Source organism: Chanodichthys erythropterus, chromosome 24 (assembly GCF_024489055.1).
Source record: "Chanodichthys erythropterus isolate Z2021 chromosome 24, ASM2448905v1, whole genome shotgun sequence".
Classification (NCBI taxonomy): Eukaryota; Metazoa; Chordata; class Actinopteri; order Cypriniformes; family Xenocyprididae; genus Chanodichthys; species Chanodichthys erythropterus.
Window position 1 is genome coordinate 30,105,928 of NC_090244.1, and position 72,089 is coordinate 30,178,016.

The 72,089-nt window shown below is 39.9% G+C and overlaps 1 protein-coding gene across 1 annotated transcript; it reads right to left on the reverse strand.

The window, feature by feature from the left end:
- Positions 1 to 7,304: 7,304 nt before the first annotated feature.
- On the reverse strand, positions 7,305 to 52,779 carry LOC137015341 (deleted in malignant brain tumors 1 protein-like). The gene is made up of 8 exons (XM_067380240.1): positions 52,535 to 52,779; positions 24,828 to 25,133; positions 21,262 to 21,567; positions 19,180 to 19,485; positions 12,299 to 12,499; positions 11,813 to 11,872; positions 10,573 to 10,645; positions 7,305 to 8,756 (listed from the first exon to the last, which is right to left on the reverse strand). The coding sequence occupies exons 1-8, from the start codon at positions 52,599 to 52,601 to the stop codon at positions 8,672 to 8,674; spliced, it is 1,404 nt and encodes a 467-aa protein (XP_067236341.1). The 5' UTR covers positions 52,602 to 52,779; the 3' UTR covers positions 7,305 to 8,671.
- Positions 52,780 to 72,089: the final 19,310 nt, after the last annotated feature.

The window sequence follows — 72,089 nt, forward strand, 5'->3', positions numbered from 1 at the left end:
CCGGTTCTCAAGCATGCAACGGAGTATAGGCCTGGCGCCAGACACTCCGCCACGTCGGCTGCCGAAGGGAGATCGGAGGACTCAACAGGGTCTGCCCATAGGGACTCTCTGGAGAAAAAAGTACATGTAGCGCAGCAAGCCGACACTAAGCCGGGGCCTCTCCGTGCCTCTGACCTGAGGTGAGAACACGGGAGGAGACCAGCTCGACATGAAGGCTATAGTATCTAGCAACTGTTTTAAGTGTCGCCCAGCCTGCAACTCTACAAATGTCTGTCAGCGAGGCGCCACGAGCCAGCGCCCAGGAGGATGCGACACCTCTCGTGGAGTGAGCATGCCACCTGAGTGGGCAGGGCAGGCCCTGAGCTTGGTAAACCAGGGCGATGGCATCCACTATCCAGTGGGCCATCCTCAGCTTGGAGACAGCCTTTCCCTTCTGCTGGCCTCCGTAACAGACAAGAGCTGGTCTGAGGTCTTGAAGCTTTGAGTTCTGTCTATGTACAGTCGCAGAGCGCAAACTGGACAGAGCAAAGCCATGTCTGGGTCTGCTTCCACCGAGGGCAGCGCTTGCAGGCTCACTACCTGGTCCCTGAAGGGAGTGGTAGGAACCTTGGGCACATAGCCAGGCCAGGGTCTCAGTACCACGTGGCTGTCACCCGGCCCGAACTCTAGGCACGATTTGTCGACCAAAAATGACTGCAGGTCCCCTACCCTCTTGATGGAGGCAAATGCAACCAGCAGCAAAGTCTTCATAGACATAATCTTTAGGTCTGCTGATTGCAAGGGCTCAAAGGGAGCAATCTGGAGTGCCCTTAGCACCAGAGCAAGGTCCCAAGAGGGTATGGAGGGGGATTTAACCTCGCCCCCCTAAGGAACCTGACGACCAGGTTGTGCTGACCAACAGATTTGCCATCTATGTGGTCGTGGTAGTCGGAGATAGCAGCAGTATGGACTTTGAGGGTGGAGGGGGACAGTCTACGCTCCATCCCTTGCTGCAAGAAGGAAAGGACAACTCCGATCGAGCATCTTCGGGGGTCTTCTCAGCGAGAAGAGCACCACTCGAAGAACAGGTTCCACTTCGTGGCGTAAGCCAGCTCGTAGACGGTGCACGTGCCAAAGTGATGGTGTTAAGTACCTCGGGGGGTTAGTCACCTAGAACCTCCACGTCCCGTCCAGGGACCAGACATGGAGTTTCCAGAGGTCTGGACGCGGGTGCCAAAGAGTGCCCCGTCTCTGAGAAAGAAGGTCCTTCCTCAGAGGAATGGGCCAGGGAGGGGCTGTCGCAAGGAGTGAGAGTTCTGGGAACCAGGTCCCGTTGGGCCAATAGGGCGCAACTAACAAAACCTGCTCCTCATCCTCCCTGACTTTGCACAGGGTCTGTGCAAGTAGGCTCACTGGGGGAAACGCATATTTGCGAAGGCCCCGGGGCCAGCTGAGTGCCAGTGCATCTGTCCCGAGTGTAAAACAACTGGCAGTGGGAGGTTTCTGGTGAGGCAAACAGGTCTACCTGAGCCTCTCCGAACTCTCCCCAGATCAGCTGGACCACCTGGGGGTGGAGTTGCCACTCTCGTGGCAGCTCAGCTCGTGATAGCTTGTCGGCCACACCGTTGAGCACACCAGGGACATGAATGGCACGAAGCAACCTCAGATGCTTCTGACTCCAGTGGAGGAGATGGCGGGCGAGTTGAGACGACGGGGAGCGTAGACCATCTTGACAGTTGAAGTACGCAACGGTTGCAGCGTTGTCCGTACGGACCAGAACATGCTTGCCCCGTAGCGGCCCTTTGAGGCGGCTCAGAGCAAAGCGTACTGCTAGCAACTCGAGGCAGTTGATGTGCCAATGCAGATGGGGTCCCATCCAAACCCCTGACACTGCATGCCCGTTGTACTTGGCACCCCAGCCGGTGCCAGAAGCATCTGTGAATACCACAACATGCCGGGACACTTGTTCTAGGGGCACTCCTGCCCGGAGAAACAAAGGGTCCGACCACGGACTGAAGGCTTGGAGGCACTCCTGAGTGATTGGCACCCGGAACGGAACTACCTTCATGCATAAAGAGTGCCTTGGCCTCACATGCAGGGTGGGTGTGGTCTGTGTACAGCCACCCCATCCAAGATTTTGGCACTCTTGGCATTCCATAATATGGCACCAAAATAGCTCCATACTGCAAAGTTTTCCATGCACATCCGGAACCCCCGGGAAAGCATGGCTGCAAACTCTGAATCTGAGTCAGCATAAGTACACACCATTACAGTGGGCAGCATCACCCTCATTTCCAGAGCATAACAACACTCTCTCCAATGCTGCAATCGACATCTGACCCTCAGCTGGAGCTCTGAATGAAATGCTAGGTTCCCCTATGAGAAGGACCAGCAATCCAATCCAGAAACTGCACAGCTTGCAATGCGCTAGAAAGGGAGGGGCCCTAGGGGGTTGGTTCCCCGAAGGAACCCCTCAACCCCATGTCACCCCAGCCATATCAGCAAAGTAGACCTCTTCTGATGCACCAGAGAGGGCGCTACAATGGAGATTAGGCAAGGGAATCGCGCATCTAGAGCGCCGAGCGAGCACTGGGTTGCCGTGACAACCCGTACTGCAGCCCGACAGCTCGACGGCACACAACACGCAGAGGAGCGAGAGTTTTGCTCTCGCTGATCTCCACGGTCTCCCAGAGTGTCGGGCAGACCCGCGGATGTGCTTTTACACACAAGCGGCAGCTGGCCAACAACAGAGGGGACTCAAGCTTCCCGAGTAAAGAAGAGTCACGACCAGCGTGTCGACCTGATTTTGTTCTCATACGAAAACACCCACGAGCATCGTTTCAGCATGTGCCCAGATATGTGAAACAATGATTGTGGCCGCCAGTGAGGACAGGAAACGACCGCATCCAGAAGCACACAAACAGAACGTCATCTTTAAAAAGATGCAAGCTCTACTTGTGTAAGCTCTTTTAGGGACTTTAGTCTTTTAAAGTGCTGAAGCACGCAGGGGAATGGCCGCCGCAACACAGACAGGGATTGTCTGCAGCCTGTCGTGTGCTCTCTCTCTTTGAAGGCACTCACTCTTACCAGCCGTAAAAACGGCTTTTCAGCGCTCAAAGCGCACCGTACCGGCCGTGAGAACAGCCTTTTGACGCTGTCAAAACAGCTATTTGCTCAATAATGGCAAACAAAACAAAAAACTGAAAATAAAGAATTGCATGCCAATATGCATTGGCATTGCCTCTCTAGCGAGATTCCTATTCGTCGGTCTGTCCGACGTACATCAAACGTGACCGACTGAATGGGAACAAAGAGTATTTAAGAGGAATACAGTCAAAACCTTAGCTGTTATACACATTGCACTTGAATAAAGTAATCTGCCAGTTGTCCTGTAGGTGACCTCATAACTCTGTCTTCTTATGATGCACTTAGGGCTTTACGATTGCTCCAGAGCACTCGTAGATCTACAATCATTTTCAAGTGCTACTTAAGTTACGATGCTTTTGGGAAACAGACCTTAATATTAAGATCACTCGTACAATCGTTTTTACGATCAACTTAGGCTTACGATGCTTTTGGGAAACGCAGCCCTGTGTTTTTTGTTTTGTTTTTTGTTTTTATTTGTTTGACCTGTTCCAGTGTTTGTGAGAATCATGTGTCATTGATCTCTCTAGTAGCTGAGTGGAGTCATCAGGCCCAGGTTCGTCCTGCTAACTGTGTCATACTTAGTGGTGTTCCTGTAGATGTGAAGGACCATTATGGAGGTGCTGAACACCGCAAAAGCTTTCCGACGTACCAAAATATGCGGACAACAAGGTGATACAACAGGGATGAGTTTGTTTGTGTTGATTGAAACTAGTGGTGAGATTGACACAGGCACTGTACCTCTTGAAGTAGGCATTCCAGGGGTATTGGGGACTTGGGGTGTGCATATCCCTGAAACTGTAGATCCGGATGAGGAAGAAGCTACTTTTAGGGAGAAGCTAATGTTTCTGATGCAAAGTCATTGAGTGATGTGACAATCTCTTCTTGTACCAAAACAGCCTTCTAATGTTGAGGTAAATTTGAACTTGGTGAATGCCATTGACCATCTAGTTGATAATATACCCAGGGGTCTAGTGATACTCTTACTTACAGGAAACTGAGAGTGTTTTCAGGGTTGCAACAATGCCACAGGCAGTTATTCTACTTTGTAATGTGAGTTCTGTGTCTGTTTTTATTTATATATTTATTTATATTTTAAGTCTCTTAAGCTCATCAAGCCTGCATTTATTTGATCAAAATACAGGGAAAAACAGTAATATTGTGAAATATTACAACCATTTTAAATGATGGTTTTATATTTTAATATACTTTTGATATACCCTCTGCTGCTTTCCAATGCCATCTCCAATCTCCCCACAGTTACACCACAACCAACAACACTTTTCACCTTCAAAAGTCACCCTCACAGACATTTTCCACCGTGGACAGCTTACAGGCCATACTGACCATCAAAGAGGACCAGGTTAAGAGGGAGCTTAGGAGACTTCATCAAGGTAACAAAAGATTTACAAAAGATTTCTATTTAAACAAACAAACAAACAAACAAAAAAATATTAAGTAGCACAACTGTTTCAAGCATTGATAATAAATCAGTGTATTAGAATGATTTCTGAAGGATCATGTGACACTGAAGACAGAAATATTGTTCACAATGAGTTGAAAATTCAGCTTTGCATCAAATAAATTATATTTTAAAGTATATTAAAATAGAAAACCATTATTTTAAATTGTAAAAAAAAAAAAATCTGAATTTTTGATCAATTAAATGAAGGTTTGATGAGCATAAGAGAATTCTTTAAAAAACAAAGTAATGTGTCCAAAGTTGATTTTAAATTTCATGGCATCAACACATCTCAAAAAAGGGACAAGGGCCATGTTTACCACTGTGCGGCATCCCCTCTTCTTTTTATAACAGTCTGCAAACGTCTGGGGACTGAGGAGACAAGTTGCTCAAGTTTAGGAATAGGAATGTTGTCCCATTCTTGTCTAATACAGGCTTCTAGTTGCTCAACTGTCTTAGGTCTTCTTTGTTGCATCTTCCTCTTTATGACGAACCAAATGTTTTCTATGGGTGAAAGATCTGGACTGCAGGCTGGCCATTTCAGTACCCGGATCCTCCTTCTGCACAGCCATGATTTTGTAATTGATGCAGTATGTGGTCTGGCATTGTCATGTTGGAAAATGCAAGATCTTCCCTGAAAGAGACGACATCTGGATGGGAGCATATGTTGTTCTAGAACTTGGATATACCTTTCAGCATTGATGGTGCCTTTCCAGATGTGTAAGCTGCCCATGCCACACGCACTCATGCAACCCCATACTATCAGAGACAGTGATGGAGTACTCGAGTCCTGGACTCGGACTCGAGTCCGACTCGAGTCACTATTCTTTGGACTCGAGTCCGACTCGAGACTCCATTCTCTGGACTCGTGACTCGACTTGGACTCGCGGACTGATGACTCGTACTTGGACTCGGACTTGAGCATTCACAACGTTGTTTTTGACTAAATATGTTATAAAAAATTATATAAGTTTATATATAATATTATATAAGTTTTCATGCCCAAGACCGGCCGGGATCTATGTTTTCCCCTCACAGACACTGCTACCGCTCACTCTCTTGACAACACACTCACTGACGTCACTCACTTTACGCTCGTGCATGATTCGCGGGCTAAATGTTCAAATTTGGAAAATGCAGAAAGATGTGCCCCGGATCGTGAAATTCGCCTACACGAATTTAGCATCTAATGCTGGAAAGAGCAGCGCTAAATGTTGTGTGTGTAATCGCACAATTGAGGAAAAGACTGGGACAACTTCAAACTTTAACAGACACCTGTCACGGATGTACCCAGAAAAGTAAGTAAAATGCTTTCCATTGGCTGACGTTAGCTTTTAAAAAAACTATTAACTAATGCATATATGATAATAAACAGAAGAAGCTAGGGTTGGGCGATGTTTGACAATTTGGCATCAGACGTCGACAATGTTTAATGTCTGGTTCAGATTACACAATTTTTTTTGTCTGTTGATAATTTACTAGTCACTGTGTCAGATCAGATTACATTTTTTTTTTTTTTTGTCTGTTGCGATAGTCACTGTGTCAGATGGATGACGCAATTTTGACTCCTAAAATCCTGTGGTGTCGTGGACAAGAAACATGTCAGACTAACGTTACATGTTGCTTTCTGACCAGTCGCGTGCCGTCACACACACACATTCACTTGAACACATACAAACGCACTCACACTAAATCACTCGGTCACCCACTCCCTCACTCTCTCTCTCTCTCTCTCTCTCTCTCTCACTCACACACACACACACACACACACACACACACACACTCACTCACTCACTCACTCACACTTCCTCTCTCTCGGCATATCGTATTGATTTTTACGTTTTAAGTATTTTTAAAATACAGTGCCCTGTAAAATGCACGTTTCTGTCATTTTTGTTTAATGTAGAACCTCTTTAATACATTTGATCAGTTCTTTGAAGGTCCCAGAGTGGAGACATGTAGGCACTGGGAGCTCGAGACTCGACTCAGACTCGAATACGGGACTCGAGACTCGACTTGGACTCGAACTCTGGTAATGGTGACTCGACTTGGACTCGACTCGGACTCTTCTTTGGTGACTCGGACTTGGACTCGAACTCTGGTAATGGTGACTCGACTTGGACTCGACTCGGACTCTTCTTTGGTGACTCGGACTTGGAGTCGGACTCGAACACTGGGACTCGAGACTCGACTCGGACTCGACAGTTGGTGACTCGACTACAACACTGATCAGAGATGCAGGTTTCTGAACTGAGCGCTGATAACAACTTGGATTGTCCTTGTCCTCTTTAGTCCGGATGACATGGCGTCCCAGTTTTCCAAAAAGAACTTCAAATTTTGATTCGTCTGACCACAGAACAGTTTTCCACTTTGCCACAGTCCATTTTAAATGAGCCTTGGCCCAGTGGACTTTGCTTCATACCTTGCTTTCTGGGACGAGACCCCAGTTCTTTTCCTGGGGTGTTTGGTTGAGAGGGGTCTGTCTCTGCAAGATGATCATGACAGACAAGCCTATCTCAAGACAGATAGGCTATGGGAGCCCATCTTGATTGCCATATAGACTTATGGTAGTGTTTTTGGCTTCAGACAATCGTCACACCTGAAGGACTTTATAAGACTTCTCTCTCTCTCTGTTAGAAAATATCAGATTTTGCCAATATCTGACATTCAGAGTCAACATATTGTCATGTTAACTCTGTCTTATCTTGGGTTTGCAGAAGAGGCAGGGAAGATCAGAAAGCAGGAGATCAAGTGTTGGAAACAACTTTTTTTGAGTTTATTGAACAATCTTAGTTGCGTCTATCATCTGACAAGCACTGATTTCAGATTTGATCCTTACATCCTTCAGCTTGTTTTGATTTATTTCAACTCTTACACCGTGTCCACACCAAGGACAATGAGCTCGGCAAGCTCCCGGCAAAGTACATAACCAAATTCATGAATATTACACCTTTTTAACATTATTAAAAATACATGCTGAGTTACTGAAACAATCTTTGTCATAGAATACACTTATCTGTTCACAATAAGTTATTTATTATTAAGTTTTATTTATTTTGAAAATCTGAGATGAATTGCCCATTGTTGCTTTTAGTTTACAAAAAACACACAAATTGATATTCAAACTCACATTAGATGCTATTAACATAAAGCACATCAGCTGTACCTGAGATTATCATCACCATACTTTGTGTTGTTGTTCTAGCCACAACTTTGCAGAAAAATAGAAACCGTTTCTGAAATAGAATCATTGCGTGACACCGTCACGGGTAGTTAGGACACGGTGTTAGGGCCAGATATACTAACAGACTGTGCCAGTGCAAACCCTCTTTTAGCGTTAAAAAACTACCGTTGGGATTTACTAATGACACGCAGTGTAAAATCAGCATTGAAAAGGCATTTGCTGAGTTGTTTTTGGGGCTGATTATATTGCATATGCATTTGTAGGAGTTTTCCTTTCAGACGCAAACTTTATGGGCGGAGAGTATTTAAATGAATCATGCAACATGATTTACTAATGTTTGCCCTTATCAATTTACTGGTATTTGTGCCATTATTTAACACACAAAAAAGCATATCTTAACCCATATTGTGACATGGCTGCAGCAGTTGCTGCTAGGAGGAGACACCGCAGAGAACAGAGAGCATGTGGTAAAAGGGAGAAAATATTTTCCACTCGTATTAATTTATTTTGAACGAGGAAGACGTTATCCGTATATTACATGTAACAAGTTGCGCCTGTGTCGACCCGCACCCGATGAGTGCATCTGCTCTGCTTATTTGTGACCCAAAGGCTACTTTGCACTGTTGGTAGATTGCGTTGGTCATTATGTAAATGATTTGACTGCATCTGTGTTCTTTAATTTGCATTAGATCAGCAGTAGATCATGCGCAAAACTTGCCACTCCCATCTGCATGTTTGTGGAATTGCGCTCTCATGCTAATTTTTCACCGTTTAGTAAATCTGGCCCTTAGTCTCAAAGTTTCTCTTTTTTTTTGTATCACTTTCTCTGGTCAAGTTTTACAATGTTTTCTCTGTTGGCTCATCCAGATTATGTTGACAAGCTCTGAGTTGCTGCTCATGATCTATTCATTGTTGACGAGTGTGACCATCTCCTGCTCCCGAGTGATTGATGCTGGTGCACTGCTGCTTTGTTTCTTGCCACACCATCTGAGGGTAAATAAAATTTGCACATTCAGTAAAACCCAATAACACTGTTAATGACCCATGGGTGGGTAACTGAGAACCGATTCTTATCCAGAACCGGTAGTGTTTTTTGAAAAGAATCAGGCCCGTGCAAAATTTCTAAGTTTCGGTTGTGAAAACGGTTCTGGTATGATGGGTGGGCGAAGTGCGAGGAGCGTATCATTTAATGGGGAGGTCCACCTCATGAATATTATAGCAAGGAATGCACTGAAAAGCACCCAAACTACTCATATGTCAGATATCAATGCAGAGAGGGGTGCACAAAGCTGCACAATTAATCTTTTAAAGATTGCATTTTCGATTTCACCCACATGATCTAATTCCTAAATGACTTGCCTACATTAAACCTTTGACAAAAATAAAATCGCAAAATTCAAATCTGCATTCGTGCTGCCGCTGATTTAGAGAGAGTTGTAATGTTTAGATATATACAGCTTCACAAACAATCTTTTCAAACACACAGTATCAATATTAACATCAATATTATTCAATGCTACAAATATTCCAATTATCACTGAAGTATACCAAAGTTTATCATTCAGAATCTAAATGCTGATGTCTATGTTACCGATCAAAACAGAATAAAACACCTTTTGAAAGTAACAGAGTGCTTCAAATAATGACTGCATTGTTATGCCACTAGGTGGCAACAAATTACTGTTAACACTGTATCTATCACTGAATCTTTCTTTCAGAAACAAGTGAAGTATTTATGAAAATATTCAGTTTCACCTTTCTGGATCTTACATGTGTGTTCAAGCATCTTATTTGTGTTGAATTTGTCTTAACACTTTAAGGTTAATTTGTTCAAATTAATGTATAAACTAACATGAACTAACCATGAGCAATACATTTGTTACTCTATTTGTCCATCTTTGTTAACATTAGTTAATAAAAAATTCAACTGTTCATAGTTTGTTCATGTAAGTTCACAGTGCATAAACTAATGTCTAAAATTACAATTTTAATTTTAATAATGCATTAGTAAATGTTGAAATTAACATTAGAGTAATAAATGCTGTAGAAATGTAGCTCATCATTAGTTCATGTTCATTTAGTTAACTGTTAATTAATGAACTTTATTGTAAGTGTTAGCATTTTTTTAATGCATAGTATAATAAACAAAACGTTTGAGTATTGTGTATTGTGAACGTTTTCCCTTACTGTTTTTATTGGTTGCTTAATAATTTGAATGGAAACCGAATCGAAACATGAATCATTAGGAAGAACCGGAATCGGAAGTGGAACTGGAAAATTTCTTACGATTCCCAACCCTACCCATGGGACATCCTTCATTCTTGTGGACATGCAATGTACCATAAGACCACAAATGTACCATTTATTTTCTAAGGGCTAGAAAAACTGTCCCAGGTCTGAGAAATATCAAAACTGACACTAATACAAACATCAGAGTGCTATTTAGCATATAGCACAGTTCATCACGTTCAGGAGCCCACCGCCCTTCCCTCCAAAGGGAAGGTGTATATTTTCATCAAGATGACAACAATGAGATTATTATAGTGTTAATGGTGCATCTGTATGTTAGTGTTAATGGTGTTGTATATGAGTATGGTGTCACTATGACTTAAAGACAAAGATGCCAAAACATTTTTCTACATTTTTATGACCGCTCAAATGTTCAAGATTCATACTTGCACATGAAACACATATATTACAAAAATCACAGGTGTTGGTATTGTGACAGACATATAGTATTTTAACATATCTATAATATTTTAATATATATTAATTTGTAATATCTGCATTACAAAAGACATACCTTTTTCTTGCTACAATAACACAGATAAACACAATGAGAACTGCCAACATTGTCAGTAAAATGACCAGCCAGTCTGTAAAAGGATTATAACACATAACATGTTATTTCAAACAAACTGATAAAATCATTTCAGCACAGTTGTGAAAGTCAGAGTGCAAATAACATTTGAGCAATGAGACGACAGCCTACAAAATATATATTTCCATGCTTATCCCTTTTGAGGATCCTCAAATATGTGAGTATAAAGTAGGGCTGTGTATTGCCAAGATCTGGTGATAAGATACGTATCACGATACAGAGGTTACGATACGAAATATTGTGATATATTCCGATACTGTAAGAATGGCGCTATATTGTGATATTTCTTGTTTTTGTTTTAATAGTTTTTTTTTAGAAAGAGGATCTCATTTTAGGGGGAAAAACTGTCATAAAGAACACACCATCATATGCACAAAACCTGACAAAAAACTATTTCATTTAATCAATACAATATCATTTGCATTTATATCACTAATCACTATTTTGTGCAATTTAATTAAAGGGTTAGTACACCTGAAAATGAAAATTCTGTCATTAATTACTCACCCTCATGTCGTTTCACACCCGTAAGACCTTCATTCATCTTCAGAACACAAATAAAGATATTTTTGATGAAATCCGATGGCTCAGTGAGGTCTCCATTGCCAGCAAGACAATTAACTCTTTCGAAGCCCAGAAAGCTACTAAAGACATATTTAAAACAGTTCATGTGACTACAGTGGTTCAACCTTAATGCTATGAAGCAATACTTTTTGTGCGCTATTTGGTTTTTTGGCGCACAAAAAGTATTCTCGACGCTTTATAACATTAAGGTTGAACCACTGAAGTCACATGAACTCTTTTAAATATGTCTTTAGTAGCTTTCTGGGCACTGAAAGAGTTAATTGTCTTGCTGGCAATGGAGGCCTCACTGAGCCATTGGATTTCATCAAAAATATCTTAATTTGTGTTCTGAAGATGAACAAAGGTCTTACGGGTGTGAAACGATACGAGGGTGAGAAATTAATGACAGAATTTTCATTTTTGGGTGAACTAACCCTTTACAGGGAAAATAGTAAAGTGACTGCAGGATTCTTTAGGTGTATTTGTTTTAAAGTTTCACAGTATAACAGTTTTTAATTTCTAAACTGTTTAACCACAGAAAGTGCATAGTCTATTCCATTACTGCATGACTGTTTTAAATATGAAGAGGCTTTCTTACTTAATGGCATGTCCGTATCTGATCCCGAAGATTGGTTGATTGGGTTGACATCTCCTGAAACTGGAGTAACAAAGACAGAAGCACAAAGACATCAACAGTTCAAATGAGATGTCAGAAGTCATATCCTGTAACAATTCTTAAAAATAAAGGTTTCAAAAGAGGTTCTCATAGTGATGCCATAGAAGAATCATTTTAGGTTCTCCAAAGAACCTTCCAGTGGTCAGTTCTTAAGAACCACCTTTTCTTAGTGTGAAGAACATTTTAATAATCTAAAGAACCTTTTTTTTCCACTATAAAGAACCTGTAGAGGTTTCATGGATGTTAAAGGTTCTTCATGGAACCATCAATGTCAACAAAGAACCTTTATTTTTAAGTGTAGATACAACCCAGATATGGCAGGATAAAACATTATATTACTTATTAACCTTTTGTCAAACATTAGAGATGAACTGAGATTTGGCTAATATTCCTATAATGAAATGTCACCTGTTTTATTGGCTGGTGTTTCATGACTGGACGTTCTCTCGCTCATTGCCAGCTCTGTGGTGTGTGTAGTTGGTTGTGAGGTTGTGGACTCCTCTGTATGCTCGGTATAGTTTGTATCGTCTGTCTGATCGTAATCGGTCTCATTGTGCTCCACTGGGCTCACTGTAGCACTGGTTTGTGTCCAGAGATCTGGAGTAGACACTGCATGTGATATATGAATAATTTTAACAGGTTATTACAAAACATTGTGAAAAGTCAAAGTTTTAGGTCAACGCATATAACAGTGAATAGACTGAGCACACAACTGTTTCTTACGTGACTTGCTTGACATTAAAAATAGTTACTCCTTGAGGTCTCGCGTTGTCTGCTGTCTGACACACACACACACACACACACACACACACACTAAAGCGCATACACAAGCCGCCTCTCTGACAGCTTGTGATCCCTTCAGTTCTCTTTCATGCTTTATTGCACTTGAACGGTCAAATACACACACTGTTATGTCAAAATTAGGTCTTAAAGGGACACCAGCCTAATACAGTAAACCCGCTGCTGTCTGTCAAACAACTATAGATAAAGAGATCCAAATAACTTTTGTAGCTTTATTATGAATCATTGTATATTTAGTTCATGTGAAGACTATGCAGTGTTTTAGATTTACATTTGATCATTTGGTTTCTGTATTGTTTCTTCTTATTCTGTCTTATTGTATTTGTCATATTGTTTGTAGTTCTTATTTTTTTTTTATAACAAAGATAAATTAAAATAACAAAAATAACTAATCAGGCTTGTGATTCGTCAGGCTTCAGATGAGAGTGCCACCCCGACACGATGGCCCAGTGCAGTTCTGGTATCACACCAGGTCTGCCCCCGCGCCCTCACCTCGGTTTCGTAGGAGGTCAACCTGGTATGCCTCCAAGATGGACATCATATGCAGACACGCATCAACCTGACCTTCCACTTCATAAGCTTTCCTCACTCAGGCTAAAGTAGCTCTACATGGCTATTAGAGACAATGCTGTATCAGGAGATAGATAGTTGGCCAGTGTTTGTTTGACTTTGTTTGATGGCAAGCATGAACTGAGGCTGTGCCTTTGCACATTGGAACAAAACTCACAACTTGCAAAGTTATAAATAAAGCTATATGTATTCATGAAGATCATGTTGCCCGAAACACTGCACTGCATTACTAATGAGAAAATATTCTGTACATCATCACAGCTATACATCAGTTGTATAAATGTGTTTGACTCACTGTGGCAGATGACTTCAGTCTCTTCACTGTGCCCACATTCAAAAAACAATTTAAAGTACAGGTCATCAGGTTTGTCTGATTGTTTGTTTGTTTCTTAGTATTTTTGATGAGAAAAAAAAAGTGGTAATAATAGTGGAGTTCCTCAGCATGTTGTCTCTCTGCTGTTATATCTGCATTTACCTTTAACTTTCACTTTTACTGACTTTTAGTGAAATTAGTTCACCCCTGAGTCTTTTCTGTGGTTCAAGTCTCTTTTGTTCATTTGTCACATGCAGATAGTTCATAATTTCCAAACATCTTTACAAACATAGGTTTTTAGGGCCCAAGCCCTAGAGGGCACAGGGCTCTATTGTAGAGGTCTACACGGAGAACCCGAGACCCGAGGACTCGGGATCCCGGGTCTGTTCAACATTGTGTGTAATACCCAAGTCAGTCAGCAGGGCTGTGCGTATGTTGTTTTGAAAAGAAAAAAAAGAAAAAAACCCGAGCGATCTGGGCCTCCTTCATGCAAATTGTGGACAAAGATGAGAAAAAAGTAAGCACCGTTAAGTGTACTGGGTGTGACGCATTGTTAAAGTTTGATTCAGCAAAAACCGGTGTAATGTGAAGGACTTACTTCCACCTAGTGTGAAGTTATCTCGTTTCACACAGAAGAAATATGAAAGTCTCAGAGCAAAGCTCCTGCCAAAAAGTTAGGAAAGCCATAGCTGAGGGACTGGCGTGCGGAGCATCCACAGACATGTGGACAGATGACCACAGGAAGGTCAGTTACACCTGTATCACACTGCATTATATAGATGATGACTGGGAGTTTAATACTAGGGTCATATGCACATGTGCATTTCCACTCGGGGCAAAGAAAACGGTCTTAAACCTGAAGACAGAACTGCTTAAGCAACTGGGTGAATTAGGTCTGACCCCAGATGAGATCGACAGACTGGTGTTTGTCAGTGACCAAGGTGCAAATGTGCAGGCAGCGCTCTCCCGATGGCTGCACAGAAGCTGTGTAGCACACGTACTGAATACAGTGCTGAAGCACACCTTCAAGAAGTCTAAGAAAGGTGATGATGATGGTGATGGAGATGAGGAAGAACTGCAACAAGTGAGAAGCTGCATTGAGCAATGCAAGAGCCTGACCGCATTTTTTATCACTCTGGATTACAACTTCGACTCAAGCAGTCTTCGAAACAAGAATGTGAAACAAGATGGAATACTAAACTGGAGATGGTCAAATCTGTGCTTAATGCATTTGAAGACATTCAGTCCATTCTGCTTGAACGAGGAGAGATGCATCGCATGAGTCACATATCCAAAGACATTCTTCAGATGCTTGTCCAATTCCTTCAGCCTTTTAAGCAGGCAACTGAAGAGCTCAGTGGCTCAAAGTATTGTACAGTCAATAGTGGCCCTCTGGAAAACCACGCTGATGACCCACTGCCAATTCTCCCAGTCCCAATCTGATCTAGATAAATTTATATATTTCTTTTTATTTAGCCTATATTACACCTAAAAGCAGCACTTCAAGATGGTATTTTGTGTTTGTTTAATTAAGATAGCCATCATTAATTGCTTCTTTGTTGACATGCATGGTTTTGTGTACAGCAGGGAATCAGATAATTATTTTCTATATAAGTTTATTGAATTTCTATATTTAATTTAGTTTTTCTTGGACTCTGTTCTTGGGAGTAATTATTGATTTATGTAGGTGTAATTTTGAGCAGAGATGTTCACGAGTCTTTTATCTGGAGTCCGAGTCAAGTCTGGAGTCTTTATCACTGGAGTCTGAGTTAACTCTGGAGTCTTTTGTCACAAATCATTAAAAAAAAAAAAATAAATTCTCAATCAAATCCTATATTTTATCCAAGTTGTATTATATAGACAAAATTATATGATCTTTGTATAATCTATTTTATTTGAAATGAAGGTCCATGATGTAAGGGATAATGTACATCCAGTTTGTTGCTTTATAATCAATTACAATGTAGAAAACAGTCGTCCTGGCAACACGAGTAGTAATTTTCAATACAGTCGCTAAACGGACACAAGATGGTGCCAGTGAGTCACAGTTTGTTATAAAGCAGTTTATTATACAGCTTCATTGTTATTGACGGCAGTCATTATCATAAAATATCAAACTTCGTAATGTTTAAGAATGTCAATTGAAAACTCTACACATGCTGATTGTGATACGTTAAAATATGAGCTTTAAGTAATAAATGGATTAACATCTCTTTCTATCTCTCTCTCTTATGGACACACATTAAGAAATAGAAAAGCTGAAAAGCTTTATTTATTATATCAGTAGTTAAAGGTGCCCTAGAACTTTTTTTTTTTTTAAAAAAGATGTAATATAAGTCTAAGGTGTCCCCTGATTGTGTCTGAAGTTTCAGCTCAACATACCCCATAGATTTTTTTTTTTTTTAATTCATTTTTTTAACTGCCTATTTTGGGGCATCATTATAAATGAGCCGATTCAGGGCTACTGGCTCTTTAATTCTCCTGCTCCACGCCCACGGAGCTCGTGTTTGCCTTGAACAGTGCATAAACAGAGTTTACACAGCTAATATAACCCTCAAATGGATCTTTACAAAGTGTTCGTCATGTATGCAGCATGCATGCGTCGGATTATGTGAGTATTGTATACTGTTATATTGTTTACATTGATTCTGAATGAGTTTGATAGTGCTCTGTGGCTAACGGCTAATGCTACACTGTTGGAGAGATTTATAAAGAATGAAGTTGTTTATGAATTATACAGACTGCAAGTGTTTAAAAATGAAAATAACGACAGTCTTGTCTCCGTGAATACAGTAAGAAACGATGGTAACTTTAACCTCATTTAACAGTACATTAGCAACATGCTAACGAAACATTTAGAAAGACAGTTTAAAATATCACTAAAAATATCATGATATCATGGATCATGTCAGTTATTATTGCTCCATCTGCCATTTTTTGCTATTGTTCTTGCTTGCTAACCTAGTCTGATGATTCAGCTGTGCACAGATCCAGACGTTAATACTGGCTGCCCTTGTGTAATGCCTTTCATAATGTTGGGAACATGGGCTGGCATATGCAAATATTGGGGGCATACATATTAATGATCCTGACTGTTACGTAACAGTCGGTGTTATGTTGAGATTCGCCTGTTCTTCTGAGGTCTTTTAAACAAATGAGATTTATATAAGAAGGAGGAAACAATGAAGTTTGAGACTCACTGTATGTCATTTCCATGTACTGAACTCTTGTTATTTAACTATGCCGAGGTAAATTAAATTTTTCATTCGAGGGCACCTTTAAGTAGTTAAAAGACTTGAGTCGTTTTAAAAATATTTTGTGCCTTTTGTGCCGAGTCAGAGTCTGAAGTCTGTTAAAATGTGATTCGAGTCCGAGGCTGCGTCCGAAAACTGGAAAATGCTGCCTTCCGAGGACACATTCCAAGGTAGTAAGGCATCAAGGCACGTCCGAATCCAATGTTAGCTTCACTTCCTGTCTCATGAGATACCTTCCTCAGATCGATTTTTGAAGGGAGCATAGATGTATCCTTAGCTGCCTTTGATATCCCACAATCCTGTGCTTTCTATTCTGTGACAGTTGAGCTAGAAAAATAAAGATGGTGTCCGAAAGTTGCATTTGCTGCTCAGTAAATGTACGATTTTGACCAACATATTTCAATTTTGATATCATTTCTATCAAGAAATTATTACTGTAATAATTAAATATTTGTTTAGTTCTCACCAAAGCTCGCGCTATATTGCTGTAGATCATTAAACTGTTACACTGCCTCAGAAGTCTGTCCGAAATCAATTTTGTAAGGTGCCTTCATGCACAAACGCTGTCGTACAAGTCATTCTCTTATAAGATAGCGAGGCAGCAAGACAGCTACCTAGGTTTTCGGATGCAGCCAGAGTCTCTAACTCGAGTGCCCATCTCTGTTCCATTGTTACCCTAGGGATCATCCCAAAAAAACTCTTGAAAATAAAAGAGGGAAATAAGAAATTTGTGATATCACATCTACATGCATTGACTGATTTTAATGAAAATTAAGCTGTATGTTCGCTGTAGAAGGCTGATCACATGGATGTGACAACTGTGAGTCAGAATCGTAGCACCACCAACTAGCGACAGGAAGTGTGTCACTTAATTTTCAGCTATATTATTAATTCGATGGTACACACTTAATCAAATGAGAACTGTATGGAGCTGGATGATGACGTTACTTTTTGATAAAACGAGAATTATAAGAATTAAACTGAACTTAGCTAAGACATGATTTATTAGCTAAAACCAAACTGAATTTAACAATTGATGATCTTCTCAAACAAAGTGAACTTACTGAGCTGAACGACGGCACTATTTTCCTTTTAGATCTACCTTGTGGCAGAATGGAGCTGTTTGCATTACTGGATTTTTCCAGTTTATTACTGTAAATAAGCTTTGAAACAGTCTGTATTGTATGATTGTATCTTTATATAAATAAAGATGACTTGACTTTCAAAATTCTTTGAAATCAGCCTCTTATTTTTACCTGATTTGTTTCAAACTTCATCAGAATAATGTAAGAATAGATGTAGTCAGTTGTAAACCTGAGAAAGCATTCTTGATATATTAAGAATATGTTAAGAATTCTTGATATCTAATGTGGATCTAGGGGCTCTGTAGCACCAACTTTTGACAAAAGTGGTGGCGTTTGTTTTACCTACAGTCACCAAACTCCGAAAATATATTATTCTTATTGAGCCAGACTAATTTCTAGTCCAGAAAACTTTCTAGCACCAAACTCTGTCAACATGAAACCATGACATTGAAGATGCTAAATTGTGAATAGATATTGGGTGTCTCGAACAGTGTTGCCATGGTGAGGGATTAAATTAATAAAAAAAAGGAAACAAGAGTCTCAAATTTTTTCTTAAAATTAAATTATACACATTTTTTTCTTATAATACAAATATCAGGGGGAAAAAACACATTGTTGTGTCTCCCCGCAATTATTTTCTAGTCCCTTTGGAGTATGTGCATAATTGTGGTATGTTTTGAAAGAAGACACTTGGAGCTTTATTTTTCAAGTTTCAAGGTCTTTCTTACACTGAAAATGCTATTAAAATGGATGGTAAAAGAAATAGATTTTTTATTCTCTAAATTATTTACTTTTAACGTGCTAAGAAAGTCAACTCCAAAGATGCCACTCATGATCTGAGGTTGTTCCTCTGCATATTTAAACATAAAATCAGTGTCTGACACTGAGACTAGGACAAATCATTTAGCATGCTACCAACTGGGCAGAAGTTACAAGGTTCTAAATAAAGCTAAATGTACTCATAGCCTTTGACTGATTTATATCTAAGATCACCACCGGTGGTGCTATGACCACTCAAATGTACGAACAACAGAACTACATGCATGCCACTGGTGAGCATGACCCCGTAATGTGGAATGAATGGCATATAATTTGGGATACATTGTTGTGGAATTGGAAATACAATAAAATACAATAATGATAGATTGTTTTATTTTCCAAGCAGATCACGTTATTTAGAACATAAAACACTGTGGCATTGCCAAAGAGAAAATATACTGTACAACATCACAGCTAAATATCAGTTTATAACTGTGTTTGACTCACCTTGGCAGATGACTCCAGCATCTTCTTTGTGCTCACAATCATGTGATCCCCATCCACTTGATGAACAGTTTTTCACTGAAGATTCATTCCCATGGCAATGGACATTATTAAGCCATATTTGTCCAGAACCTTCTCCAAAATAAGCTGAACCCTTTGCCTCTATAACACTCCCACAGCCCAGTTCTCTACACACCACTGCCGCATCTGTAGAATCCCACAGATCATCACACACCGTTCCCCATGTTCCATTGTGGAGAACCTCCACTCTTCCAGAACAGAGGTTGGGTCCATTCACCAACTTGACAGCTATTAATCAAAAAACTATTAATCAGTCATCAGGTTGTGACATTATTTTACTCAGGCATAAATTATAGCTACAGTTAGCATCAAGCTACACATGACAATTATTGAGATTAATACTACACTTTTACTTAAAACTCAATATAAAGCACCATCGAGTTTTTGAAATAACTTTCTGATTGTGGTTTAATGTATATTTTGGTCATATGATGAAGAAGAAATAAGTTGTTTGTAGCATTTTAGAATAAACTAATCACTACACCTGCTTAGCATTTCTCATGTAAACATCCTTTATTCTTATAACACAATAGCTGAAATCACATAAAAAGCATACAAACCTTATGCTGGCATAAACGTTTGTTTATTAGCTGTATAGAAACATTTCTCTGGGTTAGTATGTTTGAAACTATGTTTGAAGCTTGTTGTAGTCTAAACCGTTCGTTTTTGTAGGCATTAAACGTAACTTTAAAAGACAATATCTCTGTTTGCCTTGAACTTTCAGCGCTGTAACTAAGTTAAAAAAGTGAAATCGCAATGAACCACAACTTTAAAAATGATTTAATCATATTTAATGCATCTCTGTGGCCACTGGGGCTGCTATAGAATGGCCAATAGCCCTGGCTGTCTCCTTGGTGGCCTGGAGAGACAGATTGATGGCCCAGTGCAGTTCTGGTATCACACCAGGTCTGCCCCCTCGCCCCCATCTAGGTTTCGTAGGAATTCAACCTTGTATACCTGCAAGATGGACATCATATGCAGACACACACCAACCTGATCTTCCACTTCATAAGCTTTCCTCACTGAGGCTAAAGTAGCTCTACATGGCTATTAGAGACAATGTTGTATCAGAAGATAGATAGTTGGCCAGTGTTTGTTTGACTTTGTTTGATGAGGATGTACATTTGCATATTGGAACAAAACTCACAACTTTCACAAAGTTATAAATAAATCTATATATACTCTAAGCCTTTGATCAACTTTTCCTAAGATCACCACCGGTTGTTTAACTGTGTTCAGGAAATTAGTGAGCTTGACCCAGTTTGGAATAAATGTATATAATTGGGAAACTTTGTTGTGCAATTGGAAATGTAACAAAAAACAAACAAACCCAATATAAAAAACCCACAAAAAAAACCTATTCATCCTTTAGTTCATTCAAGCATATTGTGTTGCCTGACACACTGTTGCATTGCTACAGAGAAAATATACTGTACAACAGGGTTTCTCAACCTTTTGCCTACTGTGATCAACTTTTTTTTGTATGCCAGTCATGCGACCCAGCAAGGCTGGAAATAAATAAATAAATGAAATGTCTCTTTAGACCTAGGCTACACCGTATATGCTTATAATTAATTTCACAAAAGCACACAAACACTTTAAATAATTAGAGAAACTATGAAGCAAACTGATTTATTTATTTTTACTCATGTTAATGTGACATTTGAGACTCCCTCTCTGAAATGATGATACCCAGACGCGGTGGAATTGGGGAAAGGGCCACTCGTAGTGTCGCATACAAACTAGCTGTTGTCAGCCTATTCCTGCTTTTTGTTTTTGTTGCAGTCACTGTTGAAAATCCTGACTAGAAAGTTACCGTAATAATGATTCAATATGCGACAGAGGTATGTTGGAGGTCACTGTTTCAATGAGCCTTTTGTGAAGTGCACGCAGAGAAAGTCTCACGACCCCCTATAGAATGATCTGCGACCCACTAGTGGGTTGAGAAACACTGCTGTAAAACATCACAGCTATACATCAGCTGTATAACTATGTTTGACTCACCTTGGCAGATGACTGCAGCATCTTCATTGTGCCCACAGTTATGTGATCCCCATCCACTTGATGAACAGTCTTTCAGTGAAGATTCATTCCCGCGGCACTGGACATCATCCAACCATATTTGTCCAGAACCTTGTCCAAAAAAAGCATTACTCTTTGCCTCTATAACACTCCCACAGCCCAGTTCTCTACACACCACTGCTGCGTCTGTAGAATCCCACAGATGATCACACACTGTTCCCCATATTCCATTGTGGAGAACCTCCACTCTTCCAGAACAGAGGTTGGGTCCATTCACCAACCTGACAACTATTAATCAAAAAACAATTTAAAGTACAATTTTTTTTTTTTTCTTTGATGTTAAAAATGATATAATCATATTAAATGCATCTCTGTGGCCATTAGGGTTGCCATAGATGGGCCAATAGCCGCATTAAGCCTTTGCGGGGCCCGGACACATTAAAGTGTAAAAGTGCAGGAAGGCAGCAACTATTTCGTGTACACAGCATGGATGAACTAAAACAGATAAACTTGTCAGCTCTGTGGATGCAAACTAATCGTTAACAATTTTCATTTTTAATTGATACTGATATTGATCTAATTCTCATTATCTTTTAATCTTTGCTGTTTTCTGTTACTGCCAAAACTTCACATTATTTGTAGTGCAGCCATCCATAATCGCAGTAAGATTTGTACTTAACTGTCATCTTTAATGTGTTAGTTAATTTTAGTAAATAATGAACAAACTTTTGGCTTTCAAATTCTGTCAATTTTATCACAAAATGCTGTGCCACTGTCATATTTTCTTACATTTTCATTCAACATGTTGAGGTGACGATGTCCTGGTTGTATACCTGCGTGCATGTCCGCTGTGCCTATGACTTTTGATTAGGGTGTGTGACAATGATGCGTTTTAAAATGCAAAAGAGAATTGTCTCAGGGGCCCCCTAGTGTTCGGGGGCCTTGGGCTGCAGCCCATGTTGCCCATTAGGATAATGAGAGACAGAGACAGATTGATGACCCAGTGAAGTTCTGGTATTGTGTCAAGGCCTGCTCCCTCTCCCTCATCTAGGTTTCGTTGAAAGTCAACCTGGTATGCCTCCAAGATGGACATCATATGCAGCACCAGCCTGACCTTCCGCTTCATAAGATTTCCTCACGAAGGCCAAAGTTGCTCTAATTGGCTATTAGGGACAATGCTGTATTGGGAGATAGATAGTTGGCCAGTGTTTTTTGACTTTGTTTGATGGCAAGCAACAACCGAGGCTGTGCCTTTGCATATTGGAGCAAAACTCACAACTTACAAAGTTATAAATAAAGCTATTTGTAGTCGAACCCTTTGATCAACTTAAGATTACCACCTGTTGTTTGACTGAGCTTGACCCAGTAACTTTGGAATAAATGGTATATAGTTGGGAAACGTTGTTCTGCAATTAGAAATGTAACGTCTAGGTTACTATTGTAACCCCCATTCCCTGAAGGAGGGAACGGAGACGTTATGTCGATATTGATGTAATGTGGTCTCGCTTGGGAGCCCCATCACCTCCAAGGATACAAAACAAGCCAATGGGAATTGGCCAGTGAGATTTACATGCTGGATCACACCCCCGGCATCCGGGTATAAATAGGACCGGCATACTCACTTTCATTCATATTTTTGCTGAGGAGCCGAGATAGGTACCAGGCCACTCAGCGTTGACTCAGGGCTATGGTAAGGGGACGCAACGTCTCCGTTCAATCCTTCAGGGAACGGGAGTTACAATAGTAACCTAGACGTTCCCATTCAGCCAGTCGCATTCAATATTACATCAGTACTGACGTAATGGGGTCCAATGGAAAGAGCCATAGCAACTGAGCCATGTTACGAGTGTTAGGGAGGCAGATTCTGGCAAGCCATGGCGTGCCCAAATGCAGGTGCTAGCCCAGACCCGTAACCCTCCAGCACCCAGAGTAAGTCCAGGGTGACTTCTATACCAGTGGGATGGAGAGGACAGGGCATTACAGTGGAAATGGTCGAAGCTGCTGTTCCTTACCCCTGGGGAAGAGTGCTTCGGGACTCGATTCCCATGTTTTCAACCATGACCAAAACACCAGGAAAGCATTCACCGAGGAGGGAAAGGCTTTGAGACCACACCCTGCCCGAAGGGAAGCAACATGTGGAAGACACATATGGACTGACCGGAGGGACAGTAACGCATATGGAAGATCTCTGACATAGGTCTTACCTTCTGGGAGGAACTCTAGTGCTCAGAGACAGGGCAGAGCAGAGCCGCCCAGGGAAACCTATTTACCGTCAGGGAAACCGTACCATGGACAAACACATATGGGATTACCCGTGGGGAATCACATCATATGGGCATCTAGCCCAGTACAAGGGCAGACCAATTGGGCTGCCGCAGGATGCAAGAGGAACTCCACAGGGTTCACCATGTGGGGAACTGAACTGAGAAGCAGAAAAAGTGCTTGCATTCCCTTATCCGAGGAAAATGGCACAGCAAGCGAACACCTGTGGCACAGGGGTGGACACGTGTCCACTCGGAGATTGTAATATGTGTACGGTGTCGCTCCACCTGCAGCTCTACAGATGTCTATCACAGAGGCGCCATGCGCCAATGCCCACGAGGAAGCAACACCCCGAGTGGAGTGAGCTCGCAACCCGAGGGGGCACGGCTCACCTTGGGACTGGTACGCCAAGACGATGGCATCCACTATCCAGTGGGCCAACCTCTGTTTGGAGACAGCCTTTCCCTTCTGCTGACCTCTAAAACAGAAAAAGAGCTGCTCAGAGCTTCTGAAGCTCTGTGTGCGGTCCACGTAAATGCGCAGGGCACGAACGGGACACAGCAATGCAAGGGCTGGGTCTGTCTCCTCAGGGGGCAGTGCTTGCAAGTTCACCACCTGGTCCCGGAAGGAAGTGGTGGGAACTTTGGGCACATATCTAAGCCGGGGTCTCAGGATAATGTGAGAGCAGTCTGGCCCAAATTCCAGGCACGAATCGCTGACCGAAAATGCTTGCGCTGTCACACCCACCACTGAGCGTGCCTTCCCACCATCCAGAGAGAGCTGAGTTGCAGCCACCGGAAAAAAAACAAAACAATAAAAGCAATAAAAATTGCTGTTGTTTCGAGCTCACTCCAAGCAATTAAAATTGCTGTTTTTTGCTCTGTAGAAATTCACTCTTTAGAGGGGAAAGGATGATCCGAGCCGATCGGCTCAGAAGCAAAATATGAATGAAAGTGAGTATGCCGGTCCTATTTATACCCGGATGCCAGGGATGTGGTCATGTAAATCTCACTGGCCAATTCTCATTGGCTTGTTTTGTATCCTTGGAGGTGATTGGGCTCCCAAGCAAGACCCCATTACGTCAGTATCGATGTAACGTTGAACGTGACAGAATGAATAGGAACAACCCCCCCCCCCCCCCAAAAAAAAACAAAAAAACATGTAATGTAATTATCTTTTAGTTCGTTCAAGAATATTGCGTTGCCTGTGGCATTGCTAAAGTCTAAATATACTGTACAACATCACAGCTATACTGTACATCAGTTGTATAACTGTGTTTTACTGACCTTGGCAGATGACTCCAGCCTCTTCACTGTGCCCACAGTTATGTGATCCCCATCCACTTGATGAACAGTTTTTCAGTGAAGATTCATTCCCATGGCATTGGACATCATCCAACCATATTTGTCCAGAACCTTGTCCAAAATAAGCTGAATTCTTTGCTTCTATAACACTCCCACAGCCCAGTTCTCTACACACCACTGCTGTGTCTATAGAATCCCACAGATCATCACACACTGTTCCCCATATTCCATTGTGGAGAACCTCCACTCTTCCAGAACAGAGGTTGGGTCCATTCACCAACCTGACAACTATTAATCAAAAAACAATTTAAAGAACAGGTCATCAGGTTAAGTTGTGACATTACTTTACTCTGGCATGAATTATAGCTACTGTTAGCATCATGCTACACATGACAAGCAATTAGATTAATACTACACTTTTACTAAAAACTCAATATAAACCACCATCGAGTGTTTAAAATAACTTTTGATTGCAATCCAGTGTGGATTTTGGACATATAATGATGAATACGGGGCTCGTGCGACTCGTGACACAGGCTCCTGTTGTTTGTTTGTTTTGTTTGATTAGTTTGGGTTTGTTTGTGTGTTTTGTTCCGTTTTGTTAATTTATAAGCTGTATGTGAGATGGATAATTTTTTGGCAGTTCTGGGCCTTGTGGTGTAAAAAAAAAATCTGGTGTATCCGCGTGGACTTCTGCTGGATCTGCGATTGCATGCTGTTGCACCATCAACGGATTCAGAACTTTTCAAAAGTGTCCCAAAGTGTCTTCTGGTTGACTACAGTTGGAGAAAGACTGGCATGAAGCGACGGAAAAGGGGCTCGAGAGGAGGAATAGTTAAAAGACTGCGAAGAAGAGGTAGTAGATTGCCCTTGCCGGCCATGATCTTATCAAATGTTAGATCCTTGAGGAATAAAATCGACGAGCTCTCTGCATTGATCAAGTATGATGAGGATTATCGACACACAAGCCTGTTTTGTTTTACGGAGACATGGCTGTCCCAGGAAACAATGGATTTTAATTTAGATGGATTTACTTTTATTCGGTTTGACCGCGACACTATAAAAACTCAGAAAACGATTGGTGGGGGTCTTTGTATGGCAGTGAACAACAGGTGGGCAACGAACTTTACGATGAGAGAAACCGATTGTTCAAAACATTATGAAATGATGGTGGTTTCCTTTCGCCCTCATTATCTCCCCCGTGAATTTACACAAATAACAGTGATATTGGTGTACGTCCCAGGTCCTGATTTTACGTTGGCTGCCGAAAGTATTGCTGACACTTTCAATAATATTGTAAGCAGAGTTGGAGATCAGCCGGTGTTTCTGCTTGGTGATTTTAATCGTTGTGACGTCACTACACTTCTGCCAAACTTGGAGCAGTATGTCACGTCTGTTACCAGGTTGGATAAAACATTGGACTTGTGCTTTGGAAATATACAAGGCGCCTACATCTCCAAGGCACGTCCACCTCTCGGTCGATCTGACCACAATACCGTTCTGCTCTTACCTCGTTATAGACAAAAATTAAAAACTGAAAAAGTGCAAACTAGGACTATTCAGGTATGGGATTTTGAATCTACTGAAACACTAAAGGGTTGTTTTGAAGCTACAAATTGGGATGTATTTTTTAAGGACTGTGAAAGTGATGTAGATATGCTTAATGCTTCAATATCTGGGTATGTTGATTTTTGTGTAGACACTGTAATTCCGGTGAAATGTGTGAGATGTTACCCTAACAATAAGCCCTGGGTTACAAAAGATCTTAAACATTGTTTAAATCTTAAAAAAATAGCTTTCTTAAATGGTGATGAATTTGGCTTTAAACTCTTACAGAAAGAATTAAAACAAAAAATTAAGGTAGCTAAACAGGAATATAAACGCAAGGTTGAGGAAAAGTTTACAATGGGTAATGCACAGATGGCCTGGCATGGCTTAAATATCATGATGGGGAGAAATCAGAAGAAACACAATATCCAGTGCCCTGATCCTGTCTGTTTTGCTAATGAATTAAACCAATTTTATGCTCGTTTTAATAATAGTTTTTTAGATGAGCACTGGACTCCTACAGAGCATCCTGATTTACCACACATGACAATTGAGGAACAAAATGTGGAGAAGGTTTTAATGCAGGTTAAACCAAAAAAGACATCGGGGCCAGATGGAATAAAGGGCAAGGTATTGAGAGAATGTGCAGTTCAGCTAAAGGGGGTGTTGACACAACTCTTTCAGCTGTCTCTTGATTTGAGCATTGTTCTGCAGGCCTGGAAGGAAAGCACCATCATCCCTTTACCAAAAAAGGCACATGCTAAGCAGCTTGTGGACTACAGGCCAGTGGCTTTAACATCTGTGCTCTGTAAATGTATGGAGAGAGTTGTTTGTCAGCAACTCTCACAAATAGTGCCTGGTAAACTTGATCCGTTGCAATTTGCTTATCGAACTGGACGTGGAGTTGAGGATGCCACTCTTACTCTGTTGGACAGGGCGGTAAAGCATCTGGACTCGGCAAATTCATGGGTCAGGATTTTATTTATGGACTTTTCTTCAGCTTTTAGCACAGTGAACATAAACACACTTCCCATTCAGTCGGTCACGTTCGACGTACGTCGGACAGACCGACGAATAGGAATCTCGCCAGAGAAGCCAATCTACTTCGAGTGTAACTAAACGAGCCAATGCACATTGGCATGCAATCATCTGCATCAGCTGCTCACCTCGCAGCGCGGGTATATAATGAGCAGCAGGTGCGTTGCATCTTCAGCTTTTCGCTTCGGAGCCGAACTACTGCAAACACGGTGGTTTCTACGAGCGAGTGTTTGAAGAACGGACTTCAACGAGCCAGCTCTCTCTCTGACTGCTCTTCTCGTCCGGTGCAGGAGGAACAGCACAGCAGCGGGGCCGATTTTTTCTTCTTTGCTTTGTGTTTTGCCTTTTTTATTTGAGCAAATTAAGCTGTGTATCAGCGTGAAGGCCGTTTTCACGGCTGGTGACGGTGCGCTTTAAGAGCGCTAAAAAGCTGTTCTCACAGCTGGTAAGAGCAGCGTCTGCAAAGAGAGTGCACACGACAGGCTGCACATTCCCTGTCTGTGCTGCAGCGGCTATTCCCCTGCGTGCTTCAGCACCTAAAAGAGTCAGTCCTTGAAAGAGCTTACACGAGTAGTTCGCGTCTTTTTAAAGATGTCGTTCTACTTGTGTGCTGCTGGATGCGGTCGTTACCTGGCGCCCCGGGATGGTCACCAACGCTGTATCGCGTGCTTGGGCTTAAGGCACGCTGAGGCGGCGTTTGTGGACGAGTCATGTACCCATTGTGGGATGATGACCGTCGCGGAGTTGCGGTCTAGACTCCAGTTCCTGCAAAGGGGCGGAGTCCCGGTGCCGTTGCCTCGTTCCAATCCTCCTCAGAGGGTTGCTTCGGGCAGCGGCACTGGTGACCTGAGGATCACGGTGAGCGCGCTTCCTTCGGGGAACCAACCCCCTAGGAACCCTCATCCCTCCTGCACTCCGCAGCCAGTAGAGCTGCCGGGGGAGCGTGGTGGACCACCCCAGAGGTGTGTACCATCCGTATCCTTTGGAGCTCCCCAGGATGACCGGATGTCGATCGCTGCATCGGAGGGTGAGCCTGATACTTCCGCGGATGACGATTCGGCGCAGCTGCCTCCCTCGGGAGTGACAACTGTGCCCGATTCAGACCCGGAAATGATGGCTATGCTTTCCCGGGCCGCCAACAGGGTCGGGCTCGTGTGGAATCCTCCACCGTGTCCCGAGCCCTCGAGGTTGGACGATTGGTATCTCGGGGTGGCAAGGGCTGGTTCTCAGCCCCCCACCCCAGTGCCTTTCTTCCCGGAGGTGCATGAAGAGCTCACTGGCACGTGGACGGCACCTTTTACTGCCCGAAACCGTGTCGGTGGGTCCTCCTCCCTCACCACCCTTGACGGCGGGGCAGCGAAGGGTTATACGCGCATACCCCCTGTGGAACGGGCCGTTGCTATGCAACTGTGCCCTAACTCCACCTGGCGGGGGGAGCCGTCTCTCCCTTCCCGGGCCTGTAAGCACTCGTCGGATCTTACCGGCAAGGCTTACCAGGCCTGTGGGGAAGCTGCCTCTGCCCTACACGCTATGGCGTTGTTGCAGGTCCATCAGGCCAAGGCACTGAGGGATCTGCACGAGGGTGGTCATGACCCACAAGTTCTTCAGGAACTTCGTGCCGCGACGGACCTCGCGCTTCGTGCGACGAAGGTTACGGCGCGGTCAGTGGGTCGTGCGATGTCCACACTTGTGGTCCAGGAGCGCCATCTCTGGCTGTGTCTCGCGGACATGAGGGATACCGACAAGGTCAGGTTTCTTAATTCCCCCGTGTCCCAGACCGGCCTCTTCGGCGACGCGGTCGAGAACTTTGCCCAACAGTTCTCGACTGTACAAAAGCAGTCTGAGGCCATCAGTCATATCCTGCCGAGGCGGTCAGCTGCTGCTCCACCACCGCCCGCAGCACCTCAGACTGCTCGTCGCCGAGGGCGCCCCCCTGCGGCCGCCCCCGCTCCCGCGCCCCAGCAGCAGCAGCCTCCGGCTAAGCGGCGCCGTGGAGCCGGTCGCGGTCGGGGCGCCCAGCCCGTCCCGCCACCCCCCAAGAAGAAGGGTGGCAAGGCCAAGTCCAGGCCCTAGGACGGGCGACCCGGAGATGGAGAGGACTGCTCTACAGGAGGTGGTGACCGCACCGCTCCTTCCCCCGGAGGAGGGCCGGGTGGAAAATCTTTTGTTTCCTTTTGTTTTTGTTCCGCCGCTGGCCCAACAGCCAGCGGTACCCAAATTCTCAATAAAAGAGCAGTTTCCTCTATCTCCGGGTCCGAAGAGGGCTCGGAGAGCAGTGGGAGGGCAAGAACCTCACCACTCTCATCCCCCTCTTCTCTCGCCAGCGGACAGCAGCGAGCAGCAGGCAGTCAAAGCCTCGACTGCTCCCTCTGTCCACCCGTGGAAGCAGGTAAGTGTTGCACAGCACACTGTGACGCCGCGTCGGGCCGCCTCGCAGAGAGAGCCCCCCGGGCCGCGTCCCTGCGTTCCACCTCGCTGCCCCGCTGCGGGTGCGCCTGTGGTTCCTCTGGTCCCGCTGGTACGGTCTCTGGGGGCCTGGTTAGCGCTCACCAGTCCGTCCCGCTGGCTCATTCGGACCATCAGGCTCGGCTATGCGATTCAGTTCGCCCGGCGACCCCCAGGTTCAGGGGTGTCCACTTCACTGTAGTGAAAGATGTCGATGCCCCTGTCTTGCGTGCGGAGATCGCAGTCCTACTGGCGAAGGATGCGATACAGCCGGTCCCTCCAGCCGATATGAGGTCAGGGTTCTACAGTCCCTACTTCATTGTACCCAAGAAAAGCGGCGGGTTACGACCGATCCTGGATCTGCGCGTCTTGAATCGGAGCCTTCACAAGCTACCGTTCAAGATGCTCACGCAGAAACGCATTTTCGAATGCGTCCGTCCCCGGGATTGGTTTGCAGCGATCGACCTGAAGGACGCGTACTTTCATGTCTCGATCCTTCCGCGACACAGGCCTTTCCTGCGGTTCGCGTTCGAAGGTCGGGCATATCAGTACAGAGTCCTACCCTTCGGGCTGGCCCTGTCTCCCCGCGTCTTCACGAAGGTCGTGGAGGGAGCCCTTGTTCCCATGAGAGAACAGGGTGTTCGCATTCTCAACTATCTCGACGACTGGCTCATTTTAGCACAGTCCCGGGATCAGTTGTGCGAACACAGGGATTTGGTGCTCAGACACCTCAGCCAGTTGGGGCTTCAGGTCAACTGGGAAAAGAGCAAACTCGCCCCGGTGCAGAGGATCTCTTTTCTCGGTATGGAGTTGGATTCGGTCGAGCAGATAGCACGCCTCACAGAGGAACGTGCTCGGTCAGTGTTGAACTGCCTGAATACGTTCAACGGCAGGACAGCGGTCCCACTGAAATTCTTTCAGAGGCTCCTGGGGCATATGGCGGCTGCTGCGGCTGTAACACCGCTCGGTCTGCTTCATATGAGACCGCTTCAGCACTGGCTTCACGGCCGAGTCCCGAGATGGGCGTGGCACGTTCCGGGTGTCAATCACTCAGGAGTGCCGCCGAACCTTCAGTCCGTGGTCGGACCCCTTGTTTCTTCGGGCAGGAGTGCCCTTAGAACAGGTGTCCCGGCATGCTGTGGTGTTCACAGATGCTTCTGCCACCGGCTGGGGTGCCACGTACAACGGGCATGCAGTGTCAGGGGTTTGGACGGGACCCCATCTGCATTGGCACATCAACTGCCTCGAGTTGCTGGCAGTACGCCTTGCTCTGAGCCGCCTCAAAGGCCTGCTACGGGGTAAGCATGTACTGGTCCGTACGGACAACACTGCGACCGTTGCGTACATCAACCATCAAGGTGGTCTACGCTCCCGTCGCATGTCGCAACTCGCCCGCCATCTCCTCCTGTGGAGTCGGAAGTTTCTGAGGTCGCTTTGCGCCATTCATGTCCCCGGTGTGCTCAACCGTGTGGCCGACGAGCTATCACGAGCTGCGCTGCCAGGAGAATGGCGACTCCACCCCCAGGTGGTTCAGCTGATCTGGAGAGAGTTCGGAGAGGCTCAGGTAGACCTGTTTGCCTCACCAGAAACCTCCCACTGCCAGTTGTTTTACTCTCTGACCGGGGGAACACTCGGGACAGACGCACTGGCACACAGCTGGCCCCGGGGCCTGCGCAAATATGCGTTTCCCCCAGTGAGCCTACTTGCACAGACTCTGTGCAAAGTCAGGGAGGACGAGGAGCAGGTCTTGCTGATTGCGCCTTACTGGCCCAACCGGACCTGGTTCCCAGAACTCTCACTCCTCGCGACAGCCCCTCCCTGGCCCATTCCTCTGAGGAACGACCTTCTTTCTCAGAGACGGGGCACTCTTTGGCACCCGCGTCCAGACCTCTGGAAACTCCATGTCTGGTCCCTGGACGGGACGCGGAGGTTCTAGGTGACTTACCCCCCGAGGTACTTAACACCATCACTTCGGCTCGCGCACTGTCTACGAGACGTGCTTACGCCTCGAAGTGGAACCTGTTCGTCGAGTGGTGCTCTTCTCGCCGGGAAGACCCCCGAAGATGCTCGATCGGTGTCGTGCTTACCAAGCTCAGGGCGTGCCCTGCCCGCTCAGGTTGCATGCTCACTCCACGAGAGGTGTGGCATCCTCCTGGGCGCTGGCTCGTGGCGCCTCGCTAACAGACATTTGTAGAGCTGCGGGCTGGGCGACACCTAACACGTTCGCTAGATACTATAGCCTTCGTGTCGAGCCGGTCTCCTCCCGTGTTCTCGCCTCAGGTCAGAGGCACGGAGAGGCCCCGGCTTAGTGTCGGCTTGCTGCGCTACATGCGCGTTCTATTCTCCAGAGAGTCCCTACGGGCAGACCCTGTTGAGTCCTCCGGTTACCCTTCGGCAGCCGACGTGGCGGAGCGTCTGGCGCCAGGCCTATACTCCGTTGTATCCTTGAGAACCGGATTTAGGCTGGGTTCCATATGTGTGACCCTACGGGGATCCCATATGGCTTTTCCACGGCTGCTCTTAAACGAAGCCCGTGTCTTTCCCTCTGGGAGAACCCATCTCTATCGAGTTGGAGTCACCCCAGTTCTTCCATATGTAGCACAGCCCTACAGGGTTAGTCCATATGTACTTCTCCACATAACTCCTTCGGGGAAGGATGTGGCTTCCGCAGCGTTCCTTCAAACGAAGGTTACGCTTTCCCAGCGTTATCCAATAGTCTCACTGAATGGGTTTTGGAACAACAGTGATCGACCCTCTCTGTGTGTTAGCCCTGTCCCACCGCCCGCAGGCAAGGGGGTTCAGGTGGCTTACAACAGAGCGCTGGAGGAGGGCAGCTCCTGTGGCGCTTTGGTAGGGATTCCTATTCGTCGGTCTGTCCGACGTACGTCGAACGTGACCGACTGAATGGGAACGTCTCGGTTACAAAGGTAACCCTCGTTCCCTGAAGGAGGGAACGGAGACGTACGTCCCGTCGCCACAGTTGTTGTCCTGCTGTGCTGCCGCCTGCTTGGTTCGGCTCCTCAGCGAAAACCTGAAGATGCAACGCACCTGCTGCTCATTATATACCCGCGCTGCGAGGTGAGCAGCTGATGCAGATGATTGCATGCCAATGTGCATTGGCTCGTTTAGTTACACTCGAAGTAGATTGGCTTCTCTGGCGAGATTCCTATTCGTCGGTCTGTCCGACGTACGTCTCCGTTCCCTCCTTCAGGGAACGAGGGTTACCTTTGTAACCGAGACGTTTTAAGGCGTCTGGAGGAATTACAAGTGCATCAAACCTTGATTTTATGGATTAACAGTTTCTTACAGGATCACCCCAACATGTGCTGGTGAATGGTAGAAAGTCTGGAAATGTGGTTTTGAAAACTGGTCTCCCACAGGGATGTGTTTTATCCCCAATTCTTTTCTCAATTTACACAAATGAGATAACCTGTTATGATGAAAATTTGATGCTCTTAAAATATGCAGATGACATGGCACTAGTGGGATGTGTGAAGGATACCCAATCACTGGACAGTTATTTTAACTTTGTTAATGCCTTTGCATTGTGGACTGAGCAGAGTTCCTTGCAGCTTAATATAAATAAAACTAAGGAAATGTGTTGTGGGGTTAGCAATGCATGTACACTTTTTAAACCTTTGATAATTAATGGTGAGGTAGTTGAACAGGTGGGATCTTTTAAATATCTGGGTACAGAGATTGACTCCCAGTTTATGTTTGGGAAACATTCAGATGGTGTCTTTAAGAAGGCTTACCAACGTCTAGGCTTACTGAGGAAACTGAGAAGTTTAAATATTGAAAAAGACATTTTGATAGTTGTGTATAAATCTCTTATTGAGTCTGTGCTCACTTTTAACATGGTGTCCTGGTTTAATTCTCTCTCTGTTAAATGTAAGAACAAACTTTTAAGGATTATAAATATGGCTGGTAAAACTATTGGAGCAAAGCAAGTATCTTTGTCTGACCTTTATACTGTTGCAGTAAAAAGAAAGTCTTCCGCCATTTTGGCAGATACATCTCATCCACTTAATAGTTCATTTCCAGTACTTCCATCAGGTAGACGGTACAAAGTACCCCTGATTAAAAAGGCTAAGTATAAGAAGACCTTTGTACCGACAGCCATCGATATTTTAAATAGGATTGTAAGATGAGTTGTTGTTGTTGTTGTTTTGTGGTGAAGTTTTTTTTTTTTTTTAAATTATTGATTGTTTGTTCTGTTATTGTGTTAATGTTTTTTGTTGTCGAGCCTTGTCTGAAGACAATTTTCTACCCCTGTGGGGCTAGACAATAAAGCTTTTGAATTTGAATTTGAATTTGAATAAATATGTTGTTTGTAGCATTTTAGAATAAACTAATCACTAAACCTGCTTAGCATTTCTCATATAAATATCCTTTATTCTTATAAAACTAAATAAATCAATGCTACGCTATCATAATCATGTCTTTATTAGCTTCATGCTTCATGTGTATAAACATTTCTCTGAGTTAGCATGTTTGAAACAGAATGTGAGTGTGTAATGGAACTTTGTCACTGGAAGAGAAAGGAATGGATTATGAACCCAAAATGAGAAACCAGTGAATCATCATAACAGCAGTAGCAGAGGTGAAAACACAGGGAGATATGTTGTACAAACCTGATTCCATAAAAGTTGTGACACTGTACAAATTGTGAATAAAAAGGAATGTAATAATTTACAAATCTCATTAACTTATATTTTATTCACAATAGAATAGAGATATATCAAATGTTGAAAGTGAGACATTTTGAAATGTCATGCCAAATATTAGCTCATTTTGGATTTCATGAGAGCTACACATTAAGAATTAGCAATAAGAGGCTGGAAAAGTTAAATGTACCAATTTGCAACTTATTAGGTCAATTGGCAACAAGATAGGCAGAGGATCACCAATTCCCCCAATGCTGTGCCAAAAAATAGTGGAGCAATATCAGAAAGGAGTTTCTCAGACAAAAATTGCAAAGAGTTTGAAGTTATCATCATCTACAGTGCATAATATCATCCAAAGTTTCTGAGAATCTGGAACAATCCCTGTGCGTAAGGGTCAAGACCGGAAAACCATACTGGATGCCCGTGATCTTCGGCACTGCATCACATACAGGAATGCTACTGTAATGGAAATCACAACATGGGCTAAACTTTGGAGTTAAAGCTGAAGTCTGCCATTTTTCCTCTTTGTAACCATCTCTTGTTTGAAACCTGCAATTGCAGTCATATGCGGAACAGTTATCTGTATGTGCGTTGTGCGTCGCTCGACAGCGCGAATGAATCTAATGTTTGCTGTCAGTCACCACACCGGTGTGGATACTGTACTTCAGAATCACAGATTCTACATCTTGAAAGTATGACCAAAATAAGAATTTTCCTGGAAAATATCATCTGAACAAGTAAGTAACATGTCTGCCACTTTTGTTCTGACCAACTGAGGAAAAAAGCATTAGGCCTACAATAAATCACACTGCCAATGATGATTAAATCTAACAATCGCTTAGCTCAGATCATGCTAAACCGTGCAAATTATTATTACTGTTGTACTTTGTTCTCAAATTGTTAATGTTAACAACATCAGCATTGCGTGACTGTGTATTTAGTGTATATTAGCGTTACCTGTAGATTTCAATTTCTGTAGCCACTCCACAGTCCAAAGTCTTTTGCTTTTTGACTACGAGTAAATCTCCAGTTGTCACTGATGATTGTCATTTGGACTTTTCTGGATTACAATCCGCCTTAATAGGAATGCAGCATAGCTGTCGGTAATGTGGTTGGACATAAATGTTGTAACGTCTGGATGGATCCGTTCAGAGTCAATAAACTTTGGAGTTTTCAGAACGCTTTTAACCTGATGAACTTTGTTTCTTAATCACTAAATCGGCTCCGAACTGTCTACTAAAGATGAGCCCACTTGCCACCTTTGTTGCCCTCCGGAAACACAGCAGGCCCAATTTCCTTGCTCTTAGGACATCAAAGGGTCCCCTCATGTGGACTAGGGGCCAGATCCACATTCCAGCACCCACACACACTGGCACACACAAAAACACACACACAGACACACATACAGAAACACACAAACATACACTTTTAACTGTATATATATAAACTACCACTATGCTGAAATATATATTTCATATATTTTAGGGCCTATGCATGTTTCCTAGTGTTTAAATGAGTGTATTTGTGCTAGTGTGCATTTTAACGATATAATTTTGTCTGTAAACCATAACTTCTCTCCTATGCCTTTCTGATCTGTCGAGTTTGGTCTCTCCGTAAAGCTCCGGACTCGAGCTATTTACTGAGGTGGGTCACATGGCTGACATATGCATTTTTCTATGTGTTTAATGATACTGTGAAGAAAGCGCTCGATCTCGAAATCCGGTCTGATGGCCATTAAGTATGCAAATTCATCTAGGAGACCAAACCAAGGTACTTTGCCCGCCAAATAGTGCTGCGCATCTATTGGCCGCTACAATTCAGGAGGTGTGTTAGTTTGGGTTTCCATAAAAACAACGACACACACCTTTTCTTGTTCTCCCGGTGACCTCCCGATCGTCTCGTGCACGTCTCCCCGGACGCCTCAGGTGACCGCGCTTCCCAACCACGCGCGCAGCTCGGGAGGACCACTTCCTCTCTCTCTCTCCTCTCTCTCTCTCTTCGGTTAAGTTACTTAAGTTTAAACCTCTTTTGGAAAAACCCCGCCGGAGAAACCCTCTCGGAAAGGACCAAGCCAAGCGCGTGGAAACTGCTACTCACGGACTTGAACCAATAAGCAAGTATTATCATTTACCTTAAATTTGTCTAAACTGATTTCTGTGCTGGCTCTCTCAAAAAGGTTTAACTGTGTAATTTGCCATTCTTCGATCATCTTTCTTTCCCTGTCTTTTCTTCATTTTCATTCTCGTGTATATATATGTGTATTCTTGTATTAGATGTATAGCCTCTGTATTCGTAGTTTGCATATATTAAAACGTTATTCATGCTCGATTGTTCTGTTTGTTCTTTCAGCTGAAAACCAAGTCACTTTAACGTTTTTCGAGCGCTTTATGCTTTGATGCAAGTTATTTTCACGGCCAGATAATAACTCTGTTTATAATATTCTGTGAGGGACTTAGTTTGCTGGACAAACGAACAGTTTCTCTAAATAATTATTAAACCAGAACTATATGTAATTGATTACAATTCGTTGTGATTGATTCACAATATAAGTTTAATTCCCCGTTGGGTCGATATATGAATCATAATTTATTCATAACCTTGTGAATTATTATATTCATATTTCATCCATAAATTGATTAATAACCGCTACACATTTCGTTACAATGTGTTCTGGCGGCATCAAGAATAGATGATATTGACTATACAGTCTTTGTATCGACTGACACTATGAGGTGTTTTGGATGTGGAAAGACGGGTCATCAGATTCGTGCTTGTCCGGACAATAGTGCTAATGTTAGTAAACCTGGTTCTTCGGGTGTGCAGCATAAAGCTGTTAATTCTGCTAATGTTGATGAATCAAACCCAACTGATGTTGGTTTAAATGAAGGGTCTGCAGTTGAAATAAAAGATAAAACTGTCACTGAAGAACATGGGTGGAAAGGGGGTAAGTGAGTCAGACTCTTGATGTTGATTCTGCTTCAGAAAATACAAACACGGAGGATGGTGTTTTGTTGATGGAAGTAGATCAAAGTATTTTTAAAACCCCTCTTAAAAGGAAGAAGAAAAAGGAATGCACTGCAAATAAACAAGCAAGGAAAACAAGAGAACAGGCCAGTGAAAATTATCAAGGTGCTGAAAGTGAGAGTGATTCTTCTGATTCGAGTGCCTCATTCTGTTCTCAGACTGACTGGCCATGTCATAACTGCAGCACTGAAAAAATTTAAATATTTCTGACAGTGACAAAAAATCTAAGAGGTGTACAAATTGTTGATTATTTTCCAAATCTTAAAAGATTTGTCGAAGTTACTAAAAGTTCAATGACTGAAGGACGCTTCTTAGATAAAGAAGTGTATCTTAAAAAAATTGTTACCAAAGTTCAAAATCAACTGAATAATAGTGAAAATGAAGATTAATTCAACGATGGGAGCTTGTCTAAAAATGTTTTTAATAGAAAAAAAAAATACATTTATGATTGTGGCGGCGATCTATAACCCACATGCATGTTATTTTTATGTTTATTAGAGGCTAAATTCATATCAAATTCTGCCAAACTTCCCATACTACTTCTATATAGGATGTCTACTTCATAAATTGTATGAAAATACTGGAAATATATGGTTCAGATCACTCAAACCATATATGGAAATGGAGGCGCCTTTATATGGTCAGTAATGGAGCTTGGTTGTCATCTAGTGAAAAAGTGTGGTACTGCGCCCAAACAAAATCTTACTGAAAGCTCATTTTTTGAGATATCAACCTGAAATTTGGAACACAACTTGTTCAGATTTTTGGCTTTGATTTCCTAGCAGCTTTAGAGTAAAACTTGTTTTGTAAAATATATATTTTATATAAAATATAAAATATTATATTTTAACATTTTATATTTTCATAAACATAAACTTCTATAACTTTTTTTCTGTTTCACTTACATAAGTTATTTATTTATATAGTTATTACATATCACTTTTACAATAATCTGCCAAATTTCATCTTTAAAACAAGACCAGCCTTATGTCTATACTCCAAAGAATTCTTGAATTACAACCATTTAAGTTTGGATAGTGCATTTTCTTGTCTAAAACAAAAAGTGGGGGTGACAGTTAATAGGTTAAATGTGAATGGAGCCAGAGATGTGAGGAAAAGATTGGAAATATATGACTTAGTGAGACAAAAAAAAAAAAATGGATGTTGTATTTCTGCCATAGTGATGGTAAGAATGCTGTTGATTGGTTAAAAGAATGGAATGGTTTATCCTTCTTAAAGGTCACATTTTTCGTTTTTTGAAGCTTTGACATAGCAGTGTGATAATCATACTTTAGATCTAATATTATCACATGGAATCGATATTGATGCCGTTGAAATTCTGTAGCAGACTGACGACATCTCAGATCATTATCTAGTCTCGTGTATATTACATTTAGTGAAAGCGGCTAAACTGCCTCCCTGCCATAAATATGGTAGAACCATCACTTCTACCACTAAAGATCGCTTTATAAATAATCTTCCTGGTCAGTTTCATTGCCTTAGTATACCTGACAACTTAGAAGACCTCGATATTGCAACAGAAACTATTGCCTCTCTCTTTTCCAGCACATTAGACTCCTTTGTGTTTAAAAAAGATTAAGGAAATTAATCCAACACCATGGTACAATGAGCACACTCGGGCCCTAAAAACAGCAGTTAGAAAAATGGACTGCAGCTGGAAGAAAACAAAACTAGAAGTATTTCGCATTTCGTGGAGAGAGAGAATGACTGAGTACAGAAAGGCCTTAAAAACTGCTAGATCTGCCTATTTTTCAAAACTTTTAGAAGAAAATAAACAACCCTATGTATTTATTTGATATAGTGGCTAAATTGACAAGAAATAAAGCTTCAACTTCTGATGTTTCCAAAGAGCACAGCAGTAACGACTTTATGAACTTCTTTACTTGCAAGATTGATAATATTACAGAAAAAATTATAACAATGCAACAGTCTACTACAGTCTTGTGTCAGACAGTGCATTGTAGTGTCCCTGAGGAAAAATTCATTTCATTTACTGCTTTAGGAGAGGAAGAATTGTCTAAACTTGTTAAATCATCAAAATCATCCACATGTATGTTAGACCCTATACCAACTAAGCTATTGAAAGAGATGCTTTCAGAAGTCATAGATCCTCTTCTTAATATTGTTAATTCATCTTTATCACTAGGATACGTACCAAAAACGTTTAATCTGGCTGTTATTAAACCTCTTATTAAAAAAACACAACTTGATCCTAGAGAATTAGTCAATTACAGGCCGATCTCAAATCTCACTTTTCTATCAAAAATACTAGAAAAGGCAGTTTCATCACAATTATGTTCCTTTTTAGAAAGAAATAGTATCTGTGAGGATTTCCAGTCAGGATTTAGACCATACCATAGTACTGAGACTGCTCTCATCAGAGTTACTAATGATTTGCTTGATTTATCTAATGATTTATCATCAGATCGTGGTTGTATCTCTCTATTAGTGTTACTGGATCTTAGTGCTGCATTTGACACTATTGATCACAATATTCTTCTAAATAGACTCGAAAACTATGTTGGCATTAGTGGAATTGCATTGGCATGGTTCAAATCATACTTATCTGACCGTTATCAGTTTGTAGTAGTAAATGATGAGATGTCATATCAATCACAAGTTAAATATGGGGTACCGCAAGGCTCAGTACTAGGACCATTGCTTTTTACTCTGTATGTGCTACCCTTGGGAGATATCATTAGGAAGCATGGCGTTAGTTTTCATTGTTACGCTGATGATACTCGGCTTTATATTTCTTCGCGCCCTGACGAAAATCACCAATTCGCTAAATTAACAGAATGCATAGCTGATATAAAAAACTGGATGACCAGTAATTTCCTACTACTAAATTCAGGAAAAACAGAGATTCTAATTTTTGGACCGAAAACTTCTTCACGCAATAATCTAGAATACTGTATAACACTTGATGGCTGCTCTGTTAATCCTGTAAAGCCCACTGTTGCAGAATTACAACATCACTTTCAACAATTTAAAAAAAAAGGCTTGCATTTTTTTTTTTTCTCTCAAGACCACATTTACATAGTTAATGGGTTGTATTGTTTGTCCTCACAATGCTATTGGATAGAATAAGTGTTTGTAGGTCCGGTCATCTGGCCATGAAGTTACTCTACCTGCAAACTTCGCGTCAAGCTCATCTCCTTTTTTTACATGACTGGATTTGTCAAGATTCAAGTAAAATTCATTATATATATATTTTGTGTGTTTATTACAATGTCTAGAACACAGATATTTGATTTATAGATTGTTAAGTCCATGTTGTAATTCTACAATGTTGGGCCAGAGTGGTAGTCAAAATAGCCTGTGCTCCTACACATTATATAAGGACACTGCACTTTCTCATATGGTCACAAATTGACATTTAAACTGTTAGATTCATTGTAACTAAGTTCTAAATATGCTTTTCTGTTAAATTTGTACTTAGTTTAGTTTAGACCATAATTAAACACAGAAATAAACTGTATGTGGGATTTCAAACTCCATCATCCAGAGCAGTATCTGAAACTCCCTTTATCTTTGTAGTTTATTTGTTTTTTGTCTTCTAAATGATCCTGATTTTTTTTTTTTTTTTTTTTTTTGAGTGTTGGCCAAGTAGAAGTTTATGGCATTAGTAGCTCTGAATGATTTTAGGGGGATGCCTTTTGCATTCTTCAGGGACAGGTGTGAATGGTCTTGAACATGAACCTGTAAGTGCTCTGGGGGGATGAATGTGTTCCTTTACTATGATAAGTAGAAAGCATAATAGGCCAGACAGACAGAATTGTTTGAATGTAGTAGTGGAATTTTGATTAGCATTTGCATTGAAATTATAATACTTTGATGGATAATACTTAGATCTCTACCCTCGACACATGGTCTACCACCCTGTCTATTCTTTCAGTTTATGTACTGCAATATAATACCTATATGTATTATTCACTTATTTATTTTTTTATTTTTTCCATTTCAGAATGCCAAGATGTCATTGGACCACCATCCAATGGATGTATGCAAATACATGCACATTTCACAGTAAAGATGAAGAGAGGACGCTGCAGATGCTGCAATAACGGATACACAAATACACTGTGTAGCAAGTGCAATGTTCGCATGTGCTTCTCAGATGAAAATAACTGTATTAGGGACTAAAAAATGCAAAACACAGACTTCATTAAAACCACATTGAAAGTGATAGAAGAAAAAGTTTTATAAATACACATTTTTCCAATATTTTTATTAATAAATGCTTATTCATAAAAAAATATGATTGTTGTGTGATTATTACTCATGATATATACTGTCATGGGGCTAAGTAAGCAATCAACCCTGCAAATGAATGCTTAAATGCTCTGTATATCTGTTCAGACAAAGTGAGCACAAATACAGAAATTCTGCTCCTAACTAGGCCCAACATTGCAACATTACAACATTTCCCTAAAAACTTACTAAAAAGTAAAAAAATTGAAAAAAATTTAATTCATACATCAAAGGCCTCCTAAAACAATATCTGAGTGATCCAAAACATTTTTGCTCTTTTTTTTTTTTTCTATATTTGGGTTTTACAGGGTTAAGTCTTCGTCGTCAGTTAGGAACCTGGGTGTGCTCTTTGATACCAATCTTTCATTTGAAGGCCATGTTACTAGCATCTGTAAAACTGCATTCTTCCATCTTAAAAATATATCTAAACTACAACATATGCTCTCAATGTCAAATGCAGAACAGTTAGTTCATGCGTTCATGACCTCAAGGTTAGGTTACTGTAACGCTCTACTGGGTGGTTGTTCCTCCCGCTTGATAAATAAACTACAGCTCGTACAAAATGCAGCAGCTAGAGTTCTTACTAGAACTAGGAAGTATGGCCATATTAGCCCAGTTCTGTCATCACTGCATTGGCTTCCTGTTAAACATTGTATAGATTTTAAAATCTTGTTAATTACTTACAAAGCACTAAATGGTTTAGCTCCCCAGTACCTAAGTGAGCTCTTAATACATTATAGTCCTTCACGTTTATTGCGATCTCAGAATTCAGGCCAGCTGATAATACCTAGAATATCAAAATCAACTGCAGGAGGTAGATCATTTTCCTATTTGGCACCTAAACTCTGGAACAATCTTCCTAGCATTGTTCGGGAAGCAGACACACTCTGTCAGTTTAAATCTAGACTAAAAACGCATCTCTTTAACCTGGCATACACATAACACATTATCAATTTATATTTTCAAATCCGTTAAAGGATTATTAGGCTGCATAAATTAGGTCAGCCGGAACCGGGAACACTTCCTATAACACCAGATGTACTCGTTACATCAGAAAAAGAATGGCATCTACGATAATATTAGTCTTTCTGTTTACCGTAGTCAACCGGATCTGGGCCGTATCCAGCTGAGACCGAGGACCGGTGCCATGACACGACCACAACGCAGCCCTGAAATATCAGCAGAGATCGAGTCAACTAGATCATCCACTGTGAAGGCCTTATCGACATGACAGCCAGTGCCACAGTTCCTCAACAAACCGTCCATACCGGCGTGATGAATACGATCCTCAACTGGATGGAACTGAAATAAATACTTTGATTGTTGCGATCCTATCAGACTTATGATAGCAACCTGTAACAAATCACTGTTCGCCAGAGGAGAACTGGCCCCCCGGCTAAGCCTGGTTTCTCCCAAGGTTTTTTTTCTCCATTTTAACACCTGTCACCTGTTGGAGTTTGGGTTCCTTGCCGCTGTCGCCTTTGGCTTGCTTAGTTGGGGACACTTGACATTTGATATTCAACAGTATTCTTGACATTTATTCAACATTGCTTTGATCTGACTGCATTGACACTATTATTAAGAGCTGCTGTGCAGCCAAATTATGTACCAGTTATCAATGTAAAGCTGCTTTGACACAATCTGCATTGTAAAAAAGCGCTATATAAATAAAGGTGACTTGACTTGACATCCAGACCAGTCATACTTGGCAGATCAATATTTGTAAATATTTCATTAATTAGAGATATTTTTGAAGTAGTTAAGATATTTGGTTTGAATGCAGGCTTAATTTCCATTGATCAAGAGAAAGCTTTTGATCGTGTTGAACATAATTATTTATGGAAAGTTTTGAAAGCTTTTGGTTTTAGTTCAGCTTTTATTGGTCAAATTAAAACTTTGTATAATGACATTGAGGGTGTCTTGAAGTTTAATGGTGGCTTATGCGCTCCCTTTAAGGTTAATCATGGAATCAGACAAGGTTGCTCTTTGTCTGGATTGCTGTATACATTAGCAATAGAACCTTTTTTTACATAAATTAAAAAAAGAGCTGGTTGGGTTAAGAATTCCAAAATGTGTCAATGCAATAAAGTTGTCTGCTTATGCTGATGACATTGTTATAATGATTGAAGGCCATAAAGAAATAAAAAAAGTGTAATAAGAGTATCCAGTGAGTTTGAATATATTTCTTCTGCAAAAATTAATTGGAAAAAAAAGTGATGCAGTGTTGCTTGAAAAGTGGAAAGAGAAAATACCAGATCTGCCAGGTGGTTTAATTTGGAAAAGGAATGGTTTTAAATATCTGGGAGTGTATTTGGGTGATGAAGCTACAGTGCAGAAGAATTGGGAAGGAGTAATCAAAAAGATAAAGGGTCGATTGGAAAGGTGGAAGTGGCTAAAATCAGCAATGTCTCATAGAGGAAGAACAATTATAATAAATAATTTGGTTGCATCTTTTTTTGTGGCATCAGTTGGCTTGTGTTGAGCCACCAACCTATTTATTGGCAAATATACAATCAATTTTGATAGAATTCTTTTGGGAAAAGGTTAATTGGGTAATACATAATATTTTGTATTTACCAAAAGAAGAAGGTGGACAAGGACTGGTCCATCTGCAAAGCAGGACTGCTGTTTTTCGATTACAGTTTTTGCAGAGATTCCTTAAGGATTCAGAAAATGTAAGTTGGAGAACAGTAACCAGTGTTATACTGGAATCTGTTCAAGGGATGAACTTGGACAAATCCTTGTTTTTGATGGACCCTAATAAGATTGACACTTCATGTTTACCTGTTTTCCATCAAAACCTTTTTAAGGTTTGGAGTTGTTTTAATGTGAAGTCTGAAACTACAAACTCTTTATTTTGGTTGTTGGAGGAGCCACTGATAAATGACTGGATGTAATAAGCATAGCAGCACATTTACTGAACTTTTTATTCGAGCTGAAATCACAGTATTAAAAAAAAACGTATTAAAACGTATTTTTGGCCGGGGCTGGACTAGTTAATGTTGAGGAAGTGACTGCTTGTGTGAAGATTAAATCAGTTCGAACCATGACTCAAATATTGCAGAAGATGAGATCTGTTCTCACAGCAGAGGAAGATAATATGCTTAAAGATTATTGTGAAGGACTTATTTCTCCGAATTTTATGGATCCTTTTCCTAAATTGTTTTTATCCCCCAATTTGAATGAGTACTCTGGAATTTTTCTGGAACTAAAGAGCACATGTTTGGATTGTAATGATGTCAATGGAAAACAATTGTATAAGGCATGTGTAAAACTTTTTAACAAAAAAGGTTTTAATCAAAAAGTTGATACACCTTGGCGGAATGTTTTGGGATTGAATGAAAATGTTAGACCAGAGTGGAGAGCGTTATACAAGCCACCATTAACCAAAAAAAAACAGCCTATATTCATTGGAGAGTTTTACATGGAATAATCGCAGTTAATGCCTTTGTGTCTATTTTAAATCCTGATTGCCCTTTTTGCTCTGAAAAAGAGACTGTTTATCATTGTTATATATACTGTTTTAGGTTGAAACCTTTGTTCGAAATGTTAAAAAACTGTTTTAATTAAGTTTTTTCTGTACAAATTTTAATTTTTGGTTTGAAATATGTGAGAAATAGACGTGGTGAATGTCAGTTGTTAAATTTTGTACTTGGAAAAGTGAAAATGGCTATATACACTAGTAGGAGAAATCATACAGAACAGAGAAATGATAGTGATGTGTTAACCCATTTGTGCCCAAATATTTCTGAATGGTTTCATGCATATAGTCCTGTTAATAGTGTCCTATGTGAACATGTTCTGCATTTATTTTCCCCAGGTTTTTGTTTTTCTTCTTAAAAAACGTGTTTGAATGTGTGGCAACTATAGCTGCCGGTGGGCAAATATGTTGTATGCACCCCTCAGTGTAAAATTTGAATAGGAGGAGAACATTTATGCATCTAACTCAAAATAACTGCTTTCAACAGATCAATAAAAGTCAAAGAACATTCGATGCAAACACAAAAAAAGCTGCATTTAGCTTATAATCTCTTGAATATGAAAACACAACAAACAACAAATCCATTTGTTTTAAAGTGGTGGAACATAGTGCCGAACAAAGTGCAGCCATTAAGTTGCTCCAACAGAGCATTGTGAATTAAAATGTTAAATTACATCATTCATTTGAAAAAAATACATCTATATGTGACCCTGGACCACAAACCCAGTCTTAAGTTGCATGGGTATATTTGTAGCAATAGCAAACAATACATTGAATGGGTCAATTTTTTTTTCTTTTTTTTTTTTTCTTTAATACCCAAAATCATTAGGATAATAAGTAAATATCATGTTCAATTAAGATATTTTGTAAATTTTCCACTATAAATATATAAAAAAATATTTTTGTGAGTGGATATACATTGTTAAGGACTTCATTTGGTCAACTTTAAGGTAATTTTCTCAATATTTTGATTTTTTTTGCACCTTCAGATTCCAGATTTTCAAATAGTTGTATCTCAGCCAAATGTCCTATCCTAACAAACCATACATCAATGGAAAGCTTATATATATATATATATATATATATATATATATATATATATATATATATATATATATATATATATATATATATATATATATATTCAGCTTTCAGATGATTTATAAATCTTAATTTAAAAAAATTGACCATTATTACTGGTTTTGTAGTCCAGGGTCACATATAACAAACAAACAAAAAATAAATAAATTAAAAAATAAATTAATTAAAAAATAACAATATATATTAAAGAACAATATAAAATATTATGAAAGCAAAAAGCACTAAACAAGACCAATAACCTTTATTTATTAACCCATTAAACACAGTATACCTCATTTCCCCATTATATATGTACTTACAAGTCATTTGCCCTCCGGCAACTATAGTTGCCGCTTGTACTTTTGACTAAGTATACAAAAAACCATAGATCTCTTGTAAGATTTGTTTTGTTTGGATGATCTAGAGTCTAGGGTCTAGAGACCCTCATGATTACATAGATATATATATATGTCAAAACAATTCTTAATATTAACATGAAAATTAATTTTCTTTGGGAGGGTTTGCCTTCAATATGCTTCCTGGAAGTAGGGGTTGGAAGTTGACACCCCCATGTCACAAGAAGAAAGTGAATATCTTTTTTTTTTTGTTCTTGAAATCCTTTATTTGGATGTTTTCTTGCATGTCATTGAGAAATAAAATCTAGAAAAAAACGTACAAAAAGAAAATGACAACCATATACTGTGGCAACTATAGTTGCCGGTGGGCTAAAATGGGTTAAGAGTGTTTAAAGTAATGGTGAAATCCAGAATTGTTGTCGATTTTCGATTTTATAAAGTGATGAATAATTTAATGAAGTTTGAATCTATATGGTGTTATAGAGAATCCTAATGCTCTGCTGTGAATGGAGAGTTGTGTTTTGCTTTGAGAATGGATTTACTGTGAAGAAATAGTTAATGGTTGTTCATTTTATTGTAATAAAAGTTATTTTGAAAAAGTAAAAAATGCATGTTTTTGTGATTTATGAGGACACAAATTTTGGTTTCAACATTGGGGGGGTTGAGCGTTGGTATGCTGCCTGTTATTATTTTTTTTTTAATTAAAAGAAATAAATCTGTTTTATGTGTAGCGTTATTGGATAATTTAGCCTATTTCTTCTCAATCTATCTATCTATCTATCTATCTATCTATCTATCTATCTATCTATCTATCTATCTATCTATCTATCTATCTATCTATCTATCTATCTATCTATCTATCTATCATAACTTTATGGAATTTATCTATAACCAAATTCTAACATAACGGAGTGATTCTAAAAAGAAAGAAATTATGTTTAAATATTGAAACCGCCAGTAGGTGGCAGCGATTCGACGTTTTAATGAGTGAGCTACTTAAATCGTTCATTCAAGCCAATTCGTTCAAAAGTCAGATTAATTAAGGAAGAAAACAAACACCGATGTGAATACTTTTGTCATTGATAAGACGCTATTGAAAAATGAAGTAACAAAACAGACGGCTGTTTTAGTAATTGGTTACAGTCGCACTGATAGTATATGGCTACCTCCCCCCCATCCCCCCCGCAAACTATGCACCTGAGTATTACACTGGTATTACGATATAAACATGAAATATGAGGACATTTCATGAGTCCTCATTTTTAAAATAGCTTTAAAAACGTACAAAACAATGTTTTATTAAAAATGTAAAAATTCAGAATGTTTTCTGTGATGGGTAGGTTTAGGGGTAGGGTAGTGTAGGGGGATAGAAAATACAGTTTGTACAGTATAAAAACCATTACGCCTATGGAATGTCCCCACAATTCACAAAAACAAACTTGTGTGTGTGTGCATGTTTTTTAGACCTCATTGACTTTAATTTATGGAAAGAAACAGTTGACACATTCTTCGAAATATTTATTTTTTTGTTCCACATGGAAGAAAAGGAAGTCAAATGGGTTTGAAATGACATGCGGGTAAATAATGACTAAATGATGATTTTCCGGGGGGGATGAACTATCCCTAAAAGAGTCATAGAATGTCTTTATGTGATCTCATGAGTTCACCTGTCAATTGATAATTGCAGATTCTGTACAATAATTGCTATTATGTGTTGTCAAGAAAATGGCAGTCATCTTTATTCTTGAATTTCTTTAAAATTAGCTGATTAAAAGTTATGTCCAGATGTGTGTTTAATGCTGTAGTTGACCATATCACAGTATTCTACATGTCGCTAGACCTATTCTTTTAATGCATTTTTAAGTAACCTCAGGTGATACCTCAATGGTTCATCACAATATGGCAAAAAAATCATAAAATACGACATTTTAAAGCAAAATTGAAAGTGGCAGACATACAGTAAGAAAATTGGGTTTAATTAATTTCCTTATGCTCCAATTAATTTAAAAACACGCCAACAGCCATGTTTTTAAAGTAACTGGGCAATAAAGAAATTAACAGAAAATTAATTTTATTAAAATTAAAAATTAAAAAGTATTTTAGAGCTGATGAGTTTGTTATAATAAAATTGTTTGGGAACATTTGTGGAAAACACAGTGCCAATCCCTGTTTATATATTATATCAGGCTGTGGCAGACAGAGGTTCTAAAGCAGTGCACTTTCTCGTTAAATTGCTTCCAAACATAAGATTGTTGTCTATCATAATAGTATAAGTACCCCTTAGTTATAAAATACTTACAGTATAAATCATTTGTCATTTTCCTGGTTGTTACCCTTTTATTTCCATGACTTCACATATTGTTCCCCTATATTTACACGTACTTACTTTATAAAGTAAGAAAACAAGAAGAGAAACAAGAGGAGGAGGAAGCCAAGCAAGAGAAATGATTAAGAAGAACTTTAAATCTGTTTTGAAATAAGTTGTTTTTCAAATAAAGGTTTCCAAGTGATATCAGATTGTTTGCGGTTTTTTTTTTTTTATTACTTACCCTGTAACTACATGAAACAAAAGCATATTTCCCCATGTATTAAAAAAGATTGCAATAGTTCTTTCCACTTGCCTTGAAACAACTTAATCAGAGCACTTTCTTGCTAAATTGATTCCAAACGTAAGATTATTGTCTATCCTAACAGTATAAGTACCTTAGAGTGCTGTGAATTACCTGTGATCGTCGGACTGATAAGAAGATGATCTTTTTCCAACATGGTGTTATTTTGGGTTTGAGACCTCTCCTTCACCTGAGATTTTTTGTTACTTGTTTCTTTGTAATTCTCTTAAAGTTATTTCTTACAGCGCTGTAACAGACTCATTGCAAGTTATCGCAAACACTTGATTGCATTTGTTGCTGCTAAGGGTGGCCCAACCAGTTCTTAGGTTTAGGGGGCAAGCACTTTTTCACACAGGGCCACGTGGGTTTGGAGTTTGTGTTCCCTTCATAATAAAAACCTTCATTTAAAAACTGCATGTTGTGTTTACTTGTGTTATCTTTGATACATATTTAAATTTTTTGATGATCTCAAACATTAAAATGTGACAAACATGCAAAAACATAAAAAATCAGAATGGGGGCATTTTTTCACACAACTGTACCTGGATCGCACACAGAGCTTTAGAAGATCAGATCAGCTCTTTGTCTGCTTTGGAGGACAGCAGAAGGAAAAAGCTGTCTCCAAGCAAAGGATGGCCCACTGGATTGTGAATGCCATTCTCCTGGCCTACCAGGCTCAGGATTTACCGTGCCTCTTGGGATTGAGGGCTTACTCCACTAGGGACATCACAGCCTCTTCGGCTTTAGAGATTAGTACATCTTTAGCAGATATTTGTTGAGCTGCGCACTGGGCTATTTTTTTATTTATTTATTTGACAGGGACATTGCACAATACATATATTGTACAGACCAGAGATAGCTACAAGCTAATTGTCTTATGCCATGTTTTGTAGTCCTTTGTAGTTTTTCATGTTGATTTGTCTCCCCAAGTGTTTCTTGCTTCCATGTTATCGTATTAAGCCTGTTTCCCCTTGTGTACATATATACCCCAGTGTTTCTCATGTTCTTTGTCTGGTGTTGTCCTTCCATGGATGTTACGTATGTGTGCACTTGTTGTCAGTTTTTCCTTGCCCCATGTCTGGATTTATCAGTTTTGCCTGGATTTACTTTTATTTATGTTTATGTGAATAAATGTTTGCTGCATCTGGATCCTACACTTGCTCCTCTGTAACATTCACGCTCCTCCAACTGACCTGAGAAACATTTTCCTTGGGAATATTTCAGCAGATATTATGTGTGTCCAGTATTTCTGTCGACGGAACCAGCGTTACCAATCATTCATGAATGAATCATTTCTTTTGTTTCCATTATTTCTTTTCCGTGAATTGGCCAAACATGCTTGCATAATGATCTGAAACGATTTGGATTAATTCGGACCGCTCTGTCACTGAATCATCTGTAGTTGTTTTCTCAGACAGTAACAACAAATACAGAACAAATATCGCTGTTTTCAAGTGTTTCACTAGTTTACTTTGAACTACGGAAACAAAAGTTTAAAGGAGCTGAGTTTATTCCCGGTCACCATTATTAAACAGCAATCGGTAAAGACTCACTCTTAAGCACTGATTGAGAGTTTCTCATCATTCCCTCATGACACACTTTAAAATATTAAAATATTACCACAGTAACCGCAGAATCTTGTGAAAACCATTATTTGGGCAGGGTGTGGGCTTTCATTTCCTGCTTATGTGGTACAACACAAAGAGATGTGCAAAAGCTTCATGTGAGGAATAAATCATCTGGAAACAACATTACACATTCCCCACCATTATATTTCTCTCGCATGTATTTAAAAATCTCTCGCACATGTTAAAAAAAAAAAAAAAAAAAAAATATATATATATATATATATATATATTTTTTTTTTTTTTTTTTTTTCACCTTGTGTGTTTTCCAAAATTACATCTGTTAATGTTTTTTTTTTATTTTTTTTTTTTTATAGTCTTTAAAATTTATGGTGTTACTTAATGCACTTGGAGTGTCAGTTTTCTACATATTTGACAGTGTCATTTATGAGAAGAGTACTGTATTTGTGCTTAATGTAATAGTAATGTAGCCTATTGTACTTTAATACTTTTAACTGCAGAAAAAAGGTTTGGTAGTGACATTCAATAAAAGTTTCAGACTTTTGAACACATTTACACATTCCCTAGAAGTGTGGTTAAATCAGTCTCAGACAATGGACTAAAACTGTCTCGGTAGTGACATGAAAATGATGATTTAAAATGGAAAAAATTGCCAAAATTATTTCAATATCATTTTCACAAACTGAAATTTAGGGGTTTGGGACTATGGAAGCTTAAGTGTAGCAATATTCAATTTGCCATTCAATTTTACATTTGCTATTTCCATTAGTTTTAATATTTAATTTAAACATATTTCAACGCAAAATTAAAATGAAAATACAGAAATACAGAAACAGTTTAACATTTTCAAGCAAAAAATTATCATTTAAATGTTATTTTTCTTAATTGCATTTACACTCACAGTTAAAACAAGTGTGATTGTATTTTCATTAAATGAATGTAGCAAAAATTCAGTGTGGATTTGAAAATGTATTCTGAGCCGATCACGTCTCCGGCCTGCCCTGTCAATCACTCTCTATGAGGAAGTAACCTGTTGTAAAGCACCGTTCACTCGACGTGTCTGTTTCAGCACTTCTACAGACACGCGACCACACTCACGATAAAGTGCGCCAGGCGCGTTCTCTACGAGTCGTCCTAACCATAAATATCTATGGTTTAATAACTTTCTGGTTCTACCACTGACGGACGAACATAAACTTTAGGATTGTTGACATTTCTCTGTTTGTGCTCTACTTCCTCTGCCTGTAAATGCCCCTGCTTTGCCATTATACATATTACATTTCAAATTGAATATTGCTACACTTAAGCTTCCATATTGAATTAGGGACACAGTAAGCAGGGAAATCTATTTAGAGCACCTTATTTTATTGATTAGAATATCAATATTTGGCACCAGCATATTGATTCTAATATCGCACAGAGAAGGACAGCGATATATCGCTGTATAGATATTTTGTCCCACACCTAATAAGAAGTACACTTTAAAGTGCACTTCTTTTTTCACAAGGGCAAGCAGCAGCACTGCTCCATTCATAGTCAATAATACACAAAGACATGATCCCTCTGACGGGTTTTCTCACCTGCGGTCGCCTCTGATCTGGAGGAGGCCAGCAATCCAGACACGAGTCCCAGCAGCACCATCCACATCCTGATGAATCTGAAGCACTGCTCTTCAATCCAGAAGACACTTTGCTACCTGTAGAACAGAGCTGGGATAGAGTTTGCTGTAAGTTTGGAGTATTGTGAGTAGAGATTTCAGTGTCAGCACAAATAAAGAGGAAAGGGTAGTGCGTGTTTGAACACTCCTTTCTACTCCTCCTCTATCGCGTTTTCTCTCTCTCTCCTTCAAGTGTGTTCAGAGAGTGAATTTGTTTGTCTGTACAACACTGACTGTCATGATTGCTGATTCATCCTTCACCTCATGATGTACTATAAGCTACAGCTTTCTCTCCTCACAGTTCACATGTACTATATGTGGAGTCACATGAAATGAAAGCAATGCACTAAATGAAACTGGAGTTCCAGAGAAGAGCAGTCAGATTCATGCATTGTTAGTAGTTGCAAAGATGAAAAAATTGGCAAGTTAAATGTTAAAGTTTTTCAAACTACTGTCAGCTTACAAAATGATACTATTAATCTATCTATCTATCTATATATATATATATATATATATATATATATATATATATATATATATATATATATATATAAACAGTTCTGTCTGGTTCTCAAATCTGATAATAGCATCTATTTTAACTATTTAAAAATAAATAGTCAATTTGTTTTGACGTTTTCGGAGATGCGAGCTCCAGGCCGTCAGCGGACGTTCAGTGCTCGTGTACCTGCCGAGAACTGCTTCATTTTCGGGCAGTGCTTCGGGGATTTGCCGCTGGCTCTTATAGTGGTTAAACATGAGACATAATTCAATTTGAGTACATTAAACGGGCAATCTTTGGTCTCATTAATCTAATATTTGTTCCAGAGCAAATCGAATTGTGCTATGTTAAATTTGATAATAATTACCTTACATCCTTTATATAGAGACAGAGCGCATTTAGTATAATCTGAAAACCATGCCCACCGGGGGGAAACAATCCAACCATCTCCATTGACTTTGTATTGCGTGAGGCTGCCTCCTTGTCTTTTCTGACTTATTACAAAAAACAGAACAATGTCTTAAAGCTTCTGTGTGACAATGTGTACAGCTAACAACCTAAAAAAACCTGAAATCATTTTTTATAAGCTGTCGACCCCAAAAAATGAATGTTTAAGGACACAAAAGTGGATACAGGCAGTGAGACAGAGCACAACGGGGTCAATATATGCTAAACAAACAAAAACAAACCATTCATTATTTTTAACCATGTCAAAGAATTATTTCACCTGTCGCCGAATACGTTTCCCCAATATATCAGACTGGTAATAGCCTATTCTCTCAGGCGATCTCTCTCTCTCGCTCTCTAATACTGTACAAAATTCAATGAGTTTCAAAGCGACTCTACGTTCTTTCGTTACTAGTTCTAAAATGACGTTTTAGAGTTAGTAACGGAGGCTTGGTCCAACTGACAACTTGAGATTTGTCAGTAGTGCTGCACAAAAGAGGGTTTTAAAGACACTCCGTTTTTGTTTTTATTTGTTTACACACTCGTGCCATCGAACTGTTGTATAAACGCAATATCACACTCGTAGCCGTGCGATATGGCTGTATCTACAGCCATGCTGATATACAGCCATATCACGCGGCTACTCATATCCAGGTCACATTTCTATATATCAAAACAAAACAAAAACAAAAAAGATTGAGTGACAGACTGTGAATGTCCAATGATGATTCAGCCTGGTGGAGGGGGCGGAGCACAAGGATAAAACTTTGAGTGAAGAAGGAAGTGGAGAATCACTTTGATCACGTTACACACACGGAGACCGATGACACAGACAAAAATAAACAGATTACCATTGTTTAGCTCTGCCAAACTGTCGCTGACTGTTTCAGTGAACTGCTTTACATGTATTCTATGAATCACAGGAACGCACATCTGAGAAATTATTGTAAAATCAAATTTAGGACAGTTTCTGTGCAACATTTTATAAATGAGGCCCAACGTCTCTATTATTTTTTACGTACTTGTTTATTTATTATTATTGTTTATTTATACCTCAGTTTATTTTTGGGAACTGGAATGTGTGCAAAGGATTGTGGGTGATTTAAGGCCGTGAAGGATACATCCGATGTGTCCTTGAAGTTCCAGCCTTTAAAAGTTCAACGGCTTGTGTAACAAGGTCAGTAGATTTGGGAAGAAGGAGGCGGGAACCGGCGAACTGTTACAGATCCCTTGTTTCCCTGGACTCCATATCCCAAGGTCCTCCTGTTCTCCACACCTGCACTCACTTCCCTCGTCAGCTCCCCATCATCACGGATCACCTGCACCTGGACTCTATTGTCAGCACTCCTTTATATTGCACTCACTCCATTCACTCCTCGTCTGTTCTCTGTTTATGTTAAGTGTATGTTTGGTGCCTCCTGCCTTGTTCATTAAAGAAGTGTATAATTGTGGAAATCCGTATCTGCCTCGTCTCTCTACCAGCAACACGTAACAGAAGAACGGACCGTTAACTGCTGGATTTCCACTAAACAATGGAGATTTACCTCTGCTCCCCGGCTCCCGCTCCTCCAACGCCTCCCATTCATCTGTCTACCGGCGATCGTCTCATCGGGCTCTTGCAGGTTGGTCGTTCGCTGGAGAGGTATGTGGAGGAGTTCGTTGAGCTCGCTTATTTGTCTGACTGGCCTGAAGCTTGTTTGATCTCCTTGTTTTTGGATGGACTAGATGATGACACCATCCGTTTTGGTGAACCCGATTACCGATTCTCCCTAAGCGAAACCATAAATTCCATTTTATGGTTAAATGACTCCAAATTCGTAGTAGATCGGGTTCAGGATGGGTGTCTGTCTCTGGTCCATCCAGAAACAGGGTTGGCCGGGCCAGTCGGTCAACCTCCGTCTTCCTCCGCATACCCCTCCAGCAAACGCCCTGCCTGCTCCACACGGAACCCACACTCCTCCACTGGGTACCGTAAGCGGAGGAGGAGGAAGAAAGCCGCTCCAGTATCTCCAGAGCCCACTCCAGTATCTCCAGAGCCCGCTCCAGTGTCTCCAGAGCCCGCTCCTGTGTCTCCAGAGCCCGCTCCAGTATCTCCAGAGCCCACTCCAGTGTCTCCAGAGCCCGCTCCAGTGTCTCCAGAGCCCGCTCCAGTATCTCCAGAGCCCGCTCCAGTGTCTCCAGAACCCGCTCCTGTGTCTCCAGAGCCCGCTCCAGTATCTCCAGAGCCCGCTCCAGTGTCTCCAGAGCCCGCTCCTGTGTCTCCAGAGCCCGCTCCAGTATCTCCAGAGCCCGCTCCAGTATCTCCAGAGCCCGCTCCAGTCTCTCCAGAGCTCGCTCCAGTCTCTCCAGAGCTCGCTCCAGTCTCTCCAGAGCCCGTGCCCGTTCCTACGGGAATCTTAATTGTATTTGAGGGTATGGATTGGCCCTCAGCTCCAGCCGCCGCCTACGAGCCAGCCGCTCCAGCCGCCGCCGCCGAGCCAACCGCTCCTGCCGCCACCGAGCCCTTTATTATGATGAACTTTGTTGTTGAAACATACAGCCCTAAAACTGTTTCCCCTCCCTGCCTCCCTCTCCCACCTCCGTCCATTTGTATCTCCACTGAACCTCCACCTCACGCTCCTTCGCCCAGATCTCCACCTCGGACCTCTTGGCGATTACCTACACCCTGGCTCCAACCTCCCTCGTCTCCACCATGGCCCATCAGTCCACTAGTCTCACCAGTCTCCATCCTGCCCCCGTTCACACCTTGTTCCTTCGTCGGCCTGCCCTCACTTCTGGACTGCACTCCTCCGTCTCTGCTCCGTCCCTCCGTCCCTCCGTCCCTCAGTTCCAGTTGGCCTCCTCACTCCCCCCGGTGTTCACTATGTTGTATGTCGTCTGTCTTCTACTGCGGCCTTCTGGAGCCCCGGCTGCGCTTCGGTCGGCGGACCCGTGGTTTCCGCCATCTCCCGCCGGTCCTTCAGCGCCGCCTGGGCTCGACGGCTTCAAGGCTTCGGCCCCTGACCCTCCATGGCTGCCTTCGGCCCCTGACCCGCCATGGCTGCCTTCGGCCCCTGACCCGCCATGGCTGCCTTCGGCCCCTGACGCTATGGCGTTTGAGCCCGCCCTGGAGACCTCCACTCCAGCCTGCTCTTCCCCCTGCTCCGGCTTGAGGTCTCAAGGGCGCCCACCCCCCTCCGGGAGGGGGAAGTACTGTTACAGATCCCTTGTTTCCCTGGACTCCATATCCCAAGATCCTCCTGTTCTCCACACCTGCACTCACTTCCTTCGTCAGCTCCCCATCATCACGGATCACCTGCACCTGGACTCTATTGTCAGCACTCCTTTATATTGCACTCACTCCATTCACTCCTCGTCTGTTCTCTGTTTATGTTAAGTGTATGTTTGGTGCCTCCTGCCTTGTTCATTAAAGAAGTGTATAATTGTGGAAATCCGTATCTGCCTCGTCTCTCTACCAGCAACACGTAACATGAACGTTCAAACAAACTTTAATGTTAAATAAACAAAGAACATAACGAAAGTAATGCCGTAAAAATTATTAAATGCTCATGAGAAGGATGCAATACTAATGCAATACTAAAAATTGCAATTAAGGCATGAACAATGGACAGCAAAACTCATTGGGTCAGCGGGATCAGACAAAAACAGGTGGAGAAGAAAAGACACGGTATCTGCAAAATAATTAAGGTGAAGAATCAAGTGTGAAACCATCAGGAACATTTTAGTCTCCAGAACCACCATTTTCCAGAACTGCAACGCTGCTTGCATGGGCCTAAGTCAGCATGTTTCTGAATTATTTCCAAATATAAGAAAAGGAAATGAAACCTAGGGACAGCTAGAAAACTATCTAAATATAATATGATATTGAGTAACCACAAACTAATAAACACGTGACTTGAGCAGATCTTGCTTTACCTAGTAACATGAGGGTTTGACATATGAAGAACCCATCATATTGTAGAATGCTTTGCCATGCTCCTATCCTATATAAACTGTTGTATTCTTTTTGCTGGTGGGATTCTCTGTGATTGATACGAGGTCCCCCGGTCGTGAATAAAGCATATTCTAAAGCATAGTCTGGAGTCGATCTGGTTATTGCTGTGCAGCAAATTAGGGAGCACTAGGTTTAAAAGGGTCAAGACATTGACCGAAATATTATTGGGTGTCGATTAGGAGACACCCCATAAGATCAGGTAAACTTAAGTCAGGTGCGTAGGGGAAAATCTACCACACATACAAAACTGAATTTTGAATGATCGCTAGAAAATATAAATATAAATTATTAATCATATTTAAAGGTTGAGATTCAGAGGAGCAAGCTGGTCCAAATAAACTGGGCATTGATCCATATTTTAACACCTAGCGTTTTGTGAATCCTGCATTAAACTCCCCAAGGTTTGAGAAGCAGTCGTCACAACATAAGATTGTACTGCTGTGTTATTGTTGAAAAAAATGAATACTTGTCAATAAATTAGAATACTTCATAAAATAAAAAAGGATATTTTAAACAGAAATGTCAGGCTTCTGTAAAGTATGTTCATTTTTATTCGCCCAATATCTCCTTTTGCATGAAATACTGCATCAATGTGGCGTGGCATGAAGGCGATCAGCCTGTGGCTCTGCTCAGGTGTAATGGAAGTCCAGGTTGCTTTGATAGCGGCCTTCAGCTCATCTGCATTGTTGGGTCTGCTGTCTCTAATCTTCCTCTCATAGATTCTCTATGGGGTTCAGGTCAGGCGAGTTTGCTGGCCAATCAAGCACAGTAAAACCATGGTCATTGAACCAGCTTTTGGTACCTTTGGCAGGACCACTCTTCCACTCTTCCTCCAGACTCTGGGACCTTGATTTACAAATGAAATGCAAAATTTACTTTCATCTGAAAAGAGTACTTTGGACCACTGAGCAACAGTCCAGTTCTTCTTCTCCTTAGCCCAGGTGAGACGCTTCTGACGTTGTCTTTGGTTCAGAAGTGGCTTGGTACGTTGATTGTTGGTACGTTGACAGTTGTAGCCCATTTCCTGAAGAAGTCTGTGTGTGGTGGCTCTTGATACACTGACTCCAGCTTCAGGCAACTCCTTTTGAAGCTCTCCTAAGTTCTTAAATCGGCTTCGCCTGATAATCTTCTCAAGCCTGCGGTCATTCCTTTCACTTGTACTTTTTCCTTCCAGTCAACTTTCCATGAATATGCTTTGGCTCAGCACTCTGCGAACAGCTCTTTCAGCAGTGACCCTCTTTGGCTTACCCTTATTGCAGAGGGTCTTGATGATCGTCCTCTGGACAACTGTCAAGTCAGCAGACTTCCCCATGACTGCTTTTGGAATCCCTAGTGAAAAAAACTATGCTAAGTATACTTGCAGCAAGACTAATTATTAGTACATTTCAAGTGTGTTAATGATGAGTTAACTTAAAGGGTGCTATTTTGAAGCAACTAATTGTGTATTAAGTATATTTAAGTTGTAATTATGTAGTATTAAAATACAAATTTAAGTATATTTTGTGTGCTAAATTGGAACAACTTCAAGTATACTTAGTACACTTTTAAGTATATGCCTGTGTAGGGACTAATTACATGCTTGATTAAAGTGTACTTAATTTGTGTTATAAGTATATTTTATTTGTTATAAATATACGTTGTATTATAAGTATACTTTTATGTGTTGTAAGTATACTTTATGTATGTTATGAGTACACTTTGTGTAATAAGTACACTTTATTTGTGATTTAAGTACATTACAAAATAATTATGAGTGTCTTCAGAAAACACAAGCAATATACACTGAATATATTATTTTACAGGTAATAGTATATACTGTATCCTCAGTACCTTTGGCTTATTCCAAATATTAAACATTACACACTTTGCAGTCAATAACAATACACTTTGTTATTACTTATACTTTGTATAATATGAAGCAGATCAAAACCTTTAATCAAAGTTGTCCTAACTTTTTTGATCCACTTCAAATGTTGACTACTGTACTTTGAATTACATAATCTCAGTTGTGCTACTATTTAAACAGTTTAACACATTTCCCAAAGTTGAATGCATTTGTTTTCAAGGCCATTCAAATAAATAAAATGTAACAACATCACTAATGAAGAGACATATTCCGTTAACAAATACAAGTTTTTATTTAAACTTACCATGTTTTTCATTAAAGAAAAAACAAATATTGGACCATAGTGACCCTCTATACACAAATACAAATGACACATTATATTCCATTTTCTGATGAACTTCTCATTGTGTCTGATGGCACAATGATGACTGCAGAGACTCGTGAAGAACAGCATCTGTTGACAGAATATACCAAAGATATAAGACAGCATGTTCAACCCTTTATTCACGTTTACAATAGTCTGTCTAAATTCCTACATTGAACCAATACTATTTTTGAACAGTAAATGAGGATTAGCAGCAAGGAACTGTATCAGAATGGCATGTCGATATTGTTTTCGGTACATAGTCAAGCATAAAACATTTTATGAATTCATATCGTACAGAATACGAGCCGATTTGACCAATCATATGAATGTTTTGGTGCTACATACAAACATGTGCCATAAACCACCACACACAAACTCAAAAAGGAGATATCAAGCCGAAATATCGCTCTCCGTTTGTTAAAGGAAATAAAATAACGTTAATTAACTGGTAAACTACAACTCACCTCCCAATAGCAGCACTTTTCTCCGGTTCTTTCAGGTTAGTTAATAAACAGAACTGAATGCGTCTTGCGGAGGAACATTTTAGCCGGAGCTACTTTTCTCCGTGTATGTCTATGGCGTGTCACGCAGTTACTGTGATACTCTGCGGCGAGTCCTACCAGTTTATTAAGACAAAAACACGGTTTGGAAAATGGATTCATGTTGTATATTCTCATTATATAATTTTTGTACATCTTTAACACAAAAAAAGTTGCGAACTGCAGCTTTAAATAATGTATTTTTAAATATACTTTCAGTGCATTGTTACAATGATCATTTTCAGTACACAGTTAAAATATACCTCAAATATATTTTTATAAAGTGCAAATAAATATACTTTTAAAAAATAAACTGAACTTACACTTCAAGTATATTTTTTAGAAAATATACTAAAGTACAATTATTTTAAAGTGTGTAAAAAAGTTGTATTGTGAAAATATGATACTAATATACTTTTTATATATTTAATGATGGTACATTTTTTGTTAGTATATTTGCAGTGTACTATAGAAAAAGAGTATATATTTTTTTTCATTAGGGATTACTGACCTAAACCCAGTATTTACACGCTGAGAATCGTCATTTAATAGAACTTGACATTAAATATTCTAATAATTTGAGAAACTTATTTTTGGATTTTGATAAGCAGCAAGCTGTAATCATCAAAATGAAAACAAAAAAGTCTGGAAATATTTTACTTTGTCTAATAAATCTAGAACATATTTAAGTTTTATTTTTTTTTAATTAAATCACAGAAAAAAAAATACTTTTTCATTATATTCTAATTTATTGAGATGCACAAGTATAAGGTGCACTTTCAGATTTAAAACTTTGCAGGATGTTTTCATTCACTTAGAGCTATGTTACACACTACATGAAAGGTAATTTTCAAAAATTCATAATAGGGTTCCTGATTAGATGAACAATATGTACATTAAAGGTGCCATCAAACGTTTTTTTACAAGATGTAATATAAGTCTCAGATGTCCCCTGAATGTGGCTGTGAAGTTGCAGAATGTGTCTGTGAATACCCCATATATTCTTTTTACATTTTTTTAACTGCCTATTTTGAGGCATAATTAGAAATGCGCCGATTCAGGCTGCGGCCCCTTTAATTGCTCACGCTCCCCGCCCCCTCCCGAGCTCTCGACTCTATCATTGAATAAACAAAGTTCACACAGCTAATATAACCCTCCAAATGGATCTTTACAAAGTGTTCGTCATGCAGTATGTCTAATTGCGTAGGTATTTATTTGGATGTTTACATTTGATTCTGAATGAGTTTGATAGTGCTCTGTGGCTAAAGCTAACATTACACACTGTTGGAGAGATTTATAAAGAATGAAGTTGTGTTTATGAATTATACAGACTGCAAGTGTTTAAAAATGAAAATAAAGACAGCTCTTGTCTCCGTGAATACAATAAGAAACGATGGTAACTTTAACCACATTTAACAGTACATTAGCAACATGCTAACAAAACATTTAGAAAGACAATTTACAAATATCACTAAAAATATCATGATATGATGGATCATGTCAGTTATTATTGCTCCATCTGCCATTTTTCGCTATTGTTCTTGCTTGCTTACCTAGTCTGATGATTCAGCTGTGCACAGATCCAGACGTTAATACTGGCTGCCCTTGTCTAATGCCTTGAACATGAGCTGGCATATGCAAATATTGGGGTCGTACATATTAATGATCCTGACTGTTACGTAACAGTCGGTGTTATGTTGAGATTCGCCTGTTCTTCAGAGGTCTTTTAAACAAATGAGATTTATATAAGAAGGAGGAAACAATGGAGTTTGAGACTCACTGTATGTTATTTCCATGTACTGAACTCTTGTTATTCAACTATGCCGAGGTAAATTCAATTTTCAATTCAATGGCACCTTTAAACAAAAGCTTATCATCAATCCAAATGCCCAAGTACTTAAAAAATGTACTCTTTCAATAACTTTACCATCAGATGTAAAAATACTAAAAATATCAAGTACTTATCCCTGAGCATTTGAAAAAGCCATAAACTTTGTTTTCTGTGAATTTAAAACTAATTTTAAACCAACCAGAGCATCTTCCAGTGACTGAAATGCAATCTGAAGCTCTTTCACCACCTGTGTTATAGGTGGAGCAAGTGTATAATTAATAGTATCATCAGCATAAGTGTTTTTTTTTGTTTGTTTTTTTTTGTTTTTTTAAATGTCCTTACCCAAATTATTTATATAAATAGAAAACAAAATAGCTCCTACAATGGAACCCTGGGGGACCCTTTTAGATTTGAGATCTTTCACATGAACACACTGAGTCCGATCTACTAAATAATTTCTAAACCATTTCAATGTTCCTGGACCGAAACCAGCACTGCTAAGATTATTTATCAGTAAATCATGATTCACCGACTCAAACGCCTTAGACAGATCCACAAATAAGGCTGCACAGTGTTGTTTTTCTATCCAGGGCACCAATAATATCATTTAACACTATTGTAGCAGCAATAATAGCACTATGGTAGACAGTTCTAATCTGTATGGTTTTACAGTTCTAAAACCAGATTGATGAGAATTCTCTTTTAACTGTGAATTTACCTTTCAAGAATCTTAGTCAAAATTGAAAGTTTGGAGTTGGGATCACCACCTTTAAATAATGGGAGAACATAAACAGCTTTCCAAATTTTAGGTAACGAGTTTGATACAAGACTTAGATTATATGAGTAACTGGCTCAACAATAACATCCGCTGCCACCTTCAAAAGATAAGGGTCTAAGTTATCTAGGCCCATAGTTGTCTTATTATCAATGCCTTTCAATGCTTTACAAATTTGATTAAATTTGAAATATCCAGATTACCAGTCGCTGGTGTAATCCCAGAACATGGGACAGTTGTATTTGCATTTAAACTGTCAAATACAGACCCAGCATGTATAAAGCGTTTTGTATTTTGAAGGGTTGTTTAAATTCTCTGTAACTGACTTTAAATAAAACTCTGATTTAAACTTCCTAATTATCCAAATGCACTTATTCCTTAGTGCACGCTGCCCTCAGCCAAAACGGAGCCAGCGGCAAACGTCAGAAGGACTAGCCGAGGTAAGGCTGCTCTCGGCTGGGTACATGTGCGCTGAGAGTCCGGTGATCACCTGCATCTCTACACTCCGACAACGTCAGATCAAATTGTCAGAAAGGCGCAATCTTTATCAATAAACCACAAATTTGAGCTTTAAACAGACACATTCTCTCCTGAAAAACTCTTAAAACTACAATTCATTACATAATAACAGTAATATGTTTAAATTATGCGGGGTTTCTCCTTTACTATTGACGCTTGCTGGTTAGTGCGAGATGCATTCTGGGATACCTGGCTGTCTCAAGTCTGCACAACGGTGCGTTCCAAACGGGATATATCGCCCTCCGAAGGGCACTTCGGAGTGAAAATAATCATGGCCGCCATATTGAAGGGTCGTTCCAAACCAAAGTGCTCAAAACTGGCCACTTCAAAGGGCCCTTCGGAATGAAGGATTTCAAAGGGAACAACTGAATGACACTTCGGGCCCCCATGATCCTTTGCACAGGGAAGTTGTTTGACGTCACAGAATGGGTACAGGAGGTTAGGAGTTCGATTTTAACTATAAAGGTATGTATAATATTTTTCTGTACTACTGTAATATTTATACGAGTTAGATTTGGTACATTATTATGGTCAAAATGACATTGTACTTCAAAAAAAAAATACTTTACAGCTCATTTATCAGTCCATTCAAATGTTTCAAATACATAGATGCAATATAGCCTACATGCGGTAAACCTAAAATAAATAAATAATAACGTTAAACAAAAGGCGCAGCTTGCACAATTTATCCTCCTTGATTGTCTCGTTAAGATGACGCAGAAGTGCGTTCCAAAAGAAGAGGTTTTTTTACCCCTACACCCTTCATCCCTTCGAAGGTCTCACTCCGGAGGGTAAACCCTCTGAAGGGATTAGGGCATAGGGATGAGCCCTTCCGAATGGAACGCAGGGCAAGTCACCTCTCGATGCATCCTCGATAAAAGGGGCGGATCAAGAACACATCCGGGGATTTGAACTGAACTTGGCTAGATGCGAACTTTGAATTGGAACAGTACTTGGACAGCGACTGATGACGTTTCACGAGAGCACGAGAGCACAAGTACAGACAAGTACGTTGAGAAACGGCCCATGTTTGGCATAATGATGAACATGCGCACAAAATTAGCGTTGCACGTGATGGAATAGTGCACAATCTGCGCAGTTGCGCAGCCTACACTGATTTAATAGACTGAGAATAAGCGTAGCGCTATAGAGTTGCATCAGCCGTTCTGACTGGAAAGTTCTCCGGATTGCTCGCATTATAAGGTCATTGTATGAGTAACAGACAAGTAAGTCCCATGTTATTTGAATATACATGTTATATTTCAAGTAGATTTGTTGCAGATGCTGTATCTAAGTTTATTTAATTATATTAATGCGACCTATTTACCGCTCGTGAATGACGCGCTGTATTGTATGCCGTCAATCCTTTGAAGTTAAATATAGCAATCGATCGCTGTGACTTGTATAAGAAGAAGATATTTTATGTTGTTTATTATTTATATCTATAATGTGACAGTTGATTCATTTGCTAATTATTATTTTTATTTTATTGTTCTAGAAAACCTTGCATACCCAGCCAACATAGCTTGGTGGGGTCCAGATGGGTGTCACCTGGGCAGCCTAACTGGGGCCCAGACATTTTTGTCCACGGTTTCCATGGAGGCCCCACATGGGTTAGCCCAGATGAACTGAACACTGCTCAGTGTGCACACTACAGGCTGTTAAATGTAACACAGACACATGCTGGAGTTAATGAGATAATTAGGTGATAATGAGCAGAACCACTGAAGGACAGAGAAACAACAAGAACTACGACTTCAGCCACAACCTTCGATGAAATCAACTGAAGATAAAAGACATTAAATCTCTGAAGATCTGATTAAACATCTCCACAAACAGCTTTACCAGCTTCACTCATTACTAACCAGACTGACTTTATTTCTGACATTCATCTACAAAAGTTGTTATTGAGAATTACCAGAGGTTTAGCTGTTGATGATTTGTTGAAAATAAGTTTGTTTTTATGTCACCGTGATCGAGGTCAGCGCTTACTTCAGTTAGGCAGTTTGACTCTTGACAGTTTTAGTGTTTCTCTGTCTGCTCTTGCTATTTGTTATGGCAAGAAAATCAAGAAACAATGTGGTTTGTTTCAGCAAAAATATAGCCATTTAGTGGCTTAATTCACTGATCTAACGACTGAGCTTCTTATGAGCAAAATGTGATTAACTTTGTGCTGGATCTTTTCTTGAGTTACAACAATAAAAATGTTTTAATCAGAAAGTCGGAAAAATATATTGTTCACGAAACACTTTAAACCTCATGCAAGATTTACTTACACACAGACATCAAGAATCAGCATATGATTCTCAGCAATGGTGACATGCTGCAATGCATTCTGGGAGCCATGGATGAGTTTTGTATGAGGCACCCAGAATGCATTGCAGCATGTCACCATTGCTGAGAATCATATGCTGATTCTTGATGTCTGTGTGTGAATAAATCTTGCAGCTGTTTTAAAGGATTTAATGTACATTGTATTTTTCAGATTTATTCTTCTGCTCTGGTTTTTGTAACTTTTTTTTTTTTTAGTTGTTCTGGAGAAGATCCAGCACAATTTTTTATTTTTTTTTTCATATAAAGGTCAGTCATTAGATCAGTGAACAAAGCAATAAAATTATGACAATTAGATTCATATCACTGAACAGCTGACAACAGCTAAACACATTGTCTCTTTTCTTGCCATGACAGACAGCAAGTGCAGCCAAAGAAACATTATTACTAAAACAGTCAAGAGTCAAACTGCCTAACTGAAGTAAGCGCTGACCTCGATCACAATTTCCGTGCTCTTAGGACATCAAAGGGTCCCCTCATGTGGACTACGGGCCAGATCCACATTCCAGCACCCACACACACTGGCACACACAAAAACACACACACAGACACACATACAGAAACACACAAACATACACTTTTAACTGTATATATATATATATATATATATATATATATATATATATATATATATATAGATATATATATATATACTACCACTATGCTGAAATATATATTTCATATATTTTAGGGCCTATGCATGTTTCCTAGTGTTTAAATGAGTGTATTTGTGCTAGTGTGCATTTTAACGATATAATTTTGTCTGTAAACCATAACTTCTCTCCTATGCCTTTCTGATCTGTCGAGTTTGGTCTCTCCGTAAAGCTCCGGACTCGAGCTATTTACTGAGGTGGGTCACATGGCTGACATATGCATTTTTCTATGTGTTTAATTATACTGTGAAGAAAGCACTCGATCTCGAAATCCGGTCTGATGGCCATTAAGTATGCAAATTCATCTAGGAGACCAAACCAAGGTACTTTGCCCGCCAAATAGTGCTGCGCATCTATTGGCCGCTACAATTCAGGAGGTGTGTTAGTTTGGGTTTCCATAAAAACAACGACACACACCTTTTCTTGTTCTCCCGGTGATCTCCTGATCGTCTCGTGCACGTCTCTCCGGACGCCTCAGGTGACCGCGCTTCCCAACCGCGCAGCTCGGGAGGACCACTTCCTCTCTCTCTCTCCTCTCTCTCTCTCTTCGGTTAAGTTACTTAAGTTTAAACCTCTTTTGAAAACCCCGCCGGAGAAACCCTCTCGGAAAGGACCAAGCCAAGCGCGTGGAAACTGCTACTCACGGACTTGAACCAAGCAAGTATTATCATTTACCTTAAATTTGTCTAAACTGATTTCTGTGCTGGCTCTCTCAAAAAGGTTTAACTGTGTAATTTGCCATTCTTTGATCATCTTTCTTTCCCTGTCTTTTCTTCATTTTCATTCTCGTGTATATGTGTATTCTTGTATATATATTTAGATGTATAACCTCTGTATTCGTAGTTTGCATATATTAAAACGTTATTCACGCTCGATTGTTCTGTTTGTTCTTTCAGCTGAAAACCAAGTCACTTTAACGTTTTTCGATCGCTTTATGCTTTGATGCAAGTTATTTTCACGGCCAGATAATAACTCTGTTTATAATATTCTGTGAGGGACTTAGTTTGCTGGACAAACGAACAGTTTCTCTAAATAATTATTAAACCAGAACTATATGTAATTGATTACAATTCGTTGTAATTGATTCACAATATAAGTTTAATTCCCCGTTGGGTCGATATATGAATCATAATTTATTCATAATCTTATGAATTATTATATTCATATTTCATCCATAAATTGATTCATAACCGCTACACATTTCGTTACAACGGTAACATCAAACCAAACTTATTTTCAACAAATCATCAACAGCTAAACCTCTGGTAATTCTCAATAACAGCTTTTGTAGATGAATGTCAGAAATAAAGTCAGTCTGGTTAGTAATGAGTGAAGCTGGTAAAGCTGTTTATGGAGATGTTTAATCAGATCTTCAGAGATTTAATGTCTTTTATCTTCAGTTGATTTCATCGAAGGTTGTGGCTGAAGTCGTAGTTCTTGTTGTTTCTCTGTCCTTCAGTGGTTCTGCTCATTATCACCTAATTATCTCATTAACTCCAGCATGTGTCTGTGTTACATTTAACAGCCTGTAGTGTGCACACTGAGCAGTGTTCATTTCATCTGGGCTAACCCATGTGGGGCCTCCATGGAAACCGTGGACAAAAATGTCTGGGCCCCAGTTAGGCTGCCCAGGTGACACCCATCTGGACCCCACCAAGCTATGTTGGCTGGGTATGTCCATGTTGATGCCAGAGCAATCATTAAAAGGCTATCATTGAGACATTACTCTGTATTCTCTGACAAGAATACTGTAACATAAATGATCTTATAATACATGATGCATTGCTGTGTCTGTTATCCCATAATTCACACTTTTGGACACTTTTGCTTTAACGGACATTAGACAACACTGCAAAATCAAACTGTTATATTCATATATTTATTGTCCAACATTCCCAGATTTTCTGATGCATGTCCTTAATTTAATTTCATATGTTGGTAATAATTCAGTGTTTATTAGCCTTTTAAAGAATTTTAACCCAAACTGACTGGGTTTCTAGAGAGCAAAGGTTTTGTGAAAAAGTGGAAGACTTAAACACAAAGTTTGTCAAATAAACTGTTAAAAGGATTTGATGATCACTAGTATTTTATTCTGTGTTGTCATCATTCAGGTTGGATTTCAGCTTTAATGTACTTGTTAGTGTATATTCTTTGACAGAATAGAGCCATGCTAACGTAGAGTGCTTAAGGAAGCGTTGCGTTATTTAATATTTGTTTATTTATTTATTTTTTTTTATTCAGTTGATTCATTAATGCATTCAAAGGATGACATGCAATAATTAAAGAATGGTGTAATTCTATTTTATATACCTTTTTAATTTTACAGTAATTTTCACTTATATTTCAGTGTTATTTACATTTCAAAATAGTTTATTATTATTTTCTGAAAATAAGACACAATAGTAGCAGGGACCCTAAAAAACTTGAAGAAGATAAAAACCACAAGGTCCCTTAAAGGGTTAGTTCAGCCAAAAATGAAAATAATGTCATTTATTACTCACCCTCATGTCGTTCCACCCGTAAGACCTTCAGGTAACACTTTAATAACTCACGCTATGAAGCATTAGTTAAGCATTAGTAAATAGTTAATTAATAATTTATAAAACATTAATAGACATTAGTAAGTAGTTTATAAATGCAGCTATAAATGCTTTGTTCTTGATTTATAAGCATATCTATAATGTGTTTAATAATTGTATTTTCATACTTTATTAATGATTAATTTATCATTTCTAAATTAAGTATTACGTAATTTACAAACCAGTTATTTAGCAGGTGTCAGTGGTTCATAAGATCATTTATAAAGTAAGTAAATGATTAATAAATTATTTAAATTTACATTTATACATATTATTTAGACATATATTAATAGATACTTAGTGTGTTGATAAATGCTTTATTAACACATATTCCTACTGTAATTCATGATTAATTCAGGTAGTTATATAACATTTAGAAGTTGTCCGTTAACTGTTTTTGTGAGCTCATCTAAAGTGAAGACTATTTATGCTTTGTAAAGCTTTTATAAAGGAGATTTAAGGATACAGAAAATAGAAATGTTTATTTCAAGGGGGAAAAAATGAAACTTTAAGAAAGGTAACTTGATATAAAATTAAAAATAAACCTCTGCAATTTTAGAGAAAATAAAAATCCATGTACTCCTCCAGAAAACATAACTGTGCAGTAAAATGAAACTAAGCGCGTCGAATCAGCGGTTCGAAGAGCCAAGGTCACGTGATTTCAGCAGTATGGTGGTTTGACACGTGATCCGAATCATGATTCAACACAAAAGATTTTTGTTTTGAAATTGGCATTAAAACATTAATGTACTAAAAACATATTTAAATCAGTTCATGCGAGTACAGTGGTTCAAAATTAATATTATAAAGCCACAAGAATATTTTTGGTGCTCAAAAAAAAAACAAAATAATGACTTATTTAGTGATGGCCGATTTCAAAACACTGCTTCCTTTCCTTTTGTGTCGAATCATGATTCGGATACGTGTCAAACCACCAAACTGCTGAAATCATATGACTTTGGTGCTCCGAACAGCTGATTCGACACACTGATTCCTAACGCTCCAAATCTTCCTGAAGCAGTGTTTTGAAATCGGCCATCATGAATATTGAACCACTGTATTTACATGAACTGATTTAAATATGTATAATGTCATTGCTGACTATGGAGGCCTCACTGAGCCATCGGATTTTTAACAAAAATATCTTAATTTGTGCTCCGAAGATTAACGAAGGTCTTATGGGTGTGGAACGACATGAAGGTGAGTAATAAATGACATTATTTTAATTTTTTTTGTGAACTAACTTTAATGTATTTTTTTAATGCACTCAAGTATACTTTTTTTTTTCACCTGGGATTTTAAGAAGCGGGACTGCACCACCCAATACACAATAAATAACACACATCTCAAAACAAATGGCATAACTTATTTGAATATTCATTCTTTCTTTCTTTCTCTTTCTCTTTCTCTCTTACTTTCTTTCTTTCTTTCTTTTATTTCAAGCAACAGTCAATAAAAAAATGAAATAAAATAAAATATGAAATACAACAATTGTGTTACAACATAAAGAAGAAACAATATCTATAAATAATCATCAATTCATTACATGTGTCTGAAAAGGAGCGGAATGAAGCAAAAGCTTATTATTTACCCACCCCTTATACAACCATTCCAAATTCCTTTATATATTAAATATTTTTTCTATATATATTATATCTTCATAAGAATAACAAATAAACTTTTTTTTTTTTAAACTCAAACCAAAATGTACCTTTTATTCCAAACCACCCATCACTCTTAAATCTCAATGCAATCAATCCTTAAATCCGCTCTCACATTCACTCTTGTTCATCCTCATATCCTTTTAGTAACTCGTTTTTATACAACTTTTTAAAAAGTTTGTACAATATTTTAACACCTGCTCCAAATTATTCCACAACCTCACCCCACATATAGTGATGCACATGCTTTTTAGAGATGTTCTTATTTTAAGCGTTTTAAAGTTTAATTCATCTCTCAAATTATATCCACCCTGCCAATGTCACGACCGTCAGTGAGAGTGCCCGTATCAGTCACTAGAGGGCACTCCATCCTGGACTCTTGTTTTCACCCCATGAACTACATTACCCATAACGCACTGCCGGACTCATTATCTCATGATCACTTCATTGCACACACCTGTTTTGTATTATGTTATTAGTGTCTGTCTATTTATACTGAGTTGTTTCTGTCCTTGGTGTGGTTCGTTGTCTTCATGTTATGTGTACTTCTGATTCCCTGGTTTTCTTGTTTGGTTTTCTTTGTGTTATTTTTTGTTCCTGTTTGTTTGGACTGTCTACATGGATTTTGACCCTTGCCTGGTTTTGGATTACGTTTCTGGATTTCCCCAATAAATGCTTATGCTGCGATTGGATCTACCATCCTTGTCTTCGTGTGTACCGTGACAGAACGAACCACACCAAGGACAGAAACAACTCCGTATAAATAGACAGACACTAATAACATAATACAAAACAGGTGTGTGCAATGAAGTGATCATGAGATAATGAGTCCGGCAGTGCGTTATGGGTAATGTAGTTCATGGGGTGAAAACAAGAGTCCAGGATGGAGTGCCCTCTAGTGACTGATACGGGCACTCTCACTGACGGTCGTGACAGCCTCTTCATAAACATTTTTTGTAAATTTTCCGGAAGTAAATTATTTCTTGCTTTAAACATGACTTGTACCGTCTTAAATTTAACCAAATCAATAAACTTTAGTGTATCTGATTTCAAGAACAGTGAATTTCTGTGTTCAAGATATCCTACATTGTTTATGATTCTGATTGCTCTCTTTTGTAATGTGCATAACGACTGTAGGTTGGTTTTGTAGGTATTTCCCCAGATTTCCACACAATAACTTAAATATGGCACTATGAGTGTATTATACAGAATGTACAATGAATTATTAGCCAGAATATATCTTGCTTTATTTAATATTGCTATAGTCTTTACCAGTTTTGCTTCAATATATTTTATATGTGGTTTCCAGCTGATTTTGTGGTCTAAAATAACACCAAGAAATGTATGTATCATAGACTCTTTCTATACTGATATTATCAATTTTCAATTCTACTTCAGGTTGAGTATACTTTCCAAATAACAATCTTTGTTTTAGCT

Excerpts from the sequence above, each read along its gene's own strand:
- LOC137015341 (XM_067380240.1), bottom strand. The coding sequence starts at position 52,601 with ATGTGGATGGTGCTGCTGGGACTCGTGTCTGGATTGCTGGCCTCCTCC. Across the intron at positions 25,134-52,534 it reads CAGATCAGAGGCGACCGCAG|TTGTCAGGTTGGTGAATGGA; the intron begins GTGAGAAAACCC and ends TTTGATTAATAG. Across the intron at positions 11,873-12,298 it reads AACACCAGCCAATAAAACAG|TTTCAGGAGATGTCAACCCA; the intron begins GTGACATTTCAT and ends TTGTTACTCCAG.